Source organism: Lactuca saligna, chromosome 4, assembly GCF_052625555.1.
Source record: "Lactuca saligna cultivar CGN05327 chromosome 4, ASM5262555v1, whole genome shotgun sequence".
Lineage (NCBI taxonomy): Eukaryota > Viridiplantae > Streptophyta > Magnoliopsida > Asterales > Asteraceae > Lactuca > Lactuca saligna.
The window spans coordinates 182,969,265-183,041,353 of NC_136420.1; the positions used below are offsets into that span (position 1 = coordinate 182,969,265).

Here is a 72,089-nt window from a genome sequence, read left to right on the forward strand (position 1 = left end):
ATATGAGGCAACGACGCTGGCTAGAGTTACTCAAGGACTACGACTGTGAGATACTTTACCATCCCGGTAAAGCTAATGTAGTTGCTGATGCTCTCAGTCGGAAAGTCAATCTTGAAAGGAAAAGGCCAAGAGCGTTGAGAATTGAAGTTGTCTCGACCATTGTGGAAAGTATAAAGAAAGCTCAAGAGGAAGCTTCTGAGAATAATGACCGAATGGAGGAACGTTTGGGCAAAACATTGGTGTTCGGTGTAAATAGTCATGGACTGAAGGTGTTCCAAGATCGGATTTGGATACCTAAGACAGGAGGAATCAGAGATCTTCTGATGGAAGAAGCTCACAAGACCATGTACTCGATTCATCCAGGTAGCACTAAAATGTATAGGGACCTGAAACCCTACTACTGGTGGCCGACGATGAAGCTTGATATTGCAAAGTATGTGGCCAAGTGTGTGACTTGTGCGAGAGTCAAGACGCAACATCAGAAACCTTACGGGAGTTTAGAACCATTGCCTGTGCCTATGGGTAAGTGGGAAGACATTGCTATGGATTTTGTCACTAAACTGCCCAGAACAAAGAATGGTCACGACATGATTTGGGTGGTCGTTGATCGATTCACTAAGAGTGCGCATTTCATAGCGGCCAAGGAGAAATGGTCTATGGAAAAGCTTGCGAATTCTTATGTAAAGAAAATTGTGAGGCTTCACAGTGTTCCGTTAACGATTGTATCGGATCGTGATAGCCGTTTCACCTCAAGTTTTGGAAAAGTCTACAAGAGGAAATGGGTACCAAGTTATGTTTAAGTACAGCTTACCATCCGCAGACTGATGGTCAGAGTGAAAGAACGATACAAACACTTGAATATATGCTGAGAGCATGTACCTTGGAATTCCTAGGTAATTGGGATGAACATTTACCTTTGGTAGAATTTTCCTATAATAATAGTTTTCACTTGAGCATTAAGATGGCACCTTATCAAGCTTTGTATGGGCAGAAGTGTCGTACGTCGTCTTGTTGGCTTGAGGCTGGGGAAAAGCAGTTTATGGGACCGGAGATGGTTCATCAAACTGCTGAAAAGTTGAAAATAATTAGGGAAAGAATGTTAGCAGCTCAGGATCGTCAAAAGAGCTATGCTGACAAAAAGCGAAGACCGATGACTTTTGAAGTTGGGGATTCGGTTTTGCTTAAAGTCTCGCCGTGGAAGGGACTTATAAGATTTGGTAAAAGGGGAAAGTTGAGTCCAAGGTTTATTGGACCGTTTAAAGTTCTTCAGAGGATTGGGAACCAAGATTACAAGCTCGAACTACCAAAAGAACTAAATGGAATTCATAACACTTTTCATGTGTGTTATTTACGGAAGTTCACGGGGGAAGTTCCCGACATGATTCCACTTTCGGAGTTGAGAATTGATGAGAACAAAAGGTTGATTGAAGAACCAGAGGCAATTGTTAACCGAAAGACTAACAAGTTGCGACGCAAGATGGTCAAGTTAGTGCTTGTCCGATGGAAACATACGAATGGGCCGAATCTCACCTAGGAGACGGAGAGTGACATGTTGTCGCTATCCGCATTTGTTTGTTGATGTGTGCTTCCGGGGACGGAATCATTTTAAGGTGGAGAGAATTGTAACGCTTGTGTTTCTGGGCTTGCCATTTTTAGCAATGTAATAGTCTAGTTTAACCTTTGTAACCCGTTTTGAAATAATAAGATTGTATTATTTGAGTATTATGTGTTTTGTGCTTAATTGCTTAATTATGTGGTTTGATTAATTAAGAATGTAAAAATAAGCGTCAAAATTGAAGTGTAAAATGAACTTAAAATCTTTGGTTAATGTTGTAGTAGTTGAAACGAGGTTTGCGAATATATATAGAACGCCCAAATCTGACTTCGTATGAGGAAGTTATGATTTATCGAAGTTTCGACTTAGCGGTGTGCAGCCTGAAATACTCGATTTGAGATCGAGCGGTTTTTAGCTGAAGCAATCTAAATGAGAATCGAAGATCTCATTGTTGGTATCGAAGCGATAAAAAGTTAGGCAAGAACGGACCTCAAACGAAGAAGTTATGAATTTATAACGAAATTTTGTATCCCGACCTATTAAAAATAAATAATACAAATAAAGTAAAAATTAGCCGACGGAGTCTAAACGAAAGTTGTAGAGCGTAGTCTCACTTTTCCGTGAATACAAAGAATGTCGCAAACGGAGTTCGTATGAAGAAGATATGAATTTCCGAAGTTTGATAAATAATTTGTATTTATTTTTAAATCAAAAAACCAGCATTATCCGAAGGGGGAGTCAGCAGTCCGATCCGACTTACGCGCTGCGTAAGTGAGTACGCCCTGCGTACTCCGAAGAGTGTCGACACTTCGGATGACGCATGCAGTGACGATTTCGGAAGCAGTACGCGCTGCGTACTGCAGTACGCCCCGCGTAATTGAGGCTTCCAGCCTGCTATAAATAGGATACGAAGACAGCCGAGTCTTTTTCCAATTTCTTCTCTTCTCTCTCCCGTTTTTCATCGTTTGGTGTGCCAGAAATATCCCGAAGCCCCGGTAATATTCCCGAGTCCCGAGGCAAGTCCCGAGATCCCGAAGATCCCGAGAAGTGCGGTTTCCGAGCCGAAGCTCTGCCCGCGAGAAGTTCGATTTTTGTGGAGATCTTCTAGATCTGCTGTGGATTACTACTTCTGCAAGTCGTAGTGCTGTCCGATCATCTTCTGATCAAGTGAGTGTATTAAGTTTATTGTCGTTTATACGTGTGAATGCGTTGTTACTTTCTCCTAACATATAACTATGAAGTATTTTATATGAGATACGTGTTATGTGTATATTTTTTTGTTATGTGTGCGAATGTATATTCACTTTCTTCTATCTTACAGGTCTGATTATTTCTATATGAAATACGTGTTATGTGTGTGTGCCTCATCTGTTATATGGAAAATGTATTGATCAAGCATGCTATACAAGTTTTGAAAATATGTATAAAAATGTATGTTTTTATCTACTAATATGTTGGGTAGAACATGGGTAGATAGTTGGTGTGTAATAAACAGATGAGAGGCCTCGTTGTTGTTTTAATCCAGTCATCTAGCGGAATTTAGATGACGACCACAGACTTTTCTAGACAGTCCAGTGGAACGCTAGCAGGCGCATAACCTGTAGGTGTTAATGAACTTGGGTGTTCATTCGCTGTATTCCATCCCCTTCATGGTTGCCTTATTTGACTTATATTGCTGAGGAACCCCCGCAGCATGTGTTGTCACCCCGATGAAAATATTCTTAGTTATTTTAGGGACGTAAAGTGAGAATAACGGGAATGAGTAACTGGGTTATTGTTGGTTGATAATAATTAATTTAATTATTTATTGTGGGTTGAAAACCCTATATGCTCACCAGGCTCCTAAGCCTGACCCACTCAGTTTTATTTGTATTACAGGAAGTGGCGCAAGGGCGTAAGATGGATGAACCATCAAGTTGTTTTGTTTACAAGTCTGTATATGTAAATATTTGTTGAATGACTTGTAATGTTATCGTTTATGCTTGTTGGTCTATATCGGAATATGACACCCCGAGTATTGATTATATAATGAAAAATACATTTCTTTTATAAAATGCTTTGGTAAACATTGTTTTATCATGTTTTGTTTTTGGGAACAAATTCCGCAACTCTTTCAAATCAAAAGGATTTACTCTGAATTTATTTTAAAAGCATAAATAAAAATCGGTCTTTTCTGGCCGAGATTTTGGGGATGTCACAGTTTATGTTTCTGAACATGTTAAACGAACATAAACGAACAAACATAAATAAACAAAGATAAACAAACATAATTCAAATATATATGAACATAAATAAACATATAATATGTTAATGTAAGAAAAACAGTTAAGCATATATGAATATTAAAAGAACTTATATGAACGAACATAAACAAATGTAAACGAACAACATAAACGAATGTTCACGAACATAATTGAACGAAAAAAATCATTGTTCATGTTCGTTCGTTTAACTAAACGAACAATAATTTGTGTTCGTGTTCGTTCATTTATTAAATAAACGAACATAAGCGAACTTCCCGTCGAACGGTTCACGAACAGTTTACTAAACGTTCAATTCGTTTACAGCCCTATCCACCAAGCTAGACTCCATTTCGTACTATTGCTCTGCTTTTCCTTATATATATATATATATATATATATATATATATATATATATATATATATATATATATATATATATATAGTTTTTACTTGAATACTTTATTATAGTTTTCATAATAAAAATATTATTATTATTATTATTATTATTATTATTATTATTATTATTAACAATGTAAATATACTTTTTTAAAATGTATATACATTATAAAATAATATACGTATTATGAAAAAAGTATGTGTAAAAATATATAAAAGCTTTATACATATTTGAACATATTTTTACATAAATAAATATATTTATATGTACTTTTTATGTATCTGTGTGTAATTTTATGTATTTTTAATATAGACAATACTGCAAAAAATGATCATTGTGGTATGTATTTTTTTGGGTTTTAGTCTAAATCACGAATTTTTTAGTTTCGTGATCCTTTTGGACTAGTTTGTATGTGAAAATAGTTCATTCGGAAATTGAAATGACTATAATACCTTTGGGGTATTTATTTTTCATTTTTTAAATTTAATATTTATTTATTTATTTTAACAATTAAAAAAATAATAGATGACATCTCTCTCTATCGTCTTCTTCCTCAAGAACGAATCTGAAAATCTGGAGTGTATGTTGTTTAAGTAAAAACCATGAAAATAAGGAGGAACAGAAACTGAAAGTGTGGAGGGCTTGAGATGAACAAATCTGAGAAGGGTTTTTAGATCCATAGATGGATGTGGCTTCAGATCTAGAGACGGAAAGGGAAAAGCTTATAATGGTTTTCAGATCCGGTAATAGAAAGGGAAAGGTTTCTGATAACGATGGAGATGGAGAGTGTGGGCAAGAAAAGGGTAGCACTTATTGTTGTTTCTGGTGGATCTAAAAACAAAAACACCATCACATCTTTGCTTCTTGCCATGGATTTGAAGTTCAATTACTTTCATGAGTTTTTCTTGTGTTCGTAAGTGTTCAAGTCCCGTTCTTAAGATATACAAATGTGTATTGGTTATAATGTCATTAAATTACAAGATTTATGGGTTAAATGGTAGATTGATGACTAACAAACACATGTGTTCATCAGATCTGATTTTGTGTGCGTGTTCATTAGATTTCGTGTGTGTGTTCCTTTGATTTCTTGTATGTGTGTGTGTTAATGATTTTGTGTGTGTTCACTAGGTGTTCATCTGATATGATTTTTTTGTGTATGTATGTTCATCAGATATGATTTCATGTGTGTGTTTGTTCATCAAATAGGCAGGAGCGGAGCCAAAATTTAAGAATAAAGGGGGCTGACAGCCTCACGATGTATAACTTATTAAAATATACTGTTATACCCAAATGAAGTAGAGTCTAAAATTTTAAAGGAAATTTTTGACAGAAAAATTCGTCAATATGTAGTAGAACCTACATCAATCATTATAAAAATCAATATTAAAATTTATCAAAATACCTTAAGCGTTGACTAATATTCATCCATTAATATCAATTTTAAAATGTTTTCAACCGATTATAAGAATAAACTAATATTTATCGATTAACCTTTTATTGATTAAAGAATTGAAATCGCATAAATATAGCATTTGTAGTCGGAAACAAATTTTTAATTGGAAATAAAGATTGTCAAAACGAATAAAAATAGCTATGGACTTGGACTTTATCTTGGTGACTCGTCAATTAACAAAAGTTATATATATGCACAAATGGGGGTATAATCGATTGATACCAAAAAATTGACACAAATAAGGATATTCATTTGATTAAACTAAAAAAACAGGGGTGGAGGCAAAATAAATAAAGGTGGAGGTTGCGTATTTTAAGTGATATATTGGGCTCAATTTTGATGGGCAATTATTATACCCTAGTTTTCTATATAATAATTGTTTTACTTGAACTACATTCACAACGGTGTTATCTAAATGATTTGGGCTAAAAGTTACTTACCGACCCATTTTTATTTATAATATGACTAAAGGTTTAAAAGAGGTTGAGGGGGCATCCACCAGCCCCCGTATTGGCTCCGCCATTGCAAATAGGGGATAACTAGATTGTGTATGATTTTTGTTTCTAAGATGATTTTTGGTGGAGTTGAAGTGGCAGAAAAAGTTTAGGTGGAGATGGAGGTGGCAGACGATGTTGGTGATATATATATATATATATATATATATATATATATATATATATATATATATATATATATATATATATACACACAAATTATTTTATTTATTTATGTTTCTAATAATAATAATAATAATAATAATAATAATAGTTGTGTTAGGATTTAATACTTTTAATAGATTAGAGAGGAGAAGAAAGAGCTTATATTTCATCCAACATAATCATAACTCATCCAACCTAATCAGTTCATATAGTTAATGTGGTGGAGATATAGATGGGGAGGCACAAGTTCAAATCTAATTCTATATTGTGTTTCATTCGAAGGAAATAAAATTGGAATGATGTGAAATAACATAATTATCCTTACTTTTTGGGGAAATCTCTAAAAAAGTCTAATTATTTCAGAAAATTTTATTATAAACTCATATTTTTTTTTTATTAAAATAGCTCAGAAAACCAGAAAATTTATTCATTTAAATCATTTTTAATATTTTAAGCAGGTTACCTGCTTAGGTGGATTGTCATGTTGGAAAACCCATTGATGACTTTTATGATAAACTCATAACGTTTTCTTGAAACAAATAGCCCAGAAAATATATTCAATTTAGTCATTTTTAATGAGGATGGAAGGATTTGAACTACATACCTGAAACACTAAAACCAAATACCGTATACACCAAGCTAGACTTCATTTCGTACTTTGGATATGCTTTTCCTTATATATATACTAGCCGTCTACCCGCGCAAAGCGGCGGGGCATGTGAGTTCTTTCGGTGATATGTTTCCATTACAAAATTGTTATGTTAAAAAAAAGTACATGTTGAAGACAATATAATCAAACTATGGTGTTATTTGTTACATCATGCATCAAATAACCAATAAAAAGCAACCAGTCAAGACGATACAAAATATTAATCGTGCAATACTTCTTTATACACCACATTTGCTGTATAAACCCCATCACCTTTTGAATTTTCGTTAGGCTGTACTAATACTTTTGTATTGCAACGTGAAACCCCTCTGGACAATGCAACATAAAGTTGTCCATGCGAGAATACTGGTTCTGGAAGATAGATACCTACATATGGAATTGTTTGTCCCTGAGCTTTATTGATTGTCATTGCAAAGCACAATCGAATAGGAAACTGTTTCCTCTTTAGCTTGAATGGGAACATATCATCATCAGATGGACATAAAGGAATCTTAGGCAAAAATATCCTTGTTCCTGCATGTTGACCAACAGCTATTTCTGCATCAATAACATTTTGCTGAAAGCTTCTACATATCAATCGGGTGCCATTACACAACCCATTTGCTGGGTCAATATTCCGTAACAGTATTATCGGACATCCAACTTTTAATCGAAGGTAATGCGGAGGTAAACCACTAACACTGATCGAGTTTAAGAATTCCAACGGATAGAAGCCATTTTTATCATCTATGGCTTCATCGACACTATAGTAAATTCTCTCTTCTCTTTGAAATCGATCGATCATGTAATCGTTAATCGCATCGACACTATCATTTTTTGTAGATAATATTGCCCGCGATATGATATAATCTGATTCAGACCTATTAAATTCCAATGAGGGAAACACTGCATCAATCAAAGAATCTAATGATTTTTCTTTATCAGTGTATGGAATGACCATATCATCAGGGATGCGAATAAAACTTCCGTCCACTATTTCTTCAACTCCATCACCAACCCGTAATAGAAAGTTTGAGAACCATGGATCAGTAAGTGCTCTCATATTTATTGTTAACCGCAACTTTATAATCGACGACCACAGAGGCGACATTCGTAGGCTAGAGTCTACAATTTGTGCTCGTGTCCCACGTCTTACGACTGGCAATACTTGTCTAAAATCGCCTCCCAGAACCATTATCTTTCCACCAAAAGGGAGTGCCACCCCAGTGATATCTTGCATTGTTCGATCAAACGCCTCCACCACCTGTCGCTTTGCCATCGATGCCTCATCCCATATGATTATTTTTGCAAGCCGAAGTAGTTGAGCGGTACCGCTTTGTTTTTGGATTCTACAGAATGAGTTATTATCTGGAGTTAGAGGAAGTTTGAAACGCGAGTGCGCTGTTCTCCCCCCAGGCATGTTATTAGCCGCAACACCCGATGAAGCTGTGGCGAGTGCAATATGACCAAGTTTGCGTATATTAGCAAGTAAAGCTTTGTACAGATATGTTTTTCCTGTTCCGCCAGGACCATCTATGAAGAACACTCCTGTACAATCAGTACACACATGCCTCATGATCTCATCATATGCATATTTTTGTTCAGGATTGAGAAACTCTTTGGCACGCAAATGGTCATCTTCCACAATTATAGAGCATTCTTCTTGTACCTCTCGAAAAACTCCAGACTGAAAATTCAAATCGGTGTTTACAGTCGGGAGATCAAAGTTATCAAGCTTGTTACCCATAGACTGTAGGAATACGCTTATGTCTGTAAGGACCATATTTTGTACTCGATTGACATTATCGTATTGTCTACTATAATCTTCGGAGAGAGAATTGTAGTGGGAATTCCATATCTTGCGAACATCTCCAGGATCACAAAAAACTAATATCGTTGCAAACAACCTTCTGAGAGCATTTGGAAACTGAAACAAGGAGGCCTCTACAAGACACTGCGATAAACTATCATCTGTCTCTATTAACCCTCTTTCAAGAGCCGCTTTTCGAAATGTGGGATGTCTTACGTTATTGACTGTGTACAGATCTTCAAAACATGTAGGACCCCTAACATGACATAATAACACACGTAGATAGTATCGCTCACCTTCAGCAGGATTTGCAGAAACCAAACGACCAACTGCTCGTGATACTTTTCGAGGATTCCATAGACGCGATTCTTTATTCCATGTGAAGTGTTTGGGAAAATCTTTGTATAAATATTCTCTTGCATTAACGTTATCTTTATTCATCTTGAAAAATGCAGTCAACATTGATCTCTTATCTTTCTCCCTCTCAACAACTGATTTCATTGCATCATCATCAGTGAACCTAACCAACTGTTGGTTTGGAAGATGCAATTGCAAAGTGATCACATTAGGGTGGATTTGATTAAGAGAAAAGCTAAAAATTCGCCATACTGCTTCTGGAGCGGAGACGTATCGTGCATCCTGAAAACGTTTTATCTCATTGATAACAACAGGTTGTGCATCTGGATCAATATGGATAACTTGCTTGTCATGACCCTTGTAAATATACTTAAAGATGTATTTCACTGATGTTATACTCGAGCAAACCTCAACATTTAGATGGCAGTTGAACATCATCAACAACTTTGGGTTATATGGGACAACCCATCTATTATCCATCATAATACCTTGTTTATTCACAGCAATTCCATTATCTCTCCTTCGATAAACCGGATATGTGTCCTTTCCTTGTGTTGTGGCTTCGTTGAATTGTCGAGGGTATCTAAAACGACAGGTTGGTGGATCACCTTGCATACAAGAACATTTTTTGTTTAATGTACCACAAGGACCATGTATCATGTGTGATTTGACCAGATCGTGTAGTATAGGATACTTTGTCGGGTTTGGAATTTCGGCACACACATACTTGTCATAATGGTCTGTATTGGTGAGCTTCCATTCAGGTTTCATTATTAAGAGAAAATGAGCATGTGGTAAACCACGTTTCTGGAACTCTATTACATAAACATATGCACTCACCACACCAAGGACGTGCCTCTTCAAGAGTTGTTCCTTAAGGTCATGTAACTTAGCACGAAAAACTCTTGCAACCAGATCTGGTCTATCTTGTGCTGTTTGAAAATGAAGTAACTCATTTTGGATTTCAGGCCAATTCGGATTGCACGTTATTGTAAGGAATATATCAGGTTTCCCTCCATCTTGAACTAAAGCCATAGCATCGAGAAATCGTCGTCGCATGTCACGAGGACCTCCGATGAAACTTGCTGGCAAAACAACACGTTGCCCAATCATACTTGCTTGTACCTCACCGGCATTGACACAATCCACAACACCTTGGTATAACTCCGCTCTTATTGTAGATTGGTTTTTTCTACAAAATTCCAAACGCGAAGTCTCAATCTTGATGTAGATATCTACCACAAATTGTTGTAATAATCTCCCTCCTAACATAATTACGTTCAAGTTTGATCGAATCTGCAACTTGTAACAGTAGTACTCCCGCATAGTTACAGTTTTCCTACCCGTTCTTATATCAGTCTCTACATAATGATTAAATTGAATAAATTATATCAATTTTTATATTTGTAAAATTTAACAATATTAAAATTGTGGCTATGCGTACCTTCTAGATCTTCATCGAAGATTTGGTCGTCATTAACCATCTCATTGAATGAAACCCCTTGCCTTAGTATGTTAGAATGCCATCCAGGCTCACCATTTGGAAAGAATAAAGGATAACACAATGGGTCATAACATCCCCAATAAGATTGAATTGTTTTTGGTTTGTCGGACCTTCCATATACTATAATACTTCTTTTATATGCGGTTATGTTGTCATTGCCTTCAATCCAAATACCAGCAACCTGTGAAATTATACAATAGAAAAAATATGATTAAAACTGGTACGTAATTTGCATAGTTATATTTAATACATGAAACATCTTTTTTCTCAAAAACATATGTACATAATTAATTTCAAACCTCGGATGTGGTTGGCCGGTTGTACACCCTTTGGTCTAGTTCTACTGATGCATTTAAAGTGACTCTGTAATTGTCGAGCGGTCCTAGATCAGCAAGGCTACGAAATATTGCAACGTATGGGTTTGTAGCAAGAACGCGAGTCAAAATTTCAACAATTGGTTTAGCAAGATTCTTCCATTCGAGTCTATTTGACATCTCAGCTTCAACATCGTAAAAATACAATTGTAAGAACTTAGGTTCATCCTTTTTCCTTGGAACTAACTGATCGATTCTATGGTATATCCCTCCATTCACACAAAAAGTGTATACCCCAGATGTCATATTGGCCATCGATTCATCCACTTCTACGCCCATTGATGCAAATGAATAGTTGGTGTTGTATGCACGTATATTCTTTCTAAACAATTTGCCTAATTTTGTTTCTGAGGTGAAAAGATTGTGTAATTCGTCAGGAATAGATGAGTCTGCCAACTTTGTCTTTCCACTCATGCAACAAAAGCCAGCAGATTCAAATTGTAGTCGTTTTGCCCCACAATAACTACATATATCATTGAACTTCACCACACGATGTTTTTTACGGATACCGGCGAAAACAAAACTATATGGATCATCCGAGATGCTACCATTTTGTACTGATGGAGTGACATTGCCATGGATACAACCTTGTGGATCTGTAGACATTTTATTCATTAGTTAAATGTAATATAAATAAAATTAAAATAATTACACATAATTATTAGCCAATATATATGATATTTTTCGGTAAAAATCAAATACTGACCTATTGATGTTGAAATTTGAGTTATCAATTCATCGCGTGGAGGTAGTATTACGTCAGGCTGACTTTGAATACCTACGTATAAACAAAAATTTCTCATTAAGAATGTAAATTATGAAAGATTATGGTTAAATGTAATGTTGTACTACTTAGATTGTAATATGATAACTTCAGACATAGTTACCTGGTTTTGTTATGGTTGGTTCCGTCTGACGTTGATAAGGGTTTCTATTATAAATCAACTTTTTTTGACCAAAATCCATTACACATGTAGGAGATGCATTGGTAATATCCACCAGATTCCTATTTACTGTTGGCACATTTGACAAAAATGTTGCGTTTTGACTATTTCCTTCCCCATTAGCTATTCGTCTCATTTTGTTTTTCTCCTTTCGTCGTTCGTAACATGCCTTATTATATGCTTTTCGTTTTTCTGCAATATTTTTTTAAATGAAAAATGTATAACGATGATATACTAATAATGATTGTAAATATGTGATATACCTTTTGTATTTTCTGCATCAATTTGGATAACATTATTATGTTTATTTTCTTTACCGTCAAACCTCATTGCAAACTGTAAAACACACAAAAAAATGTATACTTTATTTTATACATAACAAATCAAAAAGTATGATTATTCAAATACGAAATTTATTACCATTTGTTTTTGTTATAATAGTTTAGATCAAAACCAGATTTTATTTATGTGTTTCTGGTAATGTGAATGGTCTATAAGGAGATGATGCTTGAGTTGCCGACATATATTGGTTTGATGATACTTCTTTTCTTAGGTGAAGCTAGTTACTTTGAAACACGTTGCATCTAACTAAAAAAATACTATAAATTGTAGACTTTTTCATCATATAGTACTTGAATAAGAGATAATTTAAAGTTAAATACACATACCTGTTTGATTTTGATGAATCCGATAGAGCAGATGGTTTTTGTGAAAGTTTGTTATGAAAGGATTACATATAGTTCATACTTATGTGTATATTTATAATAAAATTTGAAAATTCGTAATCCATTTTGATTTACTTTTATCTTATTAGTTGAAAAGTATTCAAAATTATACCGGGAAACAAAATAAGATTTTTTGTTTTGAATTGGTTTTACATGTAATTCAATTTTAATTATTATTTTTGTAGATTCTTAAAAAAAAAATAGGAATTGCATGAAAAAACGTATAAAATTCTCTTACTTTTTCCTTGTTTTTTAATACAGGTCTAATAATTTAATCAGAGTTGGAAGTGGATACAGTTTGATGGACGAAAACCAGTTATCACTGAAAAACGATGAAGTAGCATATAGTTTTAATTATGGGTATGAATTTTTTATTTTTATTTTAGTAACCTATTTGGTTTTTTAGCATTTATTTATTTTTTTAAAATTTTAGTATGAATATAGGTTAATCCAGTTGGAAGTGGATGCAGTTTCATGGGGATAAACACTTATTACTGAAAAACGATGAGGTAGTTGATCGAGAAAGGATAGAGGTGAATATCGATGGATGTGGATTCGCATATGAAATCAATTGTGTTCGCATCTATGAAATCAGTTCGCATATGACATCAATTGAGTTCGCATTTGGTTTTGTGGGTCAAAACAGTTCGCATAAGAAGTTCACGATTTGTTTGAGGTTAATTGATTTTGATTTCGCAAGCTTGGAGTCGGAGATCTGGATTGTGTTCGCATCTATAGAATGCGAGGAGAATTTAATGGTGATATTCAATTCGCATTTGGTGACACAAGTACGTGGTTGATGATTTTTGGTTGGTTCGCATTTGAAATCAGTTGGTTTCGCATTTGGGTTCGTATCTGGGTTTCTCAAACAACTGAAATGCGAATATGAGACAACTGATTAATTTCTCAGTTAATGCGATGAAATGCGAATGAACTCAAAGACGGATGGATGCAAGATGCGAAGAACTTGAATGAAAATGCGAAGTTTTTAATGTATAAATGCGAATTGGGGAAGAAAGCTAAGAGTTTCGCATTTGGCCCCTGATCTTTTCAAGAAATAATATAAGTGGTCCAACTTCGCAAAATGGGGTCATAAAAAGACAAAAGTGCAGAATTTTCATTTCGCATCCCTGTAGTCTTCGCAAAATGGAAAATTTTACCCAGTTCCACCTTATAAACCCTTGCTATAAATCTCACTGCCATGAAGTATTTCCCTTATATATATATATATATATATATATATATATATATATATATATATATATATATATATATATATATATATATATATATATAGTAAGTCAAAAAGAAAATAAAAACACCACATTCACGAATGAAAAGTTAACAAATTAACAAAACCAATAATAAAACTTAAAACTGATAAAAGATATAATGTGGTAAAACCATACGTGTTAAAAGTTCCACAACTGAATTGAAAACACGGGAATTAAAAAAGTTTTCAAGAAAATCTTTTTCTAATACTCTCATCAATATCTAGCTCTAATCCTATCAGCTTCATACATTTTTGGTTCAACATCAAAGTCGGTTAAAACAGTAGAAACCAATAAATTACCTGCAAAAACATGAAACATGTGGCATAAAATTTAATAATATGTATTTACAATTTGGAATATGTTGATATTAATATAAATTATATACTGATCATATTTTTTAACTGACCCAAATTGTTGTGGACCAGCTTCATGCAAGAAACATAGAGTATGGATTTGTTGTATGTTGCAACAATAACCTTAATCATAAGGTTTGCTGGTACGTTATACAACAATAACTTTGTTACGTTCCCCCTATTAAAAGGTAATGCTGTTTAAACTCTTATAATGAATGATAATAAATTTAATAAAAAACTATGTTGTTTTAAGTGTTTTTTGAATACATATATACTTACGTCTCATCTTGGAGAATTAACTCAAATGATCGCAGCTGTCTGATTCGATTTCCCCATACTATTCTTCCAACCACATCTAAAAAACATATTTTCTTGTTAAATTTATAGTAGATGATATAAAAATGATTAAAGAAAAGATATAAATATACCAACAAGCCTTCTTTTATTTGTATGATCTTGTGCAACAGTTGTGACAGTAGACACAATTGGATAAAGTGGATATCCACTGGCAAAATCGCTTGCTAACCGAGTAAAAGTTGTGGCATGGTTTATCATTATCGCCTTATCACTGGTGCAGATTTTGTACTGTTGGTACATTGGATTGTCCAAATGGTATTCATCAACTTGGAAATGTTGCACAGAGAATACATTTCCTTTCAGATTCATGTTTCGATATCCGGGCACTAAATGGCGAGGTATGATTGCTAATATTTTTTCTCTCTGGTGTAAATAACAAAATGGTAATGGTATTATTTACAAAATTAAACTTTTAATAGAAGTTAAATATTTTAATTGGAAAAAAACCTTACCTGGCGATCTATCATCCACAAGAGCATCCTGTTGTTTTCCATGTCCTCCCAAACATACAATACTCTAACACTTGTAATGTTCCACCATTCATATATTTGCCCCAAAGCAGAAAATTCATTAACAGTAGTATGATAAATATCCATTTCAACTGAAAAACACTTCAGTTAATAATTGCTATACTTGATGGTTTTTCTAATACATATTGCTTGTACTATGAAATAAAGTAAAAGTTCAATACCTGTTTGATTCTGATATAGCATATAGAACAGATGGTTTTATGAAATCAATGGAACAAATGGTTTGATGGTAAAGTATGGAAGCAAGATTCGTAATCTTAAATACGTATATATGTACAGATTACAAAACATGTTTGTTATTAATGGATGAGATAGATTTAATGTATATCATCAGTTTTTTTTTTAAATGACAATTTAAAAAATCCTAATCAGTTTGGATAGAATTTGAAGTGCTTATCTGATAAGCACTATGATAATTTCGAAGTTAGTGTTATCTTTTTCTAATTAATAATGATATAAACTGTAAAGATAATTTCGAAATTAATATGTTGACTAACATTGATCCTTAAAATTTGGGATATGAATGGTTTTGAGCGGGAAAATATTGACACCTGGGTAACCCTCTACAATAAATACCTATGTTTGCTTCTCTAAAATTCGATAATGACTTGATTCTTCCACCTGGGAAGAAGGTATGTTCACATATTTTTTGTTTTCTCTTTTGATTTAATTGTTACGTTGTAACTAATACTACTTTTGACATAGAAAAACGGCCATAATGTCGAACTCAAGTAGCATTGTAAATAAGCAGGAATGTGATCAAATCATCCTTCAACTTGGTATGCATGAGAAACATGAGAAAGAAAAGAAAAGGGAATGGGCATTGCTAAATTGGAATTGGGATGAGGTTATTGATATTCTAAGTTCTGAAGATGAAAAGCTGGATGATGAAGCTGTGGAAAAGTCTGACACATTAGATTCAACAAAACCAAAAACTTTGTCACCACCACTGAAGAGACCCCGTGTCAAAGTTCAAAGCCGAAACAGATGTTATAGGCTTCGTGATGAAGAAGATGGTGAATTTCCTGTTGATGTCGGGTAAGATCATTTGTACTTTGTTTTACAAACGATCATGAAAAACTGTTTTTTTTATATATTTCAAGGATCAAGAAACTTATGAATGCCTTAAATTTTATTTTTTTGTCAGGAGTGGTTTGATTACTGTTGCAGCTGAAAACCAGCCATCTCAGGATGATGAAGATGCAGTTGTTAACACCTAAGTTTTTTTAGTAGATTTATTTGATGTTGGAATTTTTATGGTTGTCTTTTTTTTGGATTGTTTCAAATAAGTAACATGTTTTTATGGTGTTGTTTTTCCTTTGCTATTACATTATTATTTTCTGGGGTATAAATGCATGCCTTGTTTTTATGTCTTTTAAAAGGCAACCAATGTCACACAATCCATAGGTATTTATTGTAGAGGGTTACCCAGGTGTCAATATTTTCCCGCTCAAAACCATTCATATCCCAAATTTTAAGGATCAATGTTAGTCAACATATTAATTTCGAAATTATCTTTACAGTTTATATCATTATTAATTAGAAAAAGATAACACTAACATCGAAATTATCATAGTGCTTATCAGATAAGCACTTCAAATTCTATCCAAACTGATTAGGATTTTTTAAATTGTCATTTAAAAAAAAAACTGATGATATACATTAAATCTATCTCATCCATCAATAACAAACATGTTTTGTAATCTGATTAAATGTCACACATATGACATTTAATCAGAAAATCGATCATTCTTCAAATATGACATTTAATCAGAAAATCGATCTAAAAATGAGACATTTGGTGTTTATCGATTTTTCATGGTCGACGGGTTGTATGAAAAGCGAAGGCTGAGTAATTGAAAATTAGAGGATCGATGGTTGCTACTAATTGCTTGTAACTGGTATTGGTTTCATATCGATGGATGTGGATTCGCATATGAAATCAATTGTGTTCGCATCTATGAAATCAGTTCGCATATGACATCAATTGAGTTCGCATTTGGTTTTGTGGGTCAAAACAGTTCGCATAAGAAGTTCACGATTTGTTTGAGGTTAATTGATTTTGATTTCGCAAGCTTGGAGTCGGAGATCTGGATTGTGTTCGCATCTATAGAATGCGAGGAGAATTTAATGGTGATATTCAGTTCGCATTTGGTGACACAACTACGTGGTTGATGATTTTTGGTTGGTTCGCATTTGAAATTAGTGGGTTTCGCATTTGGCTTCGTATCTGGGTTTCTCAAACAACTGAAATGCGAATATGAGACAATTGATTAATTTCTCAGTTAATGCGATGAAATGCGAATGAACTCAAAGACGGATGGATGCAAGATGCGAAGAATTTGAATGAAAATGCGAAGTTTTTAATGTATAAATGCGAATTGGGGAAGAAAGCTTAGAGTTTCGCATTTGGCACCTGATCTTTTCAAGAAATAATATAAGTGGTCCAACTTCGCAAAATGGGGTCATTTAATCAGAAAATCGATCATTCTTCAAATATGACATTTAATCAGAAAATCGATCTAAAAATGAGACATTTGGTGTTTATCGATTTTTCAGGGTCGACGGGTTGTATGAAAAGCGAAGGCTGAGTAATTGAAAATTAGAGGATCGATGGTTGTTGCTACTAATTGCTTGTAACTGGTATTGGTTTCATATCGATGGATGTGGATTCGCATATGAAATCAATTGTGTTCGCATCTATGAAATCAGTTCGCATATGACATCAATTGAGTTCGCATTTGGTTTTGTGGGTCAAAACAGTTCGCATAAGAAGTTCACGATTTGTTTGTTAATTGATTTTGATTTCGCAAGCTTGGAGTCGGAGATCTGGATTGTGTTCGCATCTATGGAATGCGAGGAGAATTTAATGGTGATATTCAGTTCGCATTTGGTGACACAAGTACGTGGTTGATGATTTTTGGTTGGTTCGCATTTGAAATCAGTGGGTTTCGCATTTGGGTTCGTATCTGGGTTTCTCAAACAACTGAAATGCGAATATGAGACAACTGATTAATTTCTCAGTTAATGCGATGAAATGCGAATGAACTCAAAGACGGATGGATGCAAGATGCGAAGAATTTGAATGAAAATGCGAAGTTTTTAATGTATAAATGCGAATGAACTCAAAGACGGAAGAAAGTTTTTAATCTTAAATGAAATCATAGTTTCCTAATAAATTAATTAACAAAATACTTAACCCGAAAACAAAATCGAAAACCAAAATATAACCACATAACGTGAACCCACCAAACCAATTACGAATGTCAAAGAAAGACACATGAGAATTAACAAAAAAAAAAAAAAAAAAAAAACTTTCATTCACAAATGGTATAATGCATAAATAAAGCTTATTTTTTTCATTTACATAGAAAATATTAAGAACAAAACACTCCCATGTTCTTGTACATGATACATACAAAACAAAGAAGAAACTATTATTCATATGGTACCTTCAAATATAAGAATGATACAATAGTCAAATATGTATATGATAAAATTTGAAACAAATCAATCCAAATTCACAAAATTTTGTCAGTTAAATTTTTTTTGTTGTCTGACAATAAATGAAACCAAAAACTTATGCATTGGAATTTTCAAAAACAAAACTTACAAATGGGTTTACCCCAAACAATAACAAAAACTTACATATTGCAACTTTAAAGAAAAAAAACTAATTGACTCTTGGTGATTTGCAAGATAAACATAGACTCATACAAACACACACAACCAAATTGAGAAACGATAAGGAAAGAAAGTAATACCTTGAACTAAACAAATTAACAAGCTCTCTAGTTGCTTATTTCTTTAAGAACATCAAACTAACTATGAAATTTTCAAATATAATAAGAACCTCTATTATCAATTGCAAAGAATACAATATAAAAAAACGATGATATAGTCATAAAGAGAGTAACAACTATCTGACATTTGTGTTAATTTTCTAGTTCTAATGCAATTTCATCTACCGGAAGGACTTAAATGAGAGAACTTGAAACCAACATTTCATGATCAGCTACAATGAGATCAAAATCTACAAAACTAACATCTGACCTGCAAATCCCACACCAATATCCGATATTCAAATGATGGAGTAAAAACCCCAAACCCAATCCCCAAGAAAAAACAAACAATATCTTACCTTCAAACACAGATTCAGATTAACCCATCTGCAATTTTTTGGGTTTAATTAAGAATCAGTTCTAAATGAAAACTAAAATCGGAAACTATTAAAGAAAACCTACATGGCTTCGAATGATCTGCCGAATCTTTGAGTAGTCCACATCGGTTTCAAGGTTGAAGCGGCGATGCATATATCCTTAGGTTTCCAACGAGTGATGGAGATATGAATGAGGTGATGGTAGTAATGAAGTAGTGAAGACGAATGTGTTGATATGTGTAGGGTTTTAGAGATAGGTCTTAATAAGGTGTAGAAGTGGTAGAGGTGCGTTGGGGATGGGTAACAGTAGATATTGGTGAACAGAGAAACGTAGGCGAAGGAGGGTAGAGGCGAAAAATTATTGGGTGGCGGTGATAGACGGAAAGAGGCAGAGTGCCTACATTGGTGGTCAGACTGTGCGTGGTTAACGTTAATTTTAGAGAAGTAGGTAGGTGGCAGAGAAGGTGAAGCATGCGTGACTGTGGGTGGAGATTATAGAGGTGACGGAGTTGTGCGGTTGTGTGGCTGGTGAATTCCAACAGCTAGGGTTTTTCCATTGAATGAAGGAGATAATGTATAAAGAGATTGAAAAGTCGGTTATGGTTGTTGACCGATTAAACTGGCTGAAAGAAGGCCAGATCGGCTTCCTTGAGATAAATAAGGATTTTAACTTGGGGATTAAATAGCTTAGTCAAAATTCATGCATAGGTGATTGTACACTAAGTTTAAAAATTTAGACGATTTCAAATTTAATATTATTTTATTAATGGTTGTTTGTAATATTAGCTTAATCGTTTGTACGTCTTAAAAAAATAATATTATTATATTCAATCTATTTATAGAAATAGTTAGATTTCTTTTATAAGTAGTAAAGATATATATATATATATATATATATATATATATATATATATATATATATATATATATATATATATGTTGGGGTGCAAAGTTATTCATTCATGACTTTGTAAATGTTTGACTTTTTTAAAACCTACTTGCATGTGGTGCGTTAGCCTTTAGATCCATTTGTTAGTTAGAGTGAGTGAGAGAAAGACATGTAACACCTCTATATAAGGTGGGTTTGTCCACTTGTAGAGGTGTGCTTGAGAGATGTAGAAGTGAGTGTGTAAGTGTGTGTTAATTATGTAGTCTAGATCTAGATCCTTTTTGTGTAACACCATATACATTCAATATATCTCTTAAACACCCAAATCACCATGTTCAATTGTGCAAGCTTTAATTCCGCATGTCAAACCATGTTCTTTGTCACTACAATTGGTATCAAAGCTTGGTTTTCAAGATCAACGTGACTTTTGAAGAACGATTCTCGGTTTGGCAAATTTTGTCGCAATTTGATCAATTTTGGTGAGTCTCTCTCTATGATCTCTCGTAATATTTGGATTCGTGCTTTGCGTTCTTGATTTTTGATCGTTTTGATTCATTGGATCTAATTCGTTTCAAACCCCATTGATGATCCAATAATTTTTTTTAGATCAAGCCTAAAAACAATGTATGATTTTGAGCCCAAAATTGATTTCACTTCTATTCATCAAACTTGTTTTAGCCCAAAATCTCAAACAAGATTCGATTCAACTTACTGTTCATGATCTCGTTTTAAAGACCAATAACAAATATAATGATCCATCACTGTTCATTCAAAGTTTAGTCCAAATTTATTGCAATTATGTATTGACGGACTCAAGTCTTGGAAATCCTTCATCGATTCATTCACATCTGATTTTGATTTCAAATCAAAATCAAATAAAACTTGTTTGCTGGAATTACTTGGCATCAAAATCATTGTCAATCGTTGTTATTGATTCGTTTCATTTTTTTTTTCGCATTCTCAAATTTGTGCATGTCGTATCTTCCGATTTCCATTCGACTTAAATTTTCAATCTCATTCTTGTTTATGATATTGAGTCAATTTTTTTTTAAAAAAAATTGGAAGTTATTGCACATCGTTTATTGGTTTCATAATCGATTGGAATCTATTTGATGTTTTGATTTGTGACTGGAGTCTTGAAATTGTGTGGATATTGTGAAAATTTCGATTGATAATTTTCTGTGAAGAGCTCGATGATGAACACTCAAGAACGATTGAAGAATTCTATAAAGAAATTGAGATCGAGTTTGATTTCTAAGGGTTGTTGATAACTGAAGAACAAAGACTGTGATTGGTGATTTTGATTCTAAGGGATAAAGAACGAAGATTTGAGATGATAAATTTGATGGAATCGGAACATTGATTCCTAACTTTGAATATGATGAAGAACATGTTGAATATGATGAAGAACAGGATGATCATTCTTCAAATATGACATTTAATTTGAAAATCGATCTAAAAATGAGACATTTGGTGTTTATCGATTTTTCAGGGTCGACGGGTTGTATGAAAAGCGAAGGCTGAGTAACTGAAAATTAGAGGATCGATGGTTGCTACTAATTGCTTGTAACTGGTATTGCTTTCATATCGATGGATGTGGATTCACATATGAAATCAATTGTGTTCGCATCTATGAAATCAGTTCGCATATGACATCAATTGAGTTCGCATTTGGTTTTGTGGGTCAAAACAGTTCGCATAAGAAGTTCACGATTTGTTGTTTGAGGTTAATTGATTTTGATTTCGCAAGCTTGGAGTCGGAGATCTGGATTGTGTTCGCATCTATAGAATGCGAGGAGAATTTAATGGTGATATTCGGTTCGCATTTGGTGACACAAGTACGTGGTTGATGATTTTTGGTTGGTTCGCATTTGAAATCAGTGGGTTTCGCATTTGGGTTCGTATCTGGGTTTCTCAAACAACTGAAATGCGAATATGAGACAACTGATTAATTTCTCAGTTAATGCGATGAAATGCGAATGAACTCAAAGACGGATGGATGCAAGATGCGAAGAAATTGAATGAAAATGCGAAGTTTGTAATGTATAAATGCGAATTGGGGAAGAAAGCTAAGAGTTTCGCATTTGGCCACTAATCTTTTCAAGAAATAATATAAGTGGTCCAACTTCGCAAAATGGGGTAATAAAAAGACAAAAGTGCAGAATTTTCATTTTGCATCCCCGTAGTCTTCGCAAAATGGAAAATTTTACCCAGTTTCGCATTTGGGGTAAAAAATTTTGAGAAATTGGAATATTTTCAAATCTAGTCCCTGCAGTTTGTGCGAATTTACACATTCTACCCAGTTTCGCAAATGGGAGTGTGTTTCGCATATTTGGCTGTTTTTGGCGCACCAGGTCACTGCAGAATTTTGAAATTGACAATTTCTACCCATTTTTGAGAAATTTTGTCAAAGGCGATCCGTGAACGAAAATAAAAATTGATTATTTTTTGGATTTTCCGGATTGAAGCACAAAGTTTATGCCATATGTTAAGGGGGAGTTTTGATACGAAAAATTCCGAATAGAGCACGTTCTTTTTCCTTGGAGTTTTATAATCAAATTTCGATTATAAAAAGGGGGAGAAGTTTTATATGGAAATTCGAACTTGAATTTTTCATATTACGCGGATTTGAAGACCAAAGTGATCTTGAAGTTTTGAAGCTACGAGATGATGCAATTGGATGTTCGGAAGTGATGTGTTTGAAATGGGTTTGGAATTATTGAAGATTTTTGGGGTATGTTTTTATGCGCAACTTTGGGTGATTATTTGGAGTTTGGAATACTCTTGATCATTCATTGCTGCTCGGATTGTATGGTCTCACTTCCTAGAGCCCAAATTGAAGAGTCATGGAAGAATTGAAGATTGAAGTTCGTTTCGACATGTGTCACCTTTGAGGCTCGAACCGCGTAGTGCTTGATTTTGGAAGATTTGAAGTGGGTCATTCATTCCTAACTTTGATGGGGAGAATGTTGGGGTGTAAAGTTATTCATTCATGACTTTGTAAATGTTTGAATTTTGTAAAACCCACTTGCATGTGGTGCTTTATCCTTTAGACCCATTTGTTAGTTAGAGTGAGAGAGAGACATGTAAACACCTCTATATAAGGTGGGTTTGTCCACTTGTAGAGGTATGCTTGAGAGATGTAGAAGTGAGTGTGTAAGTGTGTGTTAATTATGTAATCTAGATCTAGATCCTTTTTGTTTAACACCATATACATTCAATATATCTCTTAAACACCCAAATCACCATATTCAATTGTGCAAGCTTTAATTCCGCATGTCAAAGCATGTTCTTTATCACTACTATATATATATATATATATATATATATATATATATATATATATATATATATATATGAGGATAGGGAATATACATTACAGTCCCACCCAAGCTTAGGTACTAAACCTCTAAAATATGTCGTTTTATCATGCTAAATATACCTGGTTTGGTTTTACTTGGTAAATATATCATCCTCCATAACATTTCTTTCTTTCATTATCGTTTTACCATCTCTGTTTTCTTTCTTCAATTATCGTTTATTAATTCACCCAAGTGAACATTACTAAACCCTAAACCAAAACCCTAAACCCTAAATTTAAACCCTAAACCCTAAACCTAAAATCTAAGCCCTAAACCCTAACCTTAAACCCTAAACCCTAATCCCCTAAACCTAAACCCTAATCCCTAAACCTAAACCTAAACCTAAACCCTAAACCCTAAACCCTAAACTTTACTGTGTCGATCATGAATTTACATCTTGAAATATTAATCGTGAATCCATTAACCGTAATCTTTATATAGCAAAACAATTTATTTTTAAGAGGTTTAGTACTTAAGCTTAGGTGAGGCTGTAATGTATATTCCCTTTTCCCTATATATATATATATATATATATATATATATATATATATATATATATATATATATATATATATATATATATATATTAACAACATAAATATATATTTTTAAAATGTATATTCGTTATAAAATAATATACGTATTATGAAAAAGTATGTATAAAAATATAAAAGCTTTATACATATGTGAACATAAACAAATATATTTATATGTAATTTTTTTTTATGTATTTGTGTGTAATTTTATGTATTTTTTAATATATTATACCGAATGATACTTAAAATACTTAAAATATATAAAAATATATAAATAATTCTTAAAGTACTTACAATATACTTAAATGTATTTGAAAATGACATTAAAAAAATACTTAAAATACTTTAAAAATACGTATGAATATGTAATATATATATATATATATATATATATATATATATATATATATATAATATTTATTTACAAAGTATTATATTCATTTATGTTTTTAAATATAATAATAATAATAATAATAATAATAATAATAATAATAATAATAGTTGTGTCAAGATTTAATACTTTTAATAGATTAGAGAGGAGAACAAAAAAACATATATTTCATCCAACCCAATCATAATGTAACGACCCAATTTTCAAGGTTAAAAATTTTATTTTTGAATTAACTCATTTAATAAACATTTTACCAAAACATTGTGATTAAAACATTCCATTTCAAAATCATAATGTTGTATTTGAAACCATAACGTCATAAGTGTGGAAAATCAGAGTACAGTCCCAAAAAACTTCTTGCAGAAACATGGGTGTGTGTGATGTGCTGCTACACCGCCGGATCCTTCTCCTTCGACGAAGAGGTACCTGAAACCAAAACCAAAACTGTAAGCACAAAGCTTAGTGAGTTCCCCCATCATACCACATACCATACAATATCGTCGATATCTTTCTACCGGTAACCTTAATCGGTATCTTTCAACCGGTAATCAACATCGGTATGTTTCAACCGGTAATCAACATCAGTATCTTTTAACCAGTAATTGGGGACTATTTCACCCCTACCACTAGCATACAATCAACAAATATAAGCATACAGTCAGGCATATCCAGGTACTGACCTACCTTTGGGTCCTAAGGACCACTGTCAGGGAAACTAATCTCTACCATACACATAACATACCATCTAGGTAAACCTCATAACCATCACATAACCAGACCATGATAATTATCACAAAGACCATTATCTGGTAAATACCCCTTTTTGGTGGGTCGGCATTGTGGCCTCAGACCCACCCTACTGGAAGGTAACTCACCTCAGTGTCGTGTAGTGTCTGAACAATCCGCGACGCACAAGTCGACTCCTTACGACTCCTCGATCCCTACACGACAACCTTCAAGTCAACACACATCACATACAACCCTAAACAAGATCAGTCCAAGTTCAGTCAAAGCCAACATTCAATTGACCAGACTCGCCGAGTTGGCCTACCAACTCGTCGAGTCCATGCTTCTCTAATCCCGCACAAAACCCCGACTCCACTCGTCGAGTCTAGCAAATACTCGATAGGTTCTCCTTCAATCATAACATCGGGACCATCTTCATCTGACTCGCCGAGTTCCTTCTTGAGCTCATCGATTTCATTTCCAACTTAAGAACTTGTCCAATCTATGACTCACTGAGTTGTATGAACAACTCGTCGAGTCCATCTTCAAATATTGGGAGATTGCTATGGACTCACCGAGTCTACTCATACCACTCGCCGAGTCCCATGGCTCCCAGGTCCCTTTTAGCGTCTAAACCTACAAAGGACTTCCTTCCTAACACTTACCCATTCACAGAAAGGGTTTGGTTCACAATTGTCACCGACTTGTCGAGTGCCAAGAACAACTTGCCGAGTCCAACCTTGACCAAATCCATACAGTCGATTTAAATGAGGTCTAACACACCAAAACCATAGATCTAGCCTCCAAATGTCCATTTTATATGTAAAGTTCCAAAGTTGATGCACATGCATGGGGTTTTTAGCTAAAAAATTCATATAAAGTGTCCTACAATGTGCATGGGGCTCTCATGGTGCTAAATTTGGCACCTTTATGCCATAAGACCCCTCTTAAGGCCCATATCTGAAGTCAAAACCCACTCAACACTTCCAAATCCGAGAAATGACTTAGAAATCCATAGAGATCCCAAGTTAAAGATGAATAAACACAAAGATGAGTCAAGAAAAGGGCATTATACCTTGAAGCTGCTGAAAATGAAGTATGATCTCCGGATCTACAAGCCCCAACTCGATTTCCAAGCTCCTTTCTTCCTTCCAAGCTTTACAATCCACACAAGAACACCAAAAATGGCCTTAAGTCACACACAAACAGCTACGGGTCGATATGAAGCTTTCAAGAGAGTGTTAGGGACAGGGGAGGTTGAGTTAAGTTGGTTGGATAGGTTGGCAAAACAATGAAGGTATGTCGCAAGCTCATAGCCTAGCTCTAGCTGGGCCAATGCCCAAATTATCCAAAGACTAATCATCAAACATTGGGGAGTTTTGCTTAAATTTGCTTGTTTTTTGACGTATATAAATTTGGTTTTATCATAACGTATAAATATTACAAAATTACTACACTGAATCCAGAACTTAAGTATAACAAATATATAATTTCATCCAAAAAATATTTTTTTTATCCTGATAAAAAAATAGTTGAATATGGTAAATGCACATTGCTATTTCGATCACTATCTCTTCATTGAATTTTCCACCATCACAACCCAATAGAAGGGTTGTGGTGTTGCCGTGTTGGTTCGCTAGAGTTGAAGGACAAAAAAAGGGGATGATGAAGACGTCGATGTCACTAAAAATGGAAATGAAATAGAAGTTAGGGATGATGAAAGATGCGATGGTGATTGGTGGGACCCAATTTAAATTTCTAAAATGTGGTTTTAGGTTTAGGGTGAGGAGATATAAATATGTGAGGTTTATTATTATCTTTAAATATATAAAAAATAAATACATAAATAAGAAAGTTCATTAAAAAAATAAATTAAAAATGGTACAATAGTCTTTTGATGTAAGACAGAGACCAAACACCTAATAAAAATAAACAGTAAGGATCATCCGAATTAAAAAATAAGTTAGGGACCAAACATACAAATTACCCAAACCACAGAGACCATTCGTGTGATTTACGATTTCCTTTTCGGTTTGTTCACATACGGGTAACTATCTTCTTTTTGTACATAAGGTAACCAACTTTTTGGAAGTATTTATATATGACCATTATAACCAGTTATGATCGGATGTAACCTGCTACAGTCGGTCGTAATGGCCATACGTGAACACTTCTAAAAGGTTCGTTACATATATGCGTATAAAAAAAGATAGTTACCCAAATATGAACAAACCGAAAAGTTAATTACCTTAATAAATCTATTTCCCAATAACATTTAACGCAAGTCTTATACTTCTAGATAAATGCAATAAACAAAAATATACTTTATTTGTTCAGGTATAATAGCTACACACTTTTTTTTGTTTTATTATTATAACATTTCAATTTTAAGAGTTTTTCCTTATTGAGGCATTTAAATAGTTTCTAACCCATAACAACGTTGTTTTTTCAAATTTTGTTTAATTCGAAAAATATACTTTCAAATGTCTAAAAAATTGTATTTGTGGAATTAAAAACAATGTCACCAAGATTGATTGCTGAATTGGTGCGGATTATATTTAACTGCAAACTTGAGGGTTGTTTTGATGTTTGAGAATAACATGAATCAAACACTTAAGAAATTAGAGATACAATAACCGTTGATAAACCAATATCTTCATAATAAAAACAAACCAGTTAATAACGAAAAATGCAAAATGTCCTATTCTCTACCTGGGAAAGTAAATAACTACTTTCCTGACCAAAAATCCGATCGAAACATAAAAACTTCATGAGAATGATGAGCCGAAATAACATGATTTTAATACAAGTACTAATTAAAGTATTAAATATATGTTAAAGAGTTAAATATTTATTGAAGAGTTTATGTGTGAGTGCATAGTCCCTTTCATGAACATGATTTTAATACAAATATTAATTCAAGTATTAAATATATGTTAAAGAGTTAAATATTTATTGAAGAGTTTATGTGTGAGTGCATAGTCCCTTTCATGAACATGATTTTAATACAAGTATTGAATAATGTATTTAATGTTTGTTGGTATCTAAAATATTTGATATTACCTGAAATACGCGTTAAGAGCATATCTAATAATATACGATAATTTAGGATACAAAGTAAACCTAAATTAATTATGAGAATATTGGGTAGTATCTTCTTATGAGTACGAGTGACTTATACGTAAAGAATAGAACTTTAAATTATGTCATTGATCCGGGAGCATGGATTAGACATAGTCATTGTCCCTAGTCCGAGAGTATGGATTGGACATAATCAATTTTCATTAATCCAGGAGTATGGATTAAGACATAGTCAGTTGTCATTAATCCGGGAATATGGATTAAGACATAGTCAGTTGTCCTTAGTCCGAGAGTATGGATAGGACATACTTATTTGACATTAATCTGGGAGTATGGATTTACACATTTGTCCCTAGTCCGAGAGTATGGAATGAGCACACTTATTAATCCAAGAGCATAGATTAGATCCAGGGGTATGGATTAAGTAAATAGATAAATTTTAGGTCCGAGAGTATGGATAGTATCGTTGTGAGGATCGACGGTGTGGGGTAAGAATTGTTTATATATATATATATATATATATATATATATATATATATATATATATATGTATATATGGTGAAATTGTATATTTTGAGTTCTCAGTTGTGTGTGTGTGTATATATATATATATATATATATATATATATATATATATATATATATATATATATATATATATATAACATTGTGAGATTGAAACCCCTATGTACTTACAAGGTTTCCTAACCTGACCCAGTTTGTTTGTATCACAAGTACGAATCTACATTATACTGAGAGACTAAGGAGATGTAGATCACTAGTGTAAATGAATGTAAGGTCTGTTTATGCTTATGTTTCTGTATTGACGATGACATCCCAATGTTTTAAAAAGGAATAAAATGGATTTCTTTGGAAATGCTTTAATAATGTATTTATCACGTTTTTCTAGGAATAAATTCTGCAACATATTTCTTTAAAAGATACTCTGATTTTCAAAATAAAGTATAAACAAATCCATCTTTTCTAGCCTTGAAAATCGGGATGTCACAGTAAGAGTGTGTGAATTTGATTTACACCAGAATCATTCTAAGAAAATTTAATTTAGTATTTGTTACTTGTTCTGTATTACAAAACAATTATAGATTTTGTATAATAGATAACTCGAATGAATCAACCCTAACTCAATTGGTAAAAAAAACTAGAATTGAAACCAAACTTTCAATTAAAACAAAATCAAGTTCACTAGATAGCATTTAAAACAAACATCAAGTCACAAGATTGAAGTCACATGAAATAGTCAATACATGAAGTTTGAGAATCTTGGGTTCTAGCCACACATTACTAGAACAAAACACAAATGAAGAAATTAAAGTTAAAATCTTACAAATTGAAATCCAAAATGCAATCCAAATGTTTCCAATCACTAATTGTCTTCAAAATCCTCCTCAAAATCGCCCCAGAAACTCCTAAGTTCGACTTAACTCCTCCTGGAACCGGTTACACCTTTTTAGAAAGAAGATAAACAGCTTTAAACTTAAGACTACATTCACACGGCCCTTGTAAATTAACACTAATCATTTACACGGCCGTGTAAACACAAAAAGTACGCTGCACAATTTGGTCAGGTCTTCATAGTATAATGCTTGAGAGTATGCATTTACACGGCCCGTGTAAACAAAAGGCTTACATTTACACGGCCGTGTAAACCTCTGAATGACCAAAATCTTCATTTCTTTGATATCTTCCTTCTCGGTGCTCCGCAAGTCCCTAAACTTCATCTACATCTCTTATTCATCTCTTCAAGTAATCCCTAAAATGTCACAAAAGTCTGTGAATGAATATATTGGAAAGACCATTGCACACGATGCTTCTATTTATATACAACGACACGCACACCTTTAGCTAGCACTCATATATATATATATATATATATATATATATATATATATATATATATATATATATATATATATATATCATCAAGGTCCATGACTTCAATCGTTTATATAATTTCTCATGTCTCATGTGCTGGTGATATATAATTTCAACCTGCCTTAACACGAGGTGCTGCTATACAATCATTCAAAGATATGTTAACATGTTATAAAATTGGAAAATATATAGAATATATAGGCATGCCCATCATGTGCATGTTTATATACAATTATTTATTTTTGGTCAATAATATTGTTCCTTGTTATATGTTTGATAAATAAGTTTTCTGCTTTGCACAGTCTGAACGGTGGTAGTCATCTATGGTCTGATATGCAAAAGCAGAGATTAAAAAAGTAATAAATAAAAAAAGGTCATAGGGTGATTGAAAAACAAAAACATGAGAGCGAGGGAGAATGGCAAGTCCGTTGATCTTTGAACTCCGGAAATCAGGCTCCCAGCTTCGATCTAAATTACACGAGGCCGGACGAAAGACGGAGGCTATTGAGTGTGAGATGGAATTAGAGTACAAGCTCATGTACACCTCAATTACCAGAGATTAGGAAAGTTAAAAAAACGCTTGTAAACATTCTGATACAAGTACGTAAGGTGTTTGGTAGTGATTTGAAGTTAAAAAAAATACTTAGATTTACTGGTGTATGTGTTGTTATCCATGTGAATTGTCAAAACCATAGTCACAAGACAAGGATAATGACAAATCCAAACTCATATGGACTGAACTCAATCTTGATTTCTTTCCACCTGGCAACTCAAGGGCCTGCCATTGCTTCCAAGTTGTTACACAACCAATTGAGAACTCTAAGAACTCATATGCAAAGCCAACTTTAACTGGAATGGGCACAGAATATGTCAACATGATAGGTTATAAACCTCAAGTCGTGTGCTAGTGAAGAACTTCAGATTTTATTCTTGATTAGTTCTTGAGACTTTCAAGACCTTTAAGACTCCCACTGTCCTCTTGACCTATAAGACTCCCTTTTCAAACACCCAAGAGATAGTGCGAATTCTAATCAAGACAAACACTTCACACAATTGGCCTTAGTTGGTCTTTGTTTTATCCAAAACATCACAACTTACCAATTTCAAATGTACAAGAGTAGGAAACTTTTACTCTTACATTTGACAAGTGTTTTAAACCTTCTTGAAGACATGTCACTCAAATTACAATCTTGGAGTATGACTCTAAGATTTATATTGGAACGAAGTATGAATCATCTTCTTCACTTAACCATTTCAACAATTCAAGATTCCTCTTCTTAGTCATAAGAATGCACTAAGATTCCCTTAGAGAAATAATTGTTCTATGGTTTCTTAATCATTAAGATGATCACAAAACTGATACTAAAGTACTCTCCCATCTTTTCATATTTGAGAAACTTTTATCTTTCTACCTAAGTTGATTCTTCTTATTCGCTCTGCCTTACATTGAAACCTTTTCCAATGTCTCAAAGTTACATTTAAGCTTGTAAATATAACCATATTTACCGAGCTTTAGTAAACTATGACGAATAATCTTATCAATCTTTTGTGGTAGACTTAATCAGTGCACAAGAATGTGTACTCAATCCCTTAGTCCATTACTTGACTCACACATCCATGTGAACAAGTAATTATTCTTAATTTTCCAATCCTCGAAAGTTCTCATTCATCATGCTATACAACTTGCATGATTCCAAGTTTCTATCCTACTGAAACTTGAGTGATGAGAATCTTTCCTTATTTTAGTAAATTTAGGCATTACCACAAATGAAAGAATTAATTTCATATTTCCACTCTTGCTATTAATGGAATCATATAAGCAACAATTTTTCCTCAAATGCCATTGTAAGGATATTCTAAAAAATAAAATCAAAATTTTCCTTTTATTTTAAAACTTTGCGGAAAAACTTATCCTTACAATCCATATGAAAACTTGTTGTTATCTATTCCTTAGAAATATCTCATAACTCCTAAGAAGTAGCTCAAGAATCCAATCTTCAAACTACTCGATAGAAATCCATCTACGCGATCAGTTTCAGCATATTCTTTCTTTAAGTTTCTTCCCTTTTCTTTGATTCTTAAACATCACCATGTGACCCAGTCACATCATGCATCAAGAATATCAGAATAGAAACTTAGCAGAGTTAGATAGTAGACTTTACCTGAAGTAGAGTCAAACTTATTGACTTTAACATTCTTAGGTAAATTTGGCAGCTTCGCAACTAATGACCCTTCCTCTGGCAATATATCCATATGGACCCTTTGATTATGATACACAGGACTATCTCAGACTTAGCCTTTCTCTTTACCATTTGGTCAACCGAGTTGACTATGGCCGATCCTTTTCCACTGGGAAGAGAGAGCTTTACTAGATATCCAATGTCATCATTGTCAATATCCATAAATTCTTAGGAAGTTGATCTAAGCAAATAGATAAGATCATTAAGGGTCTTGTCATAGTCTGCTTCATAGGTGTTCCAAAAGAACTCACTATGTGACTTAGAAAGTAGTTGAACCACCAACTTTCTCAAGACTTTGACACCCAACTCTCCCAGCTCATTAATGTGTGACTACATCTCCAAGAAGTGATCACACCTAGACCTTGCCTTGCCAGTAGGGCTTGAGTGACCTTGAACTTGTGGGTCAGGGAGAATAATTTGAGGAGGTTAAAGAAGTATGATTTCCAAAGGACATCATCTTCATTTAGGAAATCTTGTTTCAAGAGATTTGGGTAGATCATAAATGTCTAAACAACACATCTTTTGGGAGATATTCAAGATAGTTGATCTTAAGTCCTTAATATGACACCCAATATGAAATATTAAGGCTAGGACCCAACAAACTATTTTATAACTTAGAAGAGGGATGCTGTAATCCAAGCTACAAAATATTTGAAGGTAGGTGAATAACGATTCACCAATTTCCACCAACATAAACGAAATGTATTATTAGGTTTTAATTGGGTTTGAAACTCCTAGATCTTTGAGATTCATTGAACTGTTCAATCGCATGTTTCAATCTCGAGTGTGCCCTTCAGGTTTTGTGACTGGGATGCCAAGGATCACAAAACAAGGTGTGACGTAACCATGCAAATTACTTGGTACCCTTAAGTGTTTACCCCTCAATCGATGTGTTGATTAACCACACACGCTCCATCGATACTATGATAAACATTAAGTTACCCTTTTCCTACCTTGTTAAATACGAGTTAGTGTGCCGGTTAACCACACACGCTCCACTAACCGACTTAAACAAAGTGCAAAGTGTAATTTCATGGATTAGCACCTTATTCACATTTTCCTAAGTAACTAAGATTGGGCATTATTAAGAGTTTAGTTACTTAGTATTTATCATTAATACTTTTAATGAAGGGAGAATTATAGTCCTGTCAAACCCGTTCGGCTAACGACCCTCCACCGGTCAAGGAAGCGGTGGGTGAGAGTGGACACCCATTAAACTGCCATTTTATAGGCAGTAACCTTATTCCCCCCTTATAGACCGGCTTCGAAAATGAGGCCTACTAACGGTAAGACTGACTTTACTCTTATACATATATATAAATATTATTAACTTATAATATTATAAATTATAAGGGTTGAATTTTAACTTTTAAAATTCTAAGGGCTAAATTGGAATTAAAGTATTCATAAGAGAACACTTTTCAAATTCCAAAACTTGATTGCAAGTTTTTGAAATTATTCAAAACTAATTAATTCCATAACTTATGTGTTTAAAGTAGTTTTAATCCAAAAACTCTTCAAGTTCCATAACTTGAGGACAAGTTATGGAAGACTTTAAACTAATAAAAGCATTAACTTATCTTTATTTTATAACTTATGGAATTAATTAAGGTTACACATTTTATTACTTAATGAAGTGACTCTTAAACTTTCATAACTTGAGGACAAGTTATGGAGTCATAAAACCATTCAATGAGACAAGACTCTTCATTTTTGTAACCTTTGCCAACTTTTATGAGTTTTATGAATCTTAAATGTGACTTTTCATATAACTTGAGGACAAGTTACAAAAACACATTTTAGAATCAACTCTTAGATTAATTTAGATTGAAAACAACTATTTCACTCAACTTTTCTATTAATATAAGCAACTCATAAGAACAAGATAATTCAAATCAAATTTTTTCATGTAATTAGTCTAAACCTTAAACTAATACAAAACATGAATCTATTGACAATTATCTTTGAAATTGGATTAGCATGAACATTACCACATCAAAAACAAGTTTATAAGTCCAAAAACATCTTTAGGTGACGTTCCTAGTCCAATTCCAGCCAAAAAAGTCGAATTTATGCTGTCTGGGGGTCCAACTCGTCGAGTGCATTAACCAAATCAGCGAGTTGGATCGATTTGATCACTTTTTATGCATGGACTTGCCGAGTCTCCTGATGGACTCGCCGAGTCTGATGATCAGACAGCAAACAACTTTGATTTTTTAAGCAGTTTTGCAAGTATAACAAGAAAACAAGCCTAAGCTCCGATACCACTATTGGGTTTTGAGCATTCTAACACTCCTAAGTGTACATGCAACCCTAAATACCTTGTATCTATGTTTTCTCTATTATACATGCAAATAATATCTTTCCAAGGCTTTAATCCTAACTAGCATATTAGGAAGTTCTTATACTACAAAGTACTAGTTAGATAACATACCTTTTGATGTAGCTTGATGTCTTCATGCTTTAAGAGCTTAGCCCCAATAGTGTGGAAGCCTCAAGTGGAATTGGAAGACTTTAGAGAATATGAATACTTGGTTCTCTTTAGTAAAATCGGCTAGCCCTTCATAGTGTACCCACACTAGTGCACATTTCACCAACCAATGACATTTTTATATAGTTATGCAGATTAGGGTTAAACCCATGACCTTTCATTTCATATGATCCATGGGTTAAAGACTCCATGGACTATCCATGAATGCTTAGCCCAACCTAAATGAACTTGGCCCATTCTATATATATAAGAGTCCATATTTAATTAGTTCATTTTGATCACTTAATTAATTCTAAATTAAGTCTTGATCAATACTAATTAAATAATATGATTCCTTATTAATATATTAGAACTTATAATATATTAATATAAATCATAAATATACTATTCTCAAAAGACTATCCATATAAATTGTGTCGGTGAAGTGCAACCCAAATGGACCATGCCGGGTCGGGTCAAGTACATACCAAATATAGTTATGGACTTAAACATTAATCCAACAGCTCCAATATAAGATCTTGTTGATTTGTTGCTGGTTGTTGGAAGTAAATCAAACAAGGAATCTCATGCAGTTGTTACTCTTACCATACTCCTGATAGGATTACTTTTTTATTTTTACAAGTCATTGAAGGGAAAAAAATCTCTATATGACTGTTTTGCCCCTGGTAAGGGATATACTGAAATGTTTGGGCCTTAAAGTAATCTTTGAATTGGTTGCTAAGGAAAAATAAATCAAACTCAAAGAAACAAAGAAACTATTTTTTTTCCCTACAAGGGTATACCAAAATGTTTTTTTTTTCAATTAACCACAAAAACTTTGTTTTATTTTTGGTTTAACAATTAAAATTTTCTTTTTCTATAATAGCTATTGTATTTTTTTTATAAAACATACATTTGTGTCATACAAAGCATAATTAGTTAAAGTAAAACTGTAATTTTGAACAGGGGAAGTTTGGGAAGGGGCATTTTTGTCCTTTTATTATCAAACAAAGTTATTTGTTTAAATGTGTGTCTTAGTGAATAACTGAACTCAAATGTGGTATGAAATGTTGAAGATCTTTGTGTTAATTTTTGGTCATCCAACACACATTATCTTTTACTTGTATGTGATTGTTGTTTATAGCCACCATATGTGAAATATTCATGTTAAACAAAGATGGTTAATGTTCCTGATGGATGTGTTTTTTTGAAGTTGAATTTGTTAATACAACTTAAGTTCGATTTAATATCGACATAAAAACAACCATTAGGCTGAATTTGGACCACACTCAGATTGATAAGAAATATATAAAAGTTGAGTATCAAGTCAGAAACATGTGGCAATTAACAGAGCTTCCTTCTCATGATTTGTGCTAATCTGTGAATTATATTAAAAGGGAAACTGATTGTTACTATCTCTTTTCATTATTTCTACAAAACAGACAAATAGGAGGGCTGCTATCACGATCCAAACAAACTAAATTAAACAATATAATACTAGCATTATACAAAAGATTTGGGAACAAACAAAGGGGTAAGGCACTAGGGCTGCTACGTCCTTGCCAACAGACTTAGAAGTTAGAATAATAGAAAATATAATAGTAGCATTTTACATCCTTTTGTCCAACTCCCCAGAAAACATATACACGAATAATTGTCGGAAATAACCCAGAAAACATATACATGAATAAGGAGAAAAGGATATGTTCTTGTATTCTAAAACATACACCGTTCATACCTATCGGGAGGAAGTAGAAAACCGATTTCAGAAAGAAGGGAGACCGCCGGAATGAGAGCGAGACCGCTGGGATGAGACCACCTGCAATTTAGAAAACAGAATGAATCCTGAGCTGGAGGGAAAACATCATAGTGAAAGGTTGGAGGAGTTGACGAGGGAAACGGTGGCCAATTGACGATCAAGTCTTACCTATCGGCTTACAAGAAATGACGATTTCGCCTCAGCTCACAACAAGTGTTGTGGGTGCGAGACTGCGAGTGACTGATTGGGAAAAGGGATTTCAATCCAGCGAAACCCTATAGGGACGATAAGTCCTTCCTATACATGCCCATTAAAACGGTTTCGTTCAAGTTTTCCTTATAGATATGCATTAAAAAAATATATATTTAAATTAATTTAAGTTTGGGACAATACGTCGTCCCTACAGCTTTTTCGGATACCCACCATTCATTTTTCTTCCCGCTTAGTTTTGCAAAAACGATTTATCGTCCCTTTAGGTTTGGAAGTCAAACTAAATTAGTCAACTATATAGTGACGACTTGTCGTCCCTATACGATCCTCTATGGCAACGACATTTGTTGTCCCTATAGCTTTTGTCGCCGTAGACTCATATTCTTGTAGTGAGATCACTAGTGTAAATGAATGTAAGGTCTGTTTATGCTTATGTTTCTGTATTAACAATGACATCCCAATGTTTTAAAAAGGAATAAAATGCATTTCTTTGGAAATGCTTTGATAATATATTTATCATGTTTTTTTAGGAACAAATTCTGCAACATATTTCTTTAAAAGATACTATGATTTTCAAAATAAAGCATAAACAAATCCATCTTTTCTGACCTTGAAAATGGGGATGTCAGTAAGAGTCTGTGAATTTGATTTACACCAGAATCATTCTAAGAAAATTCAATTTAGTGTTTGTTACTTGTTCTGTATTACAAAACAATTATAGATTTTGTATAATAGATAACTTGCATGAATCAACCCTAACTCAATTGGTCAAAAAGAACTAGAATTGAAACCAAACTTTCAATTAAAACAAAATCAAGTTCACTAGATAGCATTTAAAACAAACATCAAGTCACAAGATTGAAGTCACATTGTGACAACCCGAAATTTCCATTCTGAACAAACCATTTGAAGCCAATAGAAGTAGAACAGTTACAGTGAAAATTCAGACTTCAAGTATAAGTTTGGTAGTTTTCAGGATTTACACTTAAAGAGATATCAGGAGAGTGGGTGCACTAGGGTTTTGTGCAACACTGTTATTCCAATACTCTAGGATATTAGAGTTCGTTCCGAGAATAAAAATATTTTCTGCCAAAAATATCTCAGGACTATAAATAGAATTCTGAACCAAATAGTTCATTAGTTACATTTCCAATTAGAGAAAAGCCAAAATTCTCTCTCACGGATCTTCGGGTTTTTATCCCAAATTGTGAGTACTTCGATCTAGTTATGTTATATAGCTTAGATTGTGTTTAGAAACATCAATTTCATAACAAAATAACTAGATTTGGGAGTTTACCGCCCAAGAACACTTGGGGAGTAAACTCCATTTTAAGGTCCTAAGGTGTCCCAAAGTCCCTCAAAGCCATGGAACTCATAGAACCCACCATTGCATGTTTAGGACACCAAAACAAAATCGAACAGACGTCACTAGGTGCTATAGCACGGAGCCAGTTCAGGATCTAACTATACCGATGATTCACAATGCAATTGTGATAGTTATATCAAGTATACATGATCATAGTAATGTGGATGCTCACGGCTTGCATACATGCAGCGGTCGTGGGTAGGTCCCAAAATCCCTTTGATAGGGGAGCGTATAGTCTGGGATCTAGACATCACATTATACCTTATCCCTCAAATAAGGCAGTGAGTACCGATGTAGTTATTTATATCAAATACTACAGTACTTGGAAGTATTACCCTAGATTTAAGGTAATAGGTACGGTTGTAGTTCGACACTACACCATAGTACTATTTCTTTTCCCATTACATTCACTTCGTGAATTTTCACACGACGCACGGTAATGTAGAAACTATATTTTGATTAATGATAGTCAGATTTAGGAAAATACACTCTCTTACGTGAGCCATACACGCAGACACTAGATGCCTTGGTAGAAGGATACGATTAGTAGGAAACATAGGGCTTCCTAGGATCATACAAAACATTTTTATACTTACACTTCATATACATTCTCAATACTTATAATTCATATACATACAAATACTTACATACAAATTAAGACACTAAAATACTTATGATCTCACTAGCTTCAAAGCTGATACTCGCTTTCAAAATTACTTGTATCCTCAGGTCAACATAGACAGGTACCGATGCAAGGATTAGGGAAGATGGAGCTCGTTGAAGACTCATCTTTCATTTTGATTTATGCTTTAGTGTTTATCAAAATTTGACAGAATACACTTGCATAATAATTATATTATTAATGCAATGGATGATGTTGTTGCTTGTTTGCTACTTTACATTGTTGTGATATTATACATGACGTCCTCCGCCCTAGAACATTTCCGCCGTTCTTGGTTTTGGGGTGTGACACACATGAAATAGTCAATACATGAAGTTTGAGATTCTTGGGTTCTAGCCACACATGACTAGAACAAAACACAAATGAAGAAATTAAAGTTAAAATCTTACAAATTGAAATCCAAAATGCAATCCAAATGTTTCCAATCACTAATTGTCTTCAAAATCCTCCTCAAAATCTCCCCAGAAACTCCTAAATTCGACTTAACTCCTCCTGGAACCGGTTACACCTTTTTAGAAAGAAGATAAACTGCTTTAAACTTAATACTACATTCACACGGCCCGTGTAAATTAACACTAATCATTTACACGGCCGTGGAAACATAAAAAGTACGTTGCACAATTTGGTCAGGTCTTCATAGTATAATGCTTGAGAGTATGCGTTTACACGGCCCGTCTAAACAAAAGACTTACATTTACACAGCCGTGTAAACCTCTGAATGACCAAAATCTTCATTTCTTTGATATCTTCCTCCTCGGTGCTCTACAAGTCCCGAAACTTCATTTACATCTCTTATTCATCTCTTCAAGTATGATCCTACCTCCATACGTCCCTAAAATGTCACAAAAGTGTGTGAATATATATATCATCATCATCAAGGTCCATGACTTCAATCGTTTATATAATTTCTCATGTCTCATGTGCTGGTGATATATAATTACAACCTGCCTTAACATGAGGTGCTGCTATACAATCATTCAAAGATATGTTAACATGTTATAAAATTGGAAAATATATAGAATATATAGGCATGCCCATCATGTGCATGTTTATATACAATTAGTTATTTTTGGTCAATAATATTGTTCCTTGTTATATGTTTGATAAATAAGTTTTCTGCTTTGCACAGTCTGAACGGTGGTAGTCATCTATGGTCTCCTATGTCAAAAGCGGAGATAAAAAAAGTAATAAATAAAAAAAAGGTCATAGGGTGATTGAAAAACAAAAACATGAGAGCGAGGGAGAGTGGCAAGTCCGTTGATCTTTGAACTCCGGAAATCAAGCTCCCAGCTTCGATCTAAATTACACGAGGCCAGACGAAAGATGGAGGCTGTTGAGTGTGAGATGGAATTAGAGTACAAGCTCATGTACACCTTAATTACCAGAGATTAGGAAAGTTAAAAAAAAAAAAAACGCTTGTAAACATTCTGATACAAGTACGTAAGGTATTTGGTAGTGATTTGAAGTTAAAAAAAATATATGATTGTAATGGAAGTGTTCAATATTTTGTATAATATGTAAATTTGTAAAAAACAAATGTTATAAATATATAATAAATTAATTACAATAGAAATAAGATATTAGGAATTTAGTGTTTATCTGCAAATTTTTAAGGGAAGGTGTGATTTGGGTAACCTGCTTGATTCTTGTAAGAATGGCAATTAGTACGATGTCCATTATTCTATAAGAACATGTAGATGTGTGGTTCACATGTAAGGTTAACAAAGTATTTATGATTATCCGATTAATGTGAACTATGTCCTTAATTTCTTAATTCGTGGTGAAATGTGTTAATGTCCTTAATTCTTAGAAGAATGGCTGAAATAAGATGAAATGTGTGTAATCTTATTTATCATTCATAATTAAAGATTCCTATTGTGTAAGAATATACACATAGATTATACACATTTATGCACTCTTGTGAGAATAAGGGTAATTAAGTAACATGTAACATGTTATAACTATGGAATATACATTGTAATCGTGTTCATATTATAGATGTGTGTTTCACGTACATGTAAATTTATCCGATACATATAATGATATAATTATTACAAAAATAAACTAATGTCCTTATGCCAACTATTCTATAAGATTATGTTGATGTCTGTTTATGTTTGTGCGTCCATGATTCTTGTAAGAAAAGTGGGTGAAATGTATACACCTAAATTAAGGAGGTTAAACGAAGGAATGACCCCTGCAAAAATAGGTCTGATTGTTAAAGCTTTGGCATTTACGCAAAGAAATCAATGTAGATCATGGGATTAGCTAGGGAAACTATTGAGGGTGATATATAGACAGTCTATCGGATAAAGAATTCAACATTGAAGCATAGTTACAACTAATAAAATATTCGAAAGATGACGTGTTGTTTCGACTCAATCTACAAAAATAAATGATCATTTGTGGCGACAAATATTGTTGCTATCGCTCAAAAAAACCGCCACTAAAGAAACTTGTTCCCGCTAATTGTTTTGCCGTCGGAAATACCTTCGATCGCCACTAATGGTCTAATACCCGGACATTGCTGCTAAAGGCGTCGTTGGCAATGATGTTTTTATTTTATTTTTTAAATCACCCCTGTTCGGGTGCGGAATACCGATACGTAATGACATTAAATGCAGAAAACACGAAACATTAAATGTAGAAAACGATTATATAACAACATCCACTGCTATAATTTCACACGCACACACACACACACACACCCCCTAGAGTAAATAACAAAAGTTTTATAATGTTATGTCATAACAAGTTTAACAAAACACAAACTAGTATGACATCTCATCATCTTGATTCCCATGGTTTTCTCCCGAATCACCTGGTGGTTTATTCGCCGCAAACCATGCTAGAAGTTCCGCACTACATGCTAGATCTTTGAGCATTGATCGAAGATTCTCCAACTAGACAATAAGTAACAACATAATAAACTTATAAGTTAAAGTATCAACATAAACCAAACTTACAAACTATAAGCAAACTATAAATTACCAATATAAACTAATTACCAATTACAAAACTAACAAATTAGCAAACTATAAAAAAAAAAAAAAAAAAAAAAAAAAAAAACAATTACATGTGATAGTTGTGACTATGGTTGTAGTTGTGATGACTGCTCCCTACATGCAGTCAACGCGGAAGGTTTATATATGATGCCTTTAATATGGTCACGTCGAACAACTAATACTTTCTCAAAAATAACTCTTTCTTCATCTAATGTTAGAGCTCTTTCTTTGTTTAACCTTTGCGTTTATTCTTGAAGCTTAAGCACTAACTCATTCAGTATTTTCTGAAAATGATTAATAATTAAGTATAAATAAACGCATATATGATAAAATTATAATTCAAAAATTCTCCTCGACTAAATCAATATCAGATACACTATCTTTATAGTGTGTGCATAGTAGAACACTTCAACTCTTTACTTGTTCTGCTTAACATAAAAAATTGGATTATATATATATATATATATATATATATATATATATATATATATATATATATATATATATATATATATATATATATATATATATATATATATAGTATTTACCATTTTATAGCAAGCACCACTATTTGACTCCCCCCCCCCCTTTCCATGGTTTGAGTATGTTTGTAATGCACAAACTTTTTAGTTTGCCTCTGAAGCTTTTTTGTGAAGCTTTTTTGTGGTCGTCCGTTTGGTAATATTCAACTGGTTTCTCCCAATTGTTGGCATTCATATCTTTAGAGGGAGGGGGGGGGGGGGGGGGGAACTTTATTACAACTTCTTCTATTGAAAGGGACTAACCGCCATATTATCCTCCAATATCATGAGAAAACATATCTTTAGGTTCCCCTATGGGGTCATATGTAAGTTCCCTATTAAAGTTCATTTGTATCGGTTTGCCTATATTTTTTAATAACACATTTTCGAGCTTAATAGTTTTTGCTTTTCCTTCTAGTTTTCTTCGGTAGAACATCTACAAATATAATTAAAAATTATTAATAACGATAGTTTCTAATAACAAAATAAATATAGTAGATAATAAATGATAATAAATCTTACCATCCTACTCATACTACCACGACCTCTACCACCCAGGACTGATGGATCCCCATATCCATCACCCCCATGTCACCGGCCCATAACAACAACCATGGAGTAAGGCAACAAGATACAAATAAAAACCATAGCCTAAACAAATATAAGATATATATAAATACAATTTTTTATTACAAATAGACATTACATAGGAATAAAAATTTATATGTAAATTATAAATCCAAATAAAGTTTCCATAACAAATACACATATATACATATACCAAATACACATATACACATACCAAATACATATACACCTACAAACTACATATAGCTTGACATACCAAACAAACATATTAAATACACAAACATCTATTATGTTTGTTTTTCTAAGACATTCATCAAAATATATATATATATATATATATATATATATATATATATATAACTTTTTTTGTTTCTTAATTAATAATAGTTTTCCGTTAAGCTTTATATATATATATATATATATATATATATATATATATATATATATATATATATATAACTTAGGCCTGGAAAATGATAATGGATAGACATGTGTTTACAACTAAACATGTTTACTTAAACTATGCTAATCATTAACTTAATATATATAAAAATATTTTTTTTTTGTTTTTTGATTTTTAGAAAGCTATTTTTATCAAAAAATTATTTTAAATATATCAAAATTCAAAATTTTTTTATTTCTTTATAAATAGACATCTATATTGATATAATTTTAAGATGAACTAAAAAATTTCTTTATTTAGAGTTAAAGCTCTCGTTATTAATAAGTGAATAAAAATCAATCAGATTTTTATTACAGTACATTCGTTATTCATTTATGAATAAAATGTATTCTTAATTTTTTAACAGTTTAAATATCATTCATATATAAATATAATACGTAATAAAACTTTATACCTAAAATATTTTTTGTACATCATCTTTCGTTACACGTTATATTTATATATAAATCAAATGTGTACTAGTGGTCGTTATATGTTATATTCATATATAAATAACAAAAATTATAAGATTTTTGTTATAGTTCTTTTGTTATTCGAATATGAATAAGTAGTATGTTAATAAAAAACGATGTGTTTTAAAATTTTGAACTATTTATTCATATATGAATAAAAAATGAACCGTAAATAATTATGATAAATGTGTTTTTCATATATGAATATAACTTGTGAGGAAGACTAATACACATTTTATACATATGTGATTATAACATTTGACGAGAGATGATGTAAACTGTAAAAACTTTATATGTTATATCTATATATGAAAGATATTTAAAATCTAAAAAAATTAATCATACTTTTTTTTTTCATAACTGAATAATGAATGTACTATAAGAAAAATCTGATGTATTTTTATTCACTTATGAATAATAAGAGTTGAAATTATAAAAAAACTTATTTTATTTTAAAACTATATAAATATAGATGTTTATTTATAGAGAATAAAAAAATTATGAATTTTGATGTATTTAAAAATATTTTTCGATAAAAATAGCTCCTTAAAAATTAAAAAAACGAAAAAAAATGTTTTTGTATATATATTAAGGTAATGGTTAACATAGTTTAAGGAAACATGTTTTGTTGGAAAACACATATGTATTCATTTCCTATTTCCGCCGTTACCTTGAAGGTTTTTTTTGGCAAAAAATAAATAATTGGTTAAGAATGATTCCTCTATTCTTAACCTTTATATATATATATATATATATATATATATATATATATATATATATATATATATATATATATATATATATATATAGAGAGAGAGAGAGAGAGAGAGAGAGAGAGAGAGGTGGGTTCAATTGAGAAAATAAAAAAAGGTTAAGAATGGGGGAATCATTCCCAGCCACTCATTTAATTAGTCTGTAAACATAAAAGACACGGTGGCAAACTTGTAAATATGATATAATAGTCTTCAATCACAAATACGAACAATTGAAATTCATTCATTTTTTGCTCTTTCAATCCAACCTTCAATTCTGTTTGAATACGAACATATCTTCAACATCTACGATTAATTATACTTCAAGCATCATTAGAACAACATCATCGATAATCAACAAAAAATTCAATTCGTATCATTCATTCAACATCATTCATCAAATAAAACATCGAAATTAAGGTTAGAAAAATATCAAATCATTTTTTGTTTGAAATTTTCATATATTTCTCTACCAATCTACTATTTTGTAAGATTTAAGTAGTCAAAGTATCATATTTGTCACATTTTAAAAAAAAGTTAACTTGTATGCACTCCAACTGTTTGATGAAATGCATTAACTAAATTACCATGTTATATTCACATATGAATATGTTTTCTCACCTGAATCAATATGTGATTATTCAAACACAAAATAAATATGTAAGGGGCTGTTTGATTTGAGTCTGATCCGGTCCGGTCAGACTATTTTGGCTGACTCGGTCCGGTCGGCTTGTTTGATACAACCATTTAAGCCACTGACTCGGTCCATATACTCCTGACTCGGTCGTTCAAAAAAATGTCGCTGACTGGAAACGAAATCTCATTCTCCCTTATTTTCCCTTCTCCTTCTCCTTGCCCACACTGTTTCTCACGCCTTTCTCCAGACGTTCTTCTGCACCACCTCCATCAATTTCTTTTCAATTGCAATCCATTGATTGTCGATTTTTTTTTTCTGATTCTATCAATTTCAATTGTGTCGATTTCACAAAATCAAATGTGTCGATTGTATCACAAAATCAGATGTGTTGATTTCAAATGTGTCAATTGTATCAATTTCAACTGCGACACCACATTCGGTCCTCCACGTTCTTTTGCGACACCATCTCCACGTTCGCAGCGGCCGGCGCCTCAAGCACAACCATCGACCTCCGTCGCTCCTAAGCCAACGCCTTCAACCAACGCCTTCAACCACACTTCAGGTACATGTATTTCTCGGATTTGTTTTCAGAAATCGGATGATCTTTTAATTTCTTTGTTTTTTTTTAAAGTTGGATTTATGTATATCAATATGTTGGTACTTCTTGAAATCAGACCTAAAATTTGATCAATTCAGTTGTCACTTAAGACCTTAAATTTGATGTCTGCTTTTGTTCTTAGATTGAGTATTTAATTTGTCACATTTTATGGATTCTTGCTCAGACATCTCCTATGTAGGAGTGTTCAAGGATGGAAAATGTTGGGGGTAATGATGTGAAAATGGTGTTAAAAGGAAAATATGACATAAATGTTGCCAATGGTGAAATGGTTTCATGTACATCAATCCTTGCTTTCATGTACATCAATCCTTGCTTTTGGTGATAGATATCCAAAAGGGTAGCATTGGAATGAATTCTGGAAAAACAACTTTGTGTTTTTAAACATTCAATATTTTGCAATTAGAATGAATTCATGTAAGAAGAGAGGAGGAAATGTTGATTGTAGCATTGAGATTCAACTTGCATTGGTTGAAGAGAATGATAAGATCAAAAGTTGTTATTGATGACTTGAAGGTGTGGCAACCACAAATTGTTCAAGATGTAATGAAATGAAATGTTGTATTCTTATAATTTATTATAGTTAGAGATGTAATTCATGTTTCAATTTAGGGATATTGAGTTTGAATATTTGTTTAAAAACTTTTGTTTAGTAAAGGGCATAGAAAATAACAACGTACTTTGCTTTTTTTTTTTTTTTTACCAATATAAACAATATATAGCAATGGGCATGTCAAATAATTGTAAAAATGTTTAGTCAAATCTTTAGATGTTAAAGTTTGATGTGTTAAATTGTTGTAATTATTTAGATTTTTTTAAAGTACATTGTTGTAATAGAACAAAAGGGTAGTATGGTCATTTTCATCATTCAACATAGTCAGTCAGATACATAATCAAACATCCAAGTTACAGTCAGAGCTAAGACTCGGTCAGAATTTTGACTCAGTCAGCTTCAGACTCAGTCAGATCTTACTCAATCAGCAACTATCAAACAGCCCATAAGTCTGTATGTTATTCATATATTAATAACATATAAAAATTATATATATTTCTGAAAACACATTATAATATTCATATATGAATATACTGTGCAATATTCACATATGAATATACAAAATATTATTCATAAGTGAATATACGATTTAATATTTATAAGTGAATATACTATGTACTACTTTCATGTGATATACCATGTGATATTATATAATATTCACATATGAAAATATCATATAATATCCATAAGTGAATATACCATCTAACATTCACAAGTGAATATATTATGTAATATTTACAAGTGAATGCATCGTCTAATATTTAAATATGAATATATTATGTTTAGTAAATACAATATTCATATATGAATGATACTTAAATTGTAAAAGAAATTAGTCATATTATTTATTCATAAGTGAATAATGAATATACTGTAGTAAAACCAGATTCATTTTTATTCACTTATGAATAACGATAGCAGAAAATATAAAAAAAAAAAATTATTTTATCTTAAAACTATATCAATATGGATGTCTATTTGTAGAGAATAAAAAATCATGAATTTTGTTATATTTAAAATTATTTTTCGATAAAAATAACTTCTTGAAAAAAAAAACGAAAAAACTATATTTTCGTATATATTAAGATAATATTTAACATAGTTTAAAGAAACATGTTTTGTTAGAAAACACATGTGGATTCCTTTCTCATTTCCGCCGGTATGTTGCAAGCTTTTGCGGCAAAAACAAATGATTGTCTGACAATGATTTTTCCTATTCTCAATTTTTTTTTTCTCAATTTAACCTTTCTTTTTTTCTCTATATATATATATATATATATATATATATATATATATATATATATTAATTTTATTGGGATTTGTGTGATATAAAGGCAACATGCGAGCTTTAAGTTATGTTAGAGGTCAATTATCTAGAAATTAAAAAACATATAATATCATGTGAACGTGTTAATCTATTTTAATATTTTTTATTGGTATAGCTTCTTCAAAAGCTTTTTACGATCCGAAAGGTTTTTTTTGTTTTTTTGTTTCTTTTTCTTCTTTTTTATTTATTTATTTTTCCTTTTATTTACTCTAACCATTTTGTAAACTATAAGTTGTTATTCAAACCGTGTTTTTATATATAGTTTTCCCCTTTTGTGACTTTTGTGGTGTATTCCCTTTTGTGACTTTTGTGGTGTATTCTTTTACCCCTTAGCTATATTAGAATATTAGAATAGAATATTGTTTATGTTAATTGATTAGATATATACCAAAAATAAAAATTATTGAAAGAAATAATCTTTAAAAAATATTTGTCAAAACTATTAAAATAACATCAATAATATCAAATATATATATATAAAAACATAGCAATAACATAATACTTTTACCCTCTTTTATTTTTATAAATAGATACAAGTAATTGGTATCGCCTTCCATTTATATAGATATATGTGTGTGATTAACAATAAAAAACATAGATAAGGGTGTTCTAATGATAAATTAGCAACATACAAACAAAGATTCTAAGATGGTTTATTATGATTTGAGTAATAGTGTTCAATTGTTGGTTAATCGTTCTTTCAAGTTTGATCAATTCTAACCGAGTGTTGGTAGTTTTTGATCTTAATAAAATTGTGTCATCAAATAACAAAAATCATTCTTATTATGTATTGATTTATATGCACGTGGCTTTATTTATTAAATTTCATCAAATTGCAGAAGTCATCCTAATTATGTATTGATTTATATGCACGTGGCTTATATTTTTCTTTTATTGATTTTATCATCTGACTTTTTATCTTTGGATCTAACAAGACTTCATAAATCTATACAAATATATAAAAATAGCTGCCGAGTTTTTAGGGAAACGTGTGACATAAAGGTCAACATAAGTGAGGTTTATCATTTATGTTATGTTTAATGTAGCACAATTATCTAGAACATTAAATCTTTTATATATCATTATCATTAATATATAATATATAATCATATATGTATCATCAAGTTACAATCAATATTCTATCTCATATTGCTGGTGATCTATAATCACTGTTTTCAAAACCGGATCGGACCGGCCGGTTGAACCGGTTCAACTGGGAACCATGATGAGGCTTGTGAGCCATTTAGACATTTAGCCTCCATCCCTTTTATGGAGTTTTCAAGGCTTCTAAGTTATGTTTTTAGTCGATGTGGGATATATAGCCTAAACAATCACTTGCTTCATCTCTCACCTTCAAATGACTACATATAGTTCTTTTATTTTTTTTTTCAAATGTTTCAAAATTACCGAATATTTTTTTTTTAGTTTTTACGTAATCTTCATAATATATTTTAAAAAACACAAATATAATTATTAGAAATTGGTTTTTGTTGTTTATTTTAAAAGTTTAAAACTCATGATATTATATATATATATATATATATATATGACGTCGTCCGGTTCATCTGGTTTTTGAGACCGGTTCAACCGGTCGAACCACTTGAACCATCAACCCAGTAACACGACCGGTTCGATGTCCGGTCCGGTTTTCAAAACATTGTCTATAATTAACTAGCCATAAGACGAGGGTATAGCTATACACTCAATCAGAATATATATATATATATATATATATATATATATATATATATATATATATATATATATATATATATATATATATATATATATATATATATAGGGTTAGGTTCATTTGAGACCACCTATATTTTGTGAGACCGTGAGACGCATTTTTTTTATTTTTTTTTATTTTTATTTTTTTAGTTAATTCATGTTCCGAAAATAATATTTAAAAAAAGAATTTTTTGATTTTTCCATTTATTTTGCATTTTAAAATTATTTTTAGAATATGTACAGTGTAATATTCTATTTACAATATTTCACGTATTTTTCAAAAAAATAGAATTTTTTAAAAATTTTTTTTAGTTAATTCAAGTTCCGAAAATAATATTTAAAAAAAGATTTTTTAGATTTTTCCATTTATTTTGCATTTTAAAATTATTTTTTAGAATATGTCAGTGTAATATTCTATTTAGAATATTTCACGTATTTTTCAAAAAAAAAACGGAATTTTTTATTATTTTTTTATTTTTAAAATTTTTTTTAAATATATTTTTTAGTTAATTCAAGTTCCGAAAATAATATTTAAAAAAAGAATTTTTGGATTTTTCATTTATTTTGCATTTTAAAATTATTTTTAGATATGGTCTCATGGTCTCACAAAATTAGAATGGTTTCAAATGAACCTGAACCTATATATATATATATATACACACACACACACACACACACACACACACACACACACACAAGCACGAAACGGTTAACTTGAAATTAAAAAAATAGAGATCTTGATATTCAAACTGAGCCATACATTTGCCATTTATCGTTCTAACGCTCATGTATACTAATATTAGCAGTGTATATGTAATCATAAATTATTATACACATATATTTGTTCACAAACTGAGTAATCATATATGATTATGAGAGTTAGTAGCAGAAAAGATGGTGGTGACAGATGTGACGTTGGTATAGGTGACAGAGGTGACAATGGTGGGGCCGGCTGATGTCAGAGGTGGTGGTGGAGAATAAATGATCGGACGACGCTATATAATCATTTATGATTATAACAAGTCTGCCACACTGGTATACCGGAGCGTTAGAGCGGTAGACTTGAAACATGTGGCTGATGTTGAATATCAAGATAACTATTTTATATTTAACTCAATGGAACCTATCTCTATTTATATATATATATATATATATATATATATATATATATATATATATATATATATATATATATATATATATGTTATGTTCATGTGAGATCATTGTCTTTTGTGAGATGGGGAGATGCAATCTCAGTCATTCATTTTGTTGATAAAAAAAATATTTTTAAAACGCAAAATAATTGAAATTTTTTGAAATTTGTTTTAAATATTATTTTCATCATTTATATTTTCCAAAAAAATAATAAAAATAAATAAATAAATAAATAAGATCATTGTTTTTTTTTTTGAAATATGTATGAAATATTTTAGTAGAATATTATAATATTCTAGTAGATTATTTGAATATTTTACATATAATACAATACTACAATACTCTAACAATCTAAAAATTATATTAGAATATTATAGTGTAATATTCTATTAGGATATTTCACGTATTTTAAACCAACGTTAATTTTTATTTATTTATTTTATATTTTAGGTAAATAAAATGATAAAAATAATAACTAAAAAAAATTTGGATTTTTCCTTTTATTATGCGTTTTAAATTTATTATCTCATAAAATTAACATGGTCTCAAATGAACCTAAACATATATATATATATATATATATATATATATATATATATATATATATATATATATATATATATATATATATATATATATATATATATATGCTAGCCGTTTACCCGCGCCAAGCGACGGGTGCAAATAGTTTGTTTCGGAAGATAGTTTTAATGCGGTAGTTTCATTTAGGTGCGAGATAGTTCCTTATGGCCTTTTGGCACACTGTTTTGTGTTATATAGTTTAATTCAACGGATAATTTCTAGGTAGTTTGGATAATTTCAACCAACATTGCATATTAATATAAAGATAAAGAACCATCACCTAGGCATACAACATCAAAAGGTTAAACACGACTGAGGAGCAGTCGCATCGTCTAGGTGTTCATATAAAAGATCGATGGTGTGGCTGTGGAGTAATGACAAATTTGAGGTCCTGGTTGTTGGTGGATGTGGAATGTTGTAGTTAGGGTTTCTAGGAAACAAATTTGGGTGAGGAATTGCAACAGAGTACAGGAGGCAGAGAACATGTGGTGGGGATTGGATTTTGTGGTTAGTAAACAAATAAATAGAATCAATACATATAGTATATAACATAAAAAAAATTATACCTCCAGATTGTATCTTCAAATCATTTATAATAGGCTTAGGTAACAAATATACAACCGAGGTTAAAGGCTTTAGATAGAGATATGATTGGACTTCACCAAAGTTGTAGAAAGTCAAATAGAATCTACGGAATTAACACCAAAATTAGTCAATAACTAAAAAAATTATTAAAGCTGTATAAAATAGTAGCAGAAAAGATGGTGGTGACAGATGTGACGTTGGTATAGGTGACAATAGTGGGATCGGCTGATGTTAGAGGTGGTGGTGGAGAAGAAATGATCGAACGATACTATATAATCACTTATGATTATAACAGGTCTGCCACACCGGTATGCCGGAGCGTTAGAGTGGTAGACTTTAAACATGTGGCTGATGTTGAATATCAATATCACTATTTTATATTTAACTCAATGGAACCTATCTCTAATTATGTGTGTGTTTATAAATATATATATATATATATATATATATATATATATATATATATATATAGTTATGTTCATGTGAGACCATTGTCTTTTGTGAGATGGGGAGATGCAATCTCAGTTATTCATTTTGTTGATAAAAAAAATATTTTTAAAATGCAAAATAATTGAAAATTTTGGAAATTTGTTTTAAATATTATTTTCATCACTTATATTTTCAAAAAAAAAAATAAAAATAAATAAATAAATAAATAAATAAGATTACTATTTTTTTTTTGAAATATCTATGAAATATTTTAGTAGAATATTATAATATTCTAGTAGATTATTAGAGTATTTTACATATAATACAATACTACAATACTCTAACATTCTAAAAATCATATTAGAATATTATAGTGTAATATTCTATTAGGATATTTCACGTATTTTAAAAACAATAGTAATTTTTATTTATTTATTTTGTATTTTAGGTAAATAAAAATTAAAAAAATTCGGATTTTTCCTTTTGTTATGCATTTTAAATTTATTATCTCATAAAATTGACATGGTCTCAAATAAACCTAAACCTATATATATATATACACACACACACACACACTAGCCGTTCACCCGCGCCAAGCGACGGGTGCAAATAGTTTGTTTCGGAAGATAGTTTTAATGTGGTAGTTAGTTTCATTTAGGTGCGAGATAGTTCCTTATGGCCTTTTGGCGGACTGTTTTGTGTTAGATAGTTTAATTCAACGGATAGTTTCTAGGTAGTTGTTTGGATTATTTCAACCAACATTGCATATGAATATAAAGATGAAGAACCATCACCTAGGCATACAACATCAAAAGGTTAAACACGACTGAGGAGCAGTGGCATCGTTTAGGTGTTCATATAAAAGATCGATGGTGGTGGCTGTGGAGTAATGACAAATTTGAGGTCCTGGTCGTTGGTGGATGTGGAATTTTGTAGTTAGGGTTTCTAGGAAACAAATTTGGGTGAGGAATTGCAACAGAGTACAGGAGGCAGAGAACATGTGGTGGGGATTGGATTTTGTGGTTAGTAAACAAATAAATAGAATCAATACACATAGTATATAACATAAAAAAAATTATACCTCCAGATTGTATCTTCAGATCATTTATAATAGGCTTAGGTAACAAATATACAACCGAGGTTAAAGGCTTTAGATAGAGATATGATTGGACTTCACCAAAGTTGTAGAAAGTCAAATAGAATCTACGGAATTAACACCAAAATTAGTCAATAACTAAAAATTTTTATTAAAGATGTATAAAATAGTACAAATCCTCAAACCATTTAAGTGACAAACCTTACGTTGGACACCAAAAATAAACCATTCTTAGTGCTACAAAGCAAGGCCAACCTGCTCCTTGTAAAAGGATAAACCATGCATCTAAAAAATCAACTGACTACAACAGAAATGGGGAGTAACCCCCTCCCATAGTGAAACAATCAAAGTAGTTGTAGAATCGAACCTTTCACTTAATCAAGCACCATATCTGGAGCGTCAATCTCTTTTCTTTATGGCTTAACAGGCCAACAATTTCTTCTCCTCTTTATTGTTGCTTGGCGTCGATCCATTGAACATATTTCTTGGCCCCTTATCAAAGATAATTATATCCTAAAGTTGTAGAGTACATTCCCACCTATGCGTGGATATAAAGAACGCAAAAAATGGACCACGTACGCAGAAGTTATGCAATTTAGAAGTTGGAAAAATCCATTTACGCCCCGTGTAAAGGATTACGCCCCGCGTACCAGAGGATAAGAGCCTCGTCCCATCGGCCAACAGGCTCTCCCATCAGACAGAAGCTCTCCCATATGAAGTACGTAAGCAATGATGTCCACTACGCCCCGCGTAACCTCATACGCCCAATGTACCGAGGCAGTTCAGCCTCCCAATAAAAGGGATGCAAGGGTTCCGGGCATAATTGCTCATTTTCTCTCTTTCTCTTGCGTTTTTACTCCGTTTTGCGTGAAAGAAATATCCCGAAGCCTCGATTTTCATACCCAAGTCCCGAAGGAAGTTTTATGCACCCTAGATTCCCTAAAATACTGAGAAATCTTCCTTCTCCTACCAAAGTTATGTTCGGTTTTTGTCGCACTTTCTTCAATCTATCAATTGAGTTCATACCCATGTAACTACGTTTTCAAATTCTTTGGAAATGCTTTTATACACTTTTAAGGGGGGAAATACAAGTAAACACACGATTATCCTCGTGTGAATCACATAAATCTTTTGCTATACTTTTTGTTATAATCAATCATACGTGATTTATAACTATCATACGAAAATGTTCTCATGCAACATATCACGATAACACTTTGTCCATTTTGAAATGAAACATGTTGTTGTATAAATATCAAACACTTTATTTATATTTTCAGTATAAATGTTTGATGATGTTATACTTTACATAGAAAGTCGACACTACTCTAGGGTTTACCATACAAACGAAATACACTTTTGGAAAAACTATAATAGGTATAGTTTACTAGATATTCAGGAGAGTTTACATACTATAAGTACTATATCAAGGAAATAATTTCATATACAAGAACAAATGGACTTTTCATACGTAAATCTATTTGATACTAAGTTTTGTGAGACATTCAACTTCATGCACTTTCAAGTATGTCGTTAAATCCCTGTATTACATACCATAATCTCTTGTAGAGAAAGCGTGATACTTGTCTATAGATCTATACGGGATTGACAAATCCCGGACCTAAACTGTTAGCTACAGTTAGACCGATAGCTATGGGGTGACAAATGTTATAACATTCCAACGCCTGAAGAACGTTGTCATAGGTAGTCTAAGTCAATAGCATGGTTATAAAACTCACATGAAGTATTAAAAACACAATGATTTGTGGGGTTATCAAATGTCTTAGTGATTTTATACATACATAAACCTGTTATTCTAGGCATGAAAACTACTAATGCATTATAGTTTGGAACTTTTAAACTGCCATACACTCATGGATAAATATTGGATTTTTCAGAAACAAACTCAGTGATTTTAAGCCAAAATTACAAATTTTATACATAAACGCTTATGAACTCACCAACTTAATTGTTGACATTCTTTCAAAACTACTTGTATTTCTCAGGGCTTCAGTAATACATGTAGACTTCAGCTTTTGGAGAAGTGACGCTAAGTCGTCATTTTAAAACTCATTTTTTCATCATATTGTACTTTGTTTTGAACAAGTATCATTCAACAATGTAACTTTTAAATTATGTATATGATCGTTGTTTTACTTTCTTTGCTATGTATTCAATTGTTACGTTACTACATGAAGTCATCCACCCCGGAACGATTCCGCCGTTCTAGTTCGGCTGTGTGACAGCATCTATATGACTCGCCGAGTCTCCCTTGTTCCTTCAGAACATCACGAAAACCCAACTCAACTTGTCGAGTTGTCCTGTCAACTCGTCGTGTTACCCATGTCCAGACTCATCAGGGAAAACCCTAGCCGACTCGTCGAGTCATCTATTTGACTTGTCGAGTCCCTTAAGTCAAATTCTCATTCAGACATTTTAAGGCGGATCTACCACTCAAAACTCTAGATCTAGCCTCTCTAGGGTCGAATGTCACGTAATGCTTCAATCTTTACATTCATGCATGACATATCTGCTCCATAATTCCAATATAAGCTCTAACTAAGGTGTTAATGCACAATAACTCTTTTATGGTTGGATAAATGTCGCACGCCGGACCATACGGCGGAAATGTCCGGATGCAGGTGACTTCATTGTGCAGTATCATAACAATTGAGTATCCATGAAAAATAGCAAATCCATATATCATACATTAAGATAACAAACTTAGTTTGTTTACAATACTTGTTCTGTTTCAAAGTTAAACATGAAATAACAAGAGTAGCAATAACATAATGCAACGACGCCACTCCTTGATCATGGTAATTACCTGCTTACTAGATCCCTGAGAATACAAGTCGTTTTGAAAAGCGTCAACATAAAATATGTTGGTGAGTTCATAAGCATTTTTTGTATAAGAATTTGCGATAGTTTAGAAACCTAGAAAATTCTAGTGTTCTCTTGTCAAAACCGTTGTAAGACTTGTTTCCAATCCAGTATAGTTGCATGTGTGTGTGTTTCAGTTTATCGTCTTTCGAAATTGTATAAAATCGTTTTCTCTAGAAAATCCTATGTTTTCGTATATAAAATAGTTGTAAGTCTTGTTTTTAATCGAGTATAGTTGCATGTGTATTTTAGTTTATCATCTTTTCGAATTGTATTAAAATCGTTTTTCCCCAGAAAATCCTATATTTTCCATGTGTGTGTAATCATTTGGTGGCCTTAAAACCCTAAGACTGGTGAGGTGAGAGAAATAACATGCAATTATGGACAATCCGCACAATGCAAGTGGATGATCAATACAACGAATGTGGACAATCACTACCACGCATGGGGGCGGTCAACACAATGTCTCAATTTATTTGTAATGTTTTCCCTACATAAAATTCTAAATAACATTATCATATTCCAATGAGCCGTTATAACGATAATCATATGACGGAGGCCTGTCTTGGCGTTTCTCAGGTTCCCACATCGATTAAAGACATTTGTCACCATAGACTGGTCGGTCTAGCTGTAGCAAACAACAAAGGTGCGGGGTGTCAACCCCATATATATCTATACACAAATTCCTGCTCTCCCTCCAGGAGACTCTGGTTACAACTCTTTATAGGACTTTAAACGCACACTAGTATGTATGTATGTATGTATGTGTGTGTGTGTATATATATATATAGGTACTTTGGAGATTTATCTAACTAGAATACCAACAGATATTTGTGCTAATAGTTGAAATCCGTTATCTATTACATAAATAACAATAGTTGTACTCATTGATTAGATATCTCGTTTTGTTTTGTAACATTAGTTGTGCATCGTTGACTAGGTATATCGTTTTGTTTTGTTTATTGAAAAATAATCCATATTGAATCATAATTATCAAAGATGATCCAATATTATCGATATTGGCAAAAATTGCCCTTCTTTTTTATAATGTATCAAAATAGACCCTTATTTGTTAAAAGTTGTCATAAGTGGCCCAAAACTTGGTGAATTGTTGAAAATGGCCCATTTCTTCTAAAATGCTCATTTTGGACTTATATTTGGGAAAATGTTCAAAAAGCCCTTGTTTATCCAAAAATTTCAGTTTTGGTCCTTTAGAAATTGAGATGTTTAATAATTTTCAAATTTATCCTATAATCCAAAATAGACCTTATATATTTATATGGTCGAAATTAGTCCCCAAAAATATCATTAATTTCATATTCTAACCACTTCCAAATATTTTGTCCAACAACTTGTTTTAAACAATTTTTGAAGCAAAACCTTATGGTTCTTGATATAACAATTTATGATTTATATTTCACAAACATATTAGTTTTTGTTTCTATATCTAATTTATGATATATATATATATATATATATATATATATATATATATATATATATATATATATATATATATAGTTCAAAACCTTGAGACTTGCTAAATATCTCAAGTTCTTGAACCAATATATAGTGTTCGTAACTTAAGCATATAAATCATAACATATATGCATAAACAAGCAATTATACTAAGATTTCACAAGACCCTTGACTTGTATTCTCCCCCAAAAACAATAAAAGCTCGAAAAATAGGGGTATGAAGCTCACATTGAGTTGGTTGGAGTGGTAGGGGTGAAGATCTCCAGCCTTAGGGATGAGCACAGGCGGGTACCCGCCTCATTTGGTGAGAACCGGAACCAGAACCAGAACCGACGGTTCCTAGAAAGTTAAAACCAGAATCGCAACCGCTCTAGGCAGTTCTTAAATGTTTGGAACCAGTCCCGACACTGGCAGTTTCGGTTCCGGGAGCGGGTAACCTGGTCACATTAATTTTGCTAAATTTTGTCTAGAAAACCACACTTTAGTTCGATCCAAATCAAATCAATTCGGATCAAAGATGGATAAAATTGGACCAATATATTCTAAACCGGTCTAAGTAACACACATTTATATGAAATTATATATATATATATATATATATATATATATATATATATATATATATATATATATATATATATACCATTTCCAGCGGGTACCAAACCGGTAGCGGTTCCGAAAAAATGAGAATCGGAATCGTAACCGCCTAAGGTAGTTCCATAACTTTAGGAACCGGAACTAGAACTGCTTAAGTTCCAAAACCGGTAGTTCCGAGGTGGTTCTGGTTCCAAAAGCAGGTACCCAGTTCCGATGCTCATCCCTATCCAGCCTAATCTCTTGGATGAGAGGATGAACTTCCTTGGAGGTAATTTTATCCAAAGATTAGAGTAAGCTTGAAGACTTTAACTCCTTTTGAAGCTTGAAGTTACTCTTGTGAGAAAACGAGAATGGAAAGGAGGTAAATTGACAAGAGGTGGTGGAGCTCTTTGGAAGGAAATCATCAAAATATAGGGAGTTGGAAATTTTAATGTGATATTTACTTAGGGATCCATTGGTTAATTTCATGGATACATGTTGAGTATTAAAGTGCATGGGGAAGTGGGGAAAAGTGTCTAATCAACAAAGTCAACACTCTCATCCTTATGTTATTCACATCTTATGGTATAAAATAATATCTTTATAAATATTAAATATTATTTTAAATGATAAAATTTGTCTTAAAATGGGGGTTTATGGGGTCTAAGTTATGAAAAATACGAGTTTGGTCTAATTCCCAACGTCAAAATACCTTAAAACGAAGAAATAATCCAAAATTCGGAGTCCAATGGTGAATTATGGAGTCAGACCAGGGGTTCTGAAGTCTCTTCAGATTCAGGAGTGGATTCAATAGCTTCCGAACTTGAGGTTGCGAAGTCAGCTCGTCCAGAGTCATTTCCTTCCGAGACTGCGAGAGTTTCCAGTGCGAGATGGCTCGGTGGCTGGTATTTCTAGAGTGATGCGAGGCCTTTTGAAGTTAGCAGTTCCGGATCAATAGGTCATCCAGAGTGAGATTGTCCGGGTGAAGGGATTCTGGAGCTAACTCCGAAGGTTCTGAAGTGGGAGGGTCCTAAGTGCGAAGCTGTCCGGTGCGGTTTGGAAGTTCCAAACTGGGCTTGCTCCTTAAAGTTTTTTCTTTTCCGTTTGAGTTGGTTTTGACTAAGGAAGCTACATTGGGAATTAGGGAGACATTTGAGATACATGGAGAGATTTGGGAGAGATTTGAGATACATGGAGAGATTTAGGAGAGATTTGAGATACATATATGTTTTGCATTATAACAATACATGGCTCATTAGGAATCATAATGTAAACATTAATGTTTTAGCACAAGTCTTACAATGGTTAATGTTCACTCGAGGATGGAATTTCCTAGCCTAAGATGCTAGTTGTGACATCATCCCCCCGTTAGAGGGAATTTCGCCGCGAAATTTTTTCGATAGGTAGGATCATGAATGCGAGAATAAGTGAGGTTACCTCTGCTTCATCTGGTCTTCACGCCCCCAAGTGAATTTCTGGTCCATGCTTAACGTTCCATCAAAAGTTCACCATCGGGATGCAGCTTTCTTTCGTGCACTTAACTTCTCTATCCATAATCCCGATAGGCTGCTCAATGAATAGAAGGTTCTTGATCACTTCAATATTTTCTAGTGGAATTGGGAGGGTTTTTTCCGATAGACATTTCCTTAGGTTTGACACATGGAATATAGGGTGTACATTACTAAGTTCTTAGGGTAGTTAGAGTTTGTAGGTTACCGAATTATCTGGGTAAGGATCTTGAATGGTCCGATGTATTGGGGATTTACCTCTGTTTCCAAATCATATCATCCCTTTTCAAGGGGAGACTTTTAATAACACCCGGTCTCCTACTTGGAATTCCAGAGGCTGTAGCCTACTATCTGCATAGCCCTTTTTTTCGGTCTCGTGGTGCTTGGAGTCATGCTTTGATTAGGATTATCTTCTCTGTTATCTCTCAAATAATTTCGGGTCCAGTGCATGTTCTTGTGGGCGTTTTCCCTTTTACCGGTTGGGTGTCTCCCGCCTTAGCCCAACAGAGGATGATATGCGCTTCCGGCCATACAAGGCCTCAAAGCGTGCAACTCCTATGCTCGAGTGGTGGCTGTTGTTATATGAGTACTCAATTAGAGATAGGTGGGTATCCTAAGCTCTGCCAATGTCTGTGCGGGTTCTTTTTTACCTCGATCTCGTTAAGTGGGATTTCTAGAGCTTAGGTGGTCCGACACTTATGAGCGTTATATACATGGAATGTGAAATGTACGGAGTTGAGTTCCTAGGATAATCAGAGACTATAGGTTATCCGACCTATCTTGGAGAGTATTTTTTAATGGACTTCTAGGGATTGGGATCCTGGTGTCCTAGAAGTAGAGTTTATGGGCCTTAAGAGTTGGCACTATGGTTACCAAGCTTGAGTTTACGTGTGGTGTAGTTGACCTTATGAGTCTTAGGTTATCTTAGGGGTTTTCTTCATACGAGATCTCAAGCTAGAGGTAGGTCGACCTCTGCCTGTTCTTTGATGTTGGCTGAACAAGTCTCTGACTCGGGGTAGGAAATATCGATTCTTGAGGATGGGTTTGTTTGACTTCTTAGTAGTTAGTGGTTCTACGGGCACGTCGTTTTTCCCTTTATGAGTCAGATGGATGCTTCCTGTGGTTTGGGGTTGGTCTAATGTTTTTCCTTACTTGTAATATCGTTCTTGTGATCATACACTATTTGTTTTTGTGATGATGCTAAGTGGTATTGGGTTTGGTTATTAGGATGGTTCCAAGAGTCGAGTCGATCCCATACTCAACTTAGCACATGGTTGATGTTTCCAAAGGGACTTAGGGGATATCCGGGGGAGAAGGTTGGAAGCCGTTCGGATTCCCTTGATATCTTTTGTTTCTTGCTTTTAATCTTTATCGGGGCTAGGAAGGAGCATGACATCTCTTACATAGGAGCTCATGGGTCTGGATGCTAGGTGTAACGACGTGAATTTTAAAACCAATTTTTCATTTTTTTAAACATCAAAACATCGATTAATATTTCAAATTCAAATGTAATCAATATTGTCACAATAGAATACATCCCAAAGATCATAAAAATAGTTTTCCCCCGATAATGTGTACGATCACGCCGGTGCCTTCCCACGGTCCTCGCTAGTACCTGAAACACATAACACAACAACTGTAAGCATAAACGCTTAGTGAGTTCCCCAAAATACAACTTACGCACATACGCCTTTCCAGGCCCTAACCTTCTGGTCCATGTGTCTCAGGGGACTTCCGTCCCGACTAGGTAAACCTTCCGGTCCTACCCACGTCAACCTTACGGTCCACATCACAACGCCTTCCGGCCCATAACATATTCGCCTTACGGCCCATAATATAATGCCTTCCAGCCCATATCAAGCATATCATAGATGGCACATATAATGAATAACATATCACACATAACACATATATCTCATAGCATATCCGATCTTCCGTTCACACAGTCAACTCTTCTGGGTACAGTATAGTGAGAAAACTCACCTTGTTGAAAGTCTAAGATCTCGCGTCCTCGCTATCACCGAATCCAAACGACGGCTCAACCTCGCATAAACATAAAAATATCATTTAATACACAAAGACTTCCACCACTAAAACTTTACCCCTTATCATCATTCCTCAGAGGGTAAAAGACCATTTTACCCTTCCTTGACCTAAAGTCCTCATCTTGACCAAAACCCTAAAAGTCAAGACAAGTCAACCCTGAGAGTACGTGGGGCGTACTGCTAGATGTACGCGGGGCGTACATCGCCAACCCCCCTGGATCGGGGTCTCTGCTAAGTACGCTACGCGTACTGGAAGTTATGCCCAGCGTAACCACCAGAATCAGCCACTCTCCATTTATGGTCTTAATCGGTTAAGCCATTACTACAACTTCTAGATCCAACTCTTTTAGTGTGTCTAAACCCATAAAGTCGAGACCTTTAAGCCTTGGCATGGCTGTAGAGGCTCCAACATCACATAACAACAATCTATTCAAACTCAAGCACCTAGATCTCGTGCATGGTGCAATACCCACGTCCAAGATGTAATTTTTATGAGTCTACAACTCCAATAGATCAGGAACATGAAGTATCTAAGCTTATGGAGGCCATTTGCACAAAAAGTCTCCACCTTTGGGACTTAAACCCTAGAAAATGATACTTTAAGCGTACAACATGAACCAAGTGACAAGATCCGAACTTTATACCTGATAATGAAGCTTTAACCCTTGTAAAGCTCGGATCTATACTTGAGCACCACTTCTAGCCTCTCCAACAAGCTCTTCTTCTCCTTTGCAACCTTGGAATGGCACCACCAAGCTTAGAATACACACACAATGGCTAAAGAATGAATGCACACTCTTCTAGGGTTTCACTGTGAGGGATGGTGGCTGAGAAGTCCAGCCACACATTCCTTTTAAAGCCCCTCCAAAGGAAATTAGGGTTTGGATCTGAATAAGTTATGCCGGGCGTAACCTTGGGTACGCCCCGCGTACCTGAGGGTGAACGTGTTCAAATGAGGCGTGCGAGTATGCGCAGCATACACCTTGTACGCCCAGCGTACTCGCCTACCATGAAAACCCTAAATTAATAATTTAATCCAAAACAGAAGAATACCTGGATTTCGGGCTGTTACAATTTTCCCTCACTAGAATTAGTCTCATACTGAAAACAACTCTAGATACAGATCCTGCATCTTAGACTCGGACTCCCATGTCAGCTCGGACCCCTTCCGATGTTGCCATTGCACTTGTACCAGGGGTACTTCCTTGTTCCTCAGAACCTTAACTTTCCGATCCCTGATCGCTACTGGTCTCTCCACATAGTTCATGCCTGCATCCACCTGAATAGCATCTAATGGCACCACTGCTGACTCGTCGGCAATACATTTCCTCAACTGTGAGACATGAAAGGTATCATGGGTCTGCCCCAACTCAGCAGGTAGATCCAACCGGTAGGCTACCCGTCCTACCCTAGCAATTACCCTGAAGGGTCCAATGTACCGGGGTCCCAACTTGCCCCTCTTCCTGAATCGTATCACTCCTTTCCAAGGAGAGACCTTTAGGAGCACAAGGTCACCAACCTGAACCTCGAGCTCGGACCGCTGCCTATCCGCATAAATCTTCTAGCGACTCTATGCGGTCAGTAACCTCTACCTGACCTGCTGAATCTGCTTGGTTGTCTGGAGTACAATCTCCATGCTACCCATCACCCACTGCCCCACCTCTCCCCAGCAGATGGGGGTGCGACACCTCCACCCATACAACAACTCAAAGGGTGGCATACCAATTCTCGAATGATGGCTGTTGTTATACGGAAACTCTGCTAAAGGTAGATAGGCGTCCCAGCTCCCTCCAAAATCCAAAACACATGCTCGGAGCATATCCTCAAGCGTCTGAATCGTTCGCTCGCTTTGTCCGTTCGTCTGCGGGTGGTATGCGGTACTGAAATGCAGTCTCGTACCCAACTCCTCATGAAACTTCTTCCAAAACCTGGAAGTAAAACGCACATCGCGATCTAAAACAATCGACATCGGAACCCCATGCGGCGATACCACCTCCCTCACGTATAACTCTGCCAACTTCTCCGCAGAAGAGCTCTCGCTTATGGCTAGAAAATGAGCGCTCTTCGTCAATCTATCCACGATCACCCAAATTGCATCGACTCCTCTCACAGTCCGTGGCAATTTGGTGATAAAATCCATGGTAATCTGTTCCCACTTCCATTCGGGAATCTCTAGCGGCTGCAATTTACCGTGCGGATGCTGGTGCTTGGCCTTAACCTGTCGACAAGTCAGGCATCTCTCAACAAACCATGCAACATCCCTTTTCATACAGGGCCACCAATACTCCTTCTTGAGATCCAAATACATTTTCGTAGCCCTGGGATGAATCGAGAATTTCGATCGATGCGCTTCCTCCATCAAAATAGTACGCGTACCGCCCACAAACGGTACCCAAATTCAACACTGAAAAGTCATAAGCCCTCGACCATCCGTAACGAATCCTGATACCTGACCTACAACCCGCTCCCTCTTCTGGTTTTCTGGTTTCGCAGCCTCAGTGTCACACCCCGAAACCGAAGGTGGAAACGTCTCGGGCTGGAGGTGACTTCATGGGGATATCATAACCAATGTACATAGTAAGCAAAGTAAAACACAAAACATTACATTACATAGATTTCATTACATCAGTTGAAAAGTAAAATAGTACATGTTTCATGGATACATAGTTTAAACAAAAGAAAGACGAGTCTTCTAAGCACTCCGTCTTCACCAAAAGAGATCGTCGAGTACCTGTCTAATACAGACCTGAGAATACAAGCGGTTTGAAAATCAGCATAAAGTTGGTGAGTTCATAAGCGGTTTGTTTTATGAAAAGAATGAGTTCCTTTAGTTTCCTGAAAAAAAGTGGTTATCCAAGAAAATCCCATATTTTCTTAAGAGTAAAGTTTACCAAATCCAAATTATAAGGTAAAAGATGTACACTGAATACATGATTGTTCTTGTATATTGTAAAGTTTAGTTATCTAACTTATTACACTTTTCTGGTTACGTACTACTGTTACTCAGGAAAATCCTATATTTTCCTACATGTGTGGGTGTGTGAACTATTATCGATTCTGATTATGTTTAATGTTATCCCTAGGAAAACCCCATGTTTTCATGAACGTGTGTGTGTGAACTGTTACCGATTCTGATTATGTTCAATGTTATCCCCAGGAAAACCCCATGTTTTCCTAAATGTGTGTGTGTGAACTATTACCGATTCTGATTATGTTCAATGTTAACCCCAGGAAAACCCCATGTTTTCCTGAATGTGTGTGTGTGTGAACTGTTACCGATTCTGATTATGTTCAATGTTAACCCAAGAAAAACCCCATGTTTTCCTAAATGTGTGTGTGTGAACTGTTACTGATTATGATTATCCTCAAACGTACATTAGTTTTACTACGTACATAAAACTAATAAATAAGTGTAAAGCGTTAATAATCTTGATTGCGAGTCCTTAACCATACTTCAGACTAGATATGACTCGGGTCGTGGCCATTATCCTTTTTATGAATTTTGTCACCCTTGAACCTTTTGGTTCGGCTGTAGCTAGCAGCCAAGTGCGGGATTGTCAGTCCCGTATAGATCTATACACTCAAGTCACTTTCTCCTACGTTCGGAGATTCTAGTTACAGGGGTAGTCCTCCACTCTCTCGAGCGAAGGAAGTGTTACAGAGGACGTGTCTCCAATCTTTAAGATTTCCCTTTACTTCTCGTGCATAGGGAAGTAGTATCTATAACTATCTAAGTTCTAATGGATCATGTCCTTTACACTCGAGCCTAGGTGTTTTATTAAGGACATTACAATGTTTTATGTATTCTAAAGGTGACTGTCCTTTACACTCGAGCCTAGGTGTGTTATTAAGGACATTACGATTGATTTATGTTTTCTAATGGTGTCTGTCTTTTATACTCGTGCCTATGGTATTTTATTACAGACTTTACATATGATTTATAATCTCAATCAATATAATTGTGAACAATCAATTGTAAAGTATACAACATAACAATATATAATAAGAATTGAAAATCGGTTTGAACAAACAACTTTGCGAGTTAAAACAGTTTGTTAGTAAGTTTTAAATTCTTAAAAGTGTGAGAATTATGAAACCATTTTAAATGAAATAATGAATTTAAGTACAAGATATCCTTGTACCTTTGCTTGTATTCCACCCCCCCTGAAAACATTTAAAAATCATTGAAAAAGGGTAGGGTATGAACTCACCGGTCGAGAAGCGTGTCGGATTGGATACTAAGTATCGGTTCGGGGCTTGATAACGCGTGAAGTTCCTATGTAATATGAAATGATATGAAAATGTATCTAATTAGACTTTAAATCACTAATTAGATATGAGTATACACTCCAAGACGCGAAAACACTTCAAATCAAGTGTTTGGAGTGACCCGGGTGACATCTAGGGACGTATAAGGATCGGATATGGAGTTTACTCCTCAAGAGTAAACTCATAAGAGGTTTTACGGTTCTATGATCATATTACCATGAGTTTACGACCATAAACTCATGGGTGGTGTGTTCTTGGATGCTAAATGTTCTTACAATGCACAAAGGAAAGTTCTAGGGTTGATTCTATGGCTTAAGAAGTGATTGGGACTTGAAAAGGTCTTGGAAAAGGAGTTTACGGTTTATGAAGATGCTCTTGGGGAGTTTACTACCTTAAACACATGACTTTACCACCTTAAACTCATGTTTATCCATGAATCATGCGTTTTTGTGGTTGAAGGTTAAGCATACAAGGTTCTAGGTTCAATTCCAAGCCATACAAGATGTTAAAGGCACTTTAACACCCATTTGAAGAGTTTATGGTCAAAGAAGATGGGTTTATGGTCCAAGGAGATGAGTTTACGGTCTAAGAATGTTCTTGGACCGTAAACTCAAGTTTGATCCATTTACATATGTTTTGGTGCATCACTTGAAGGATTATAAGGTTCTACACTCTCATAGATGCATCATGGAAGCATTTGGAAGTGTTTAGGGGCATTTTGACACTTTAAAAGGATTTTATGGTCCATGAGTGTGTGTTTGCGGTCCTAGCATGTTTTTGGACCGTAAATTCATGTCCAATACTCAAATTGTACGAATTTGGGGTCCTAAGTTCATGCATGCAAGTTTCTAAGCCATATCTAAGCACTAGAATGGGTTTGGAGGGGTTTTAGGGCTTCAAAACCCTCTCAAGGGGTGTTCACAGTTTTGGGAGGGTCCCTAGACCATAAACACTTGTTCTTGGGTGTTTTTGGAAGTTTCAAACATGAATTTGCATGCCAAACAAGTTAAACAACAAGCTAGGATGAAGTACTTACCAAATGTAAGCTTGAAATGGGGTTTTTGGATGAATTTCGAATTCTAGAGAGAGAGTAGTGAGAGAAAGTGTTTAGAGAGAGAGAGAGAGAGAAAAAGCTTCAAAATGATGTCACTCACTCCTTTATATTGGGGTTGAGTTTATGGCCTGGTGGAATTCTACCCGATACTGCCGTCAGACGGTGCTATTGGTCGTACCCGATAAATTGCCGTAATCACAACTTAAATGAAACTAATAATTTTCCAAATAAATATGGAAAAGTATTTTAATGTTTTTAACGCATCCCGACACTTATGAAATCGAATTAAAAGTCGCGATTAATTTAATTTAACTCTAAGGTTAACGGAAAAATTTGAATACGAACAGTTTTATTTCCGGGAATGGTTTATAGTGATGGAATAAACTACGAGTTGTTACATTATCCCCCCGTTAGAGGGAATTTCATCTCGAAATTCAAGAATTAAGATATAGGTTATGGAAAAGGATGTGGATGTGTCTGTTGTATCGGGTGTTTGCGCTCCCAAGTGAATCCAGGTTCTCGCTTGGAATTCCAACGAACCTTCACTAACGGGACGTGATTTGTCCAAGAGAGATTACTAAGGTTTCACCGGATAGGCACTTCTAAAGATTCGGGACATGGAAGACAGGATGGATGTTGCTAAGTTCTGAACGTACTCGGAGTTTGAAGGCTACGGGGTTGATCCTAATGAGGATCTCGAAGGGTCTAATGTACAACTAGTTAAGCTTTCTGTGCTTTCCATAGTGTGTCATGTCTTTCCAGGACAAGACCATTTAACAGGACACGATCTCCAACCTGAAATTCTAGAGGTTTCCATTGTATGTTGACAGAATTCTTCTATCATTGTAGTGAAGTTTTCGATTGTTCTCGGGTCTAGATGATCTTCTTGATAGTTTCGCGGATGGTTTCAGAACCAGTGTGGGTACTACCGGGGAATTGACTCTTGGTTAGCTGCGTGTCTTCTACCTTGACCTAACACAAGCGAATCTGCACTTTTTACTTCAATAAAAGGGTACACCTTTCCGTGTCGGAGTGGTTAAGGGTTTGGTGATTCTGGAAGAATTTCTGAATAGGTCTGCAATAATAGCTGATGAAACCTAAGAATTAACAGGTTTTCTATGGGTATCTTCGGTGCCGACCAATTCTCTATTGCTTCGACCTTTCGAGAATCCACGTGTATGTTTTCATTGCTCACTACATGACCAAGGGAAAATGGTTTGACCAAAGGGTATCAATACAAACTCTTAGTGATCATATCGAATCCTGAATACTATCTTGGAAACATTATCCTCGCAAAATCGTGGCTGATGATGTCTCGACCTAGGGTCTATCTTTGAGGAGTAGCTAGCTCCTGAATTCTATCGAAGAAGTCATCTACTTGGGAAAGAGGATATCGGTTTTGGCTGTCAACTCATTAAGTCGACTGGATAACTCCTGCATTTCTGCTGGGGTAAAATGGTACGGAGATTTGGCTGCGAAAGTAGTTCTAAGGATTAGATTGATGCGAGACTCAATTTGGCATTTGGGAGGAATTCTCGAGAGCTTTTTAGGAATACTACAATTTTCGGGGATGCTCTAGAGGTCTTTAACTTCTTGTTTCTCGGTGATTGCATGGACTAGGAATACCTGATACTCCTTTTTGCATAAGTTTTTCGAGCTTTGATACAGAAAATGATGAGAAGATGTGGGCTAGGTTTGACATCATATATCATGCGGGTTCGGTTAGAGAGGAAATTGAGACGAATAACTTTTTTGTAACAAAGTGTATCAGTATGATCAGGACTCAACTGATACATGCCAAAGATAACATCAAAGCTCTATATTGAAACTGACATCAGGTCAATGAGGAAAGAATGATTACTCAATGTAGGGATATAGCTTAAGGATAAGTTGTTAGTGCACTCATTCTCACTGGTAACCATTTTGACGAAAAAAGTTTCAGTTATTAGATGAGGACTATGTTTACGAAGATAATTGAATGAATGACTAATAAAACTTTCTTGACACTAGATTCGAAAAGAATGCGAGCATAAGAATCGTCTAGAAGAAATATACCCGCGGTGGTGGTGGGATCAGCGGTTGCCTCCTCTTGCTTCACAGCTAAAACTATCTTGGCGTTGCTAACGTTGTTAGTGGTTGCTGCTTTTGGGCAGTTTCGCTTGAAATGCCCGATCTTTCCACAACCATAGCAGGCTCGAACAGTACTTGATCCATAAGCTTGATTGATTAGACGAACTGGTGTTCTGCAGGTTCGAGTGGAGTGGCCCTTTTTGCCACATCTTTTGCAGATTAACTCACGACATGGGCCAGGGATACGATGATGATAACTGCACCTGTTGCACCAAGGGTGATTGCCAGCATACCCAGTGATAGGTGCTTGAGCTATAGGCGCAACTACTGGAGTAGCGGTAGCTTGAACTGTAGACACAGCAACAAGAGTAGCGGCAACTTGAACTGCCATAGCTTCATGCCTCTTGGAGGGTCCTTGTGAACTCTGACCCTTTCGCTTTCTCTAGAAAGACTTCTTACTCTTTTTACGCTTGTTCTGATGCTCCTGAATATTTTCATGGTTTTGGGGGTTGGTGATACTTCCTGGTCCACTGAATATGTTAGAGAGCAAATATGTCACTACGACAGACATAGCCAAAAGGGTCATCATTGGATCGAATGGAGGAGGTGGCGACGGAGGGCTGTTGTTACTTGAATTGGATCCTTCCTTCGAAGACATTTCGATCTAAAGTGATTAGGAAAAAGAGGATGATAAGTCCTCTGCATTAATTCAAGAGATATGAAACAAGGATATCTCTTTATGACAGACATATAACTTTATTAAGCGATAGGGCATGAATGAATTATCAAGGCAGATAAACTATCACTAAAGGAATGATCGAAGGACAAGGCTTGAACAAGAATTTTCTATGACAAAGTTGGATCTAGAAATACCCCCATAGTATTTCATGATTCACTGCGACGACGATTCGTTTTTTGGGATATTTGGGTAAGTTTTAGGCATGCTGAACACCATAGTCACTCCTAGGCACATGTTAGCCGTCTCTCGAATGAATATAGTTGATCAGGCTATATTGACCGTAAACACGACTACATAACTGCCCAGGTTTAATCGTAGCATACAACACCCATTTACTTATGTTTTGTTCTACTTGTAGTTACGGATCTCGGCAGTTAGGTATACTTGTATGTTTTTGAAAATACTTATATTTTGAAGTATACTTTTAGTTCAGAGCACTTAGCCCCTTAATGTTTATAGTCTTATACCATGTAAGGTTTGGTATACTCAGTTCACTATAAACAAGGTCTCTGATACCAATCTGTCACACCCCGAAACCGAAGGCGGAAACGTCTCGGGGTGGAGGTGACTTCATGGGGATATCATAACCAATGTACATAGTAAGCAAAGTAAAACACAAAACATTACATTACATAGATTTCATTACATCAGTTGAAAAGTAAAAAAGTACATGTTTCATAGATACATAGTTTAAACAAAAGAAAGACGAGTCATCTACGCACTCCGTCTTCACCAAAAGAGATCGTTGGGTACCTGTCTAATACAGACCTGAGAATACAAGCGGTTTGAAAATCAGCGTAAAGTTGGTGAGTTCATAAGCGGTTTGTTTTATGAAAAGAACGAGTTCCTTTAGTTTCCTAAAAAAAAGCGGTTATCCAAGAAAATCCCATATTTTCTTAAAAGTAAAGTTTACCAAATCCAAATTATAAGGTAAAAGATGTACATTGAATACATGATTGTTCTTGTATATTGTAAAGTTTAGTTATCTAACTTATTACACTTTTCTGGTTACGTACTACTGTTACTCAGGAAAATCCTATATTTTCCTACATGTGTGGGTGTGTGAACTATTATGGATTCTGATTATGTTTAATGTTATCCCTAGGAAAACCCCATGTTTTCATGAACGTGTGTGTGTGAACTGTTACCGATTCTGATTATGTTCAATGTTATCCCCAGGAAAACCCCATGTTTTCCTAAATGTGTGTGTGTGAACTATTACCGATTCTGATTATGTTCAATGTTAACCCCAGGAAAACCCCATGTTTTCCTGAATGTGTGTGTGTGTGAACTGTTACCGATTCTAATTATGTTCAATGTTAACCCAAGAAAAACCCAATGTTTTCCTGAATGTGTGTGTGTCAACTGTTACCGATTATGATGATCCTCAAACGTACATTAGTTTTACTACGTACATAAAACTAATAAATAAGTGTAAAGCGTTAATAATCTTGATTGCGAGTCCTTAACCATACTTCAGACTAGATATGACTCGGGTCGTGGCCATTATCCTTTTTATGAATTTTGTCACCCTTGAACCTTTTGGTTCGGCTGTAGCTAGCAGCCAGGTGCGGGATTGTCAGTCCCGTATAGATCTATACACTCAAGTCACTTTCTCCTACGTTCGGAGATTCTGGTTACAGGGGTAGTCCTCCACTCTCTCGAGCGAAGGAAGTGTTACAGAGGACGTGTCTCCAATCTTTAAGATTTCCCTTTACTTCTCGTGCATAGGGAAGTAGTATCTATAACTATCTAAGTTCTAATGGATCATGTCCTTTACACTCGAGCCTAGGTGTTTTATTAAGGACATTACAATGTTTTATGTATTCTAAAGGTGACTGTCCTTTACACTCGAGCCTAGGTGTGTTATTAAGGACATTACGATTGATTTATGTTTTCTAATGGTGTCTGTCTTTTATACTCGTGCCTATGGTATTTTATTACAGACTTTACATATGATTTATAATCTCAATCAATATAATTGTGAACAATCAATTGTAAAGTATACAACATAACAATATAT

The 72,089-nt window shown here is 33.9% G+C and overlaps 1 protein-coding gene across 1 annotated transcript; it reads right to left on the reverse strand.

Moving 5' to 3' along the window:
* Nucleotides 1-5,505: 5,505 nt before the first annotated feature.
* On the reverse strand, nt 5,506-15,505 carry LOC145040371 (uncharacterized). Its single transcript, XM_078988309.1, has 13 exons — nt 15,107-15,505; nt 14,726-15,017; nt 14,577-14,652; nt 14,351-14,475; nt 14,192-14,243; nt 14,025-14,097; nt 12,209-12,281; nt 11,889-12,137; nt 11,708-11,779; nt 10,927-11,597; nt 10,568-10,808; nt 7,412-10,484; nt 5,506-5,551 (listed from the first exon to the last, which is right to left on the reverse strand). Exons 1-13 carry the CDS (start codon nt 15,248-15,250, stop codon nt 5,506-5,508), a joined length of 5,187 nt encoding a protein of 1,728 aa, XP_078844435.1. The 5' UTR covers nt 15,251-15,505.
* Between the last annotated feature and the right edge of the window lie 56,584 nt (nt 15,506-72,089).

Coding starts and splice junctions, on each gene's coding strand:
- LOC145040371 (XM_078988309.1), bottom strand. CDS start 15,250: ATGGATATTTATCATACTACTGTTAATGAATTTTCTGCTTTGGGGCAA. Junction 14,476..14,576: donor TTAATTCTCCAAGATGAGAC/GTAAGTATATAT, acceptor ACCTTTTAATAG/GGGGAACGTAACAAAGTTAT. Junction 11,780..11,888: donor ACCAACCATAACAAAACCAG/GTAACTATGTCT, acceptor GTTTATACGTAG/GTATTCAAAGTCAGCCTGAC.